Source organism: Arachis stenosperma, chromosome 9 (genome assembly GCF_014773155.1).
Source record: "Arachis stenosperma cultivar V10309 chromosome 9, arast.V10309.gnm1.PFL2, whole genome shotgun sequence".
Taxonomy (NCBI): Eukaryota; Viridiplantae; Streptophyta; class Magnoliopsida; order Fabales; family Fabaceae; genus Arachis; species Arachis stenosperma.
The window spans coordinates 108,007,564-108,077,653 of record NC_080385.1 but is presented as its reverse complement, the minus strand read 5'-3'; the positions used below and the strand labels follow the sequence as shown (position 1 = coordinate 108,077,653).

Genomic DNA, 70,090 nt, shown 5'->3' with positions numbered 1-70,090 from the left:
CTGAATGCCATATTGGCTCAGAACAAAATATTGACTCAGCAAGTCAATATGATTCTCAAAGTCTGTTTGGAATGCAAAATGCACCTGGCAGTACTAAGGATGCTTCATCTGAAGAAGAAGCCTATGATCCTGAGACCCTTCAATGGAAGAGGTGAATACCTAGGAGAACCCTATGGAAACACCTATAATTCTTCATGGAGAAATCATCCAATTTCTCGTTGAAGGATCAACAGAGACCTCAACAAGGTTTCAACAACAATAATGGTGGAAGAAACAGGTTTAGCAATGGCAAGCCTTTTCCATCATCTTCTCAGCAACAGACAGAGAATTCTAAGCAGAACCACTCTGACTTAGCAACCATGGTCTCTGATCTAATCAAAACCACTCAAAGTTTCATGACTGAAACAAGGTCCTCCATTAGAAACTTGGAGGCACAAGTGGGACAGCTGAGCAAGAAAATTACTGAACTCCCTCCTAGTACTCTTCCAAGCAATACAGAAGAAAATCCAAAAGGAGAGTGCAAGGCCATCAACATGGCCGAATTTGGAGAGGAAGGAGAGGAAGTGAACGCCACTGAGGAAAACCTCAATGGGCGTCCACTGACCTCCACTGAGTTCCCCAATGAGGAACCATGGGAATCTGAGGCTCAAAATGAGACCATAGAGATTCCATTGGACTTACTTCTGCCTTTCATGAGCTCTGATGAGTATTCTTCCTCTAAAGAGGATGAGTATGTCACTAAAGAGCAAGTTGCTAAATACCTTGGAGCAATCATGAAGCTAAATGACAAGTTATTTGGAAATGAGACATGGGAGGATGAACCCCCTTTGCTCACCAAAGAATTGGATGATTTGTCTAGGCAGAAATTACCTCAAAAGAGGCAGGACCTTGGGAAGTTCTCCATACCTTGTACCATAGGCACCATGACCTTCAAGAAGGCTCTGTGTGACTTAGGGTCAAGTGTAAACCTCATGCCTTTCTCTGTAATGGAGAAGCTAGGAATCTTTGAGGTGCAAGCTGCAAGAATCTCACTAGAGATGGCAGACAATTCAAGAAAACAAGCTTATGGACTTGTAGAGGATGTTTTGGTGAAGATTGAAGACCATTACTTCCCTGCTGATTTCATAGTCCTAGAGACTGGGAAGTGCATGGATGAATCCATCATCCTTGGCAAACCCTTCCTAGCCACAGCAAAGGCTGTGATTGATGTTGATGGAGGTGAACTGAGTATTCAAGTGAATGAAGAATCCTTTGTGTTTAAGGCTCAAGGATATCCCTCTGTCACCATGGAGAGGAAGCATGAAGAGCTTCTCTCAAAACAGAGTCGAACAGAGCCCCCACAGTCAAACTCTAAGTTTGGTGTTGGGAGGCCACAACCAAATTCTAAGTTTGGTGTTGAACCCCCACATTCAAACTCTAAGTTTGGTGTTAGGAGGTTCCAACATTGCTCTGAGTATCTGTGAGGCTCCATGAGAGCCCACTGTCAAGCTATTGACATTAAAGAAGCGCTTGTTGGGAGGCAACCCAATGTTATATTTATCTATTTTCCTTTGTTATTTTATGTTTTTTGTAGGTTGATGATCATGAGAAGTCACAAAATCCATTGAAAAAGCAAAAACAGAATGAAAAACAGGAAGAAAAACAGCACACCCTGGAGGAAGAACTTACTGGCGTTTAAACGCCAGTAAGGCTAGCAGATGGGCATTTAACGCCCAGTCTGGCACCATTCTGGGCGTTTAACGCCAGAAAGGGGCACCAGACTGGTGTTAAACGCCAGGAAAGGGCAAGAACCTGGCGTTAAACGCCAGAAATGGGCACCAGCCCGGTGTTTAACGCCAGAATTGGCTAAAAACGCAATTTTGCATGCCATTTGGTGCAGGGATGACTTTTCCTTGACACCTCAGGATCTGTGGACCCCACAGGATCCCCACCAACCCCACCACCCTCTTTCTTCTTCACCCATTCACCAATCACCTCAATACCTCTTCCCCAAAAACCCTTCACCTATCAAATCCCATATTCCTCTTCACCACTCACATCCATCCTTCATAAAACCCCACCTACCTCACCATTCAAATTCAAACCACTTTCCCTCCCAAACCCACCCTTTGGCTGAACCACAAAGCCACCTCCATCTCCTCCATTTCTTCTTCTTCTACTCTCTTCTTTCTTCTTTTGCTCGAGGACGAGCAAACCTTTTAAGTTTGGTGTGCTAAAAGCATTGCTTTTTGTTTTTCCATAACCATTTATGGCATCCAAGGCCGGAGAAACCTCTAGAAAGAGGAAAGGGAAGGCAAAAGCTTTCACCTCCGAGTCATGGGAGATGGAGAGATTCATCTCAAGGGTGCATCAAGACCACTTCTATGAAGTTGTGGCCATGAAGAAGGTGATCCATGAGGTCCCTTTCAAACTCAAAAAAGGTCAACTTTGATCAAAGGGGACCAAGTCCTCACAGACATTTGTGAAGAGGGCGCTCAATGGAAGAGAGATTCAAGAGGAAAGCCGGTTCAACTGAGAAGGCATGACCTCAAGCCCATCACTAAGAAAAGGATGGAGCAAACAAGAGACCCCAAATCCCTAAGATGCCTCAAGGGATGCACTTTCCTCCACAAAACTAATGGGAGCAACTAAATACCTCCCTAGGAGAATTGAGTTCCAACATGGGACAACTAAGGGTGGAGCACCAAGAACATTCCATCCTCCTCCATGAAATTAGAGAAGATCAAAAAGGAGCAACAAAGACAAGGAAGAGACATTGAGGAGCTCAAGCACTCCATAAGACCTTCAAGAGGAAGAACAAGCCGCCATCACTAAGGTGGACCCGTTCTTTAATCTCCTTGTTCTTTATTTTCTTGTTTTTCGAATTTTTATGCTTATGTTTGTCCATGTTTGTGTCTTATGATCATTAGTGTCTATGCCTTAAAGTTATGAATGTCCTATGAATCCATCACCTTTCTTAAATGAAAAATGTTTTAATCACAAAAGAACAAGAAGTACAGGATTTCGAATTCATCTTTAAAACTAGCTTAATTAGTTTGATGTGGTGGCAATACTTTTTGTTTTCTGAATGTATGCTTAAACAGTGCATGTGTCTTTTGAATTTGTTGTTCATGAATGTTAAAATTGTTGGCTTTTGAAAGAATGATGAAAAAGGAGACATGTTACTGAGGATCTGAAAAATCATAAAAATGATTCTTGAAGCAAGAAAAAGCAGTGAATACAAAAAAAAAAGAGAAAAAGAGAAAGGGAGAAAGAGAAAAAGAAAGAAAAAGAAAGAAATAAAGTTGTGATCCAAGGCAAAAAGAGTGTGCTTAAGAACCCTGGACACCTCTAATTGGGGACTCTAGCAAAGCTGAGTCACAATCTGAAAAGGTTCACCCAATTATGTGTCTGTGGCATGTATGTTTCCGGTGGTAATACTGGAAGACAGAGTGCTTTGGGCCACGGCCAAGACTCAATAAGTAGCTGTGTTCAAGAATCATCATACTTAACTAGGAGAATCAATAACACTATCTGGATTCTGAGTTCCTAAAGAAGCCAATCATTCTGAATTTCAAAGGATAAAGTGAGATGCCAAAACTGTTCGGAGGCAAAAAGCTACTAGTCCCGCTCATCTAATTTGGAGCTAAGTTTCATTGATAATTTGGAGTCTATAGTATATTCTCTTCTTTTTATCTTATTTGATTTTCAGTTGCTTGAGGACAAGCAACAATTTAAGTTTGGTGTTGTGATGAGCGGATAATTTGTACGCTTTTTGGCATTGTTTTTAGTATGTTTTTAGTATGATTTAGTTAGTTTTTAGTATATTTTTATTAGTTTTTAGTTAAAATTCACTTTTTTGGACTTTACTATGAGTTTGTGTGTTTTTCTGTGATTTCAGGTATTTTCTGGCTGAAATTGAGGGACCTGAGCAAAAATCTGATTCAGAGACTGAAAAGGACTGCAGATGCTGTTGGATTCTGACCTCTCTGCACTCGAAGTGGATTTTCTGGAGCTACAGAAGTCCAATTGGCGCGCTCTTAACGGCGTTGGAAAGTAGACATCCTGGGCTTTCCAGCAATATATGATAGTCCATACTTTGCCCAAGATTTGATGGCCAAAACCGGCGTTCAAAGTCACCCTCAGAATTCCAAGCGTTAAACGGCGGAACTGGCACCAAAGTGGGAGTTAAACGCCCAAACTGGCATAAAAGCTGGCGTCATCTAAACTCAAGCAAAGTATGGACTATTATATATTGCTGGAAAGCCCTGGATGTCTACTTTCCAACGCAATTAAGAGCGTGTCATTTGGGTTTCTGTAGCTCCAGAAAATCTATTTCGAGTGCAGGGAGGTCAGAATCCAACAACATCTGCAGTCCTTCTTCAGCCTCTGAATCAGATTTTTGCTCAGGTCCCTCAATTTCAGCCAGAAAATACCTGAAATCATAGAAAAATACACAAAATCATAGTAAAGTCCAGAAATGTGAATTTTGCTTAAAAAATAATAAAAATATATTAAAAACTAACTAAATCATACTAAAACTCTCTAAAAGCAATGCCAAAAAGCGTATAAATTATCCGCTTATCACAACACCAAACTTAAATTGTTGCTTGTCCCCAAGCAACTGAAAATCAAATTAGGATAAAAAGAAGAGAATATAGAATGAATACCACAGTATCAATGAAACTTAGTCCCAATTAGATGAGCGGGACTAGTAGTTTTTTGCTTTTGAACAGTTTTGGCATCTCACTTTATCCTTTGAAATTCAGAATGATTGGCATCTATAGGAACTCAGAATTTTAGATAGTGTTATTGATTCTCCTAGTTCATTATGTTGATTCTTAAACACAGCTACTTTTTGAGTCTTGGTCGTGGCCCTAAGCACTTTGTTTTCCAGTATTACCACCGGATACATAAATGCCACAGACACATAACTGGGTGAACCTTTTCAGATTGTGACTCAGCTTTGCTAAAGTCCCCAGTTAGAGGTGTCCAGAGTTCTTAAGCACACTCTTTTTGCTTTGGATCATGACTTTAACCACTCAGTCTCAAGCTTTTCACTTGGACCTTCATGACACAAGCACGTGGTTAGGGACAGCTTGATTTAGCCGCTTAGGCCAGGATTTTATTCCTTTAGGCCCTCCTATCCATTAATGCTCAAAGCCTTGGATTCCTTTTTACCCTTGCCTTTTAGTTTAAAGGGTTATTGGCTTTTTGCTCTTGCCTTTTGGTTTAAAGAGCTATTGGCTTTTTTTGCTTGCTTTTTCTTTTTTCTTTCTTTTTCTTTTAATTTTTGCCACTTTTTTTTCACAAGCTTTCTTATTCACTACTTTTTCTTGCTTCAAGAATCAATTTCATGATTTTCAGATCATCAATAACATTTTTCTTTGTTCACCATTCTTTCAAGAGCCAACAATTTTAACATTCATAAACTTCACTATAAAAAATATGCACTGTTCAAGCATTCATTCAGAAAACAAAAAGTATTGCCACCACATCAAAATAATTAAACTAATTTCAAGATAAAATTTGAAATCCAAGTACTTCTTGTTCTTTTGTAATTAGGAACATTTTTCATTTAAGAGAGAAGAAGGATTCATTGAATTATTCATAGCTCTAAGACATAGACACTAGACACTAATAATCATGTAATAAAGACACAAACATGGATAACACATAAAGCATCAAATTCGAAAAACAGAAAAATAGGAACAAGGAGATTAAAGAACGGGTCCACCTTAGTGATGGCGGCTAGTTCTTCCTTTTGAAGATCCAATGGAACGCCTAAGTTCCTCTATGTCTCTTCCTTGCCTTTGTTGCTCCTCCCTCATAGCTCTTTGATCTTCTCTAATCTCATGGAGAATGATGGAGTGCTCTTGGTGCTCCACCCTTAGTTGGTCCAGGTTGTAAATTAAGCCTTCCAAAGAGGTGTTGAGTTGCTCCCAATAATTGTGTGAAGAAAAATGCATCCCTTGAGGCATCTCAGGGATTTCATGAGGAATTTCCTCATTCTCTTGTTGAGGTCCATGAGTGGGCTTTCTTGTTTGCTCCATCATTTTCTTAGTGATGGGCTTGTCCTCTTCAATGAGGATGTCTCCTTCTATGTCAATCCCAGCTGAATTGCATAGGTGACAAATGAGATTCGGAATGGCTAACCTTGCCAAGGTGGATGACTTGTCAGCCACCTTGTAGAGTTCTAGAGGTATGATCTCATGAACTTCCACTTCCTCCCCAATCATCATACTATGGATCATGATGGCCCGATCCACAGTCACTTCAGATCGGTTGCTAGTAGGAATGATGGAGCGTTGGATGAACTCCAACCATCCTTTAGCCACATGCTTAAGGTCTGGTCTTCTCAATTGAACCGGCTTGCCTCTTGAGTCTCTTTTCCATTGAGCTCCTTCCACACATATGTCCATGAGGGCTTGGTCCAACCTTTAATCAAAGTTGACCCTTCTAGTGTAGGGGCGTGGGTTTTCTTGCATCATTGGGAAGTGGAACGCCAACCTTACATTTTCCAGACTGAAATCTAAGTATTTCCCCCGAACCATTGTAAGCCAATTCTTTGGATTCGGGTTCATACTTTGATCATGGTTCCTAGTGATCCATGCATTGGCATAGAACTCTTGAACCATTAAGATTTTGACTTGTTGAATGGGCTTGGTAAGAACTTCCCAACATTTTCTTCGAATTTCATGTCGGATCTCTGGATACTCATTTTTCTTGAGCATGAAAGGGACCTCAAGGATCACCTTCTTCTTGGCCACAACTTTATAGAAGTGGTCTTGATGAACCTTTGAGATGAATCTCTCCATCTCCCATGACTCGGAGGTGGAAGCTTTTGCCTTCCCTTTCCTCTTTCTAGAGGTTTCTCTAGCCTTAGGTACCATAAATAGTTATGGAAAAACAAAAAGCAATGCTTTTACCTCAACAAACTTAAAATGTTTGCTTGTCCTCGAGCAAAAGAAGAAAGAAAGAAGGGGAAAAAGAAGAAAATGGAGGAGATGGAGGGATAGATAGGTTCGGCCAAGGGGGTAGGAGAGTGTTTGTGATGTGTGAAAATGAAGGAGTCCAGAGCGGTATTTATAGGGAAAGAGAGGGAGGGTGGCCGAATGGAATTGGGTAGGTTTGGGAGGGAAAAGTGTTTGAATTTGAAAGTGAGGTAGGTGGAGGTTTTTGGGGAAGAGGGATGGAGGTGATTGGTGAAGATAATATAGGGAAGAGAATAGGATTTGATAGGTGAGTAGTGTTTTGGGTAGAGTGTTATAGAGATGTGTGAGGGGGGAGAGAGAGAGGTGGGATAGGTGGGAATCCTGTGGGATTCACAGATCCTGAGGGGTCAAGGACTTCTCATCCCTGCTCCATTTAAGCGTGTAAACACCCTTAGTATGTAATCCTGTCGTTTAACGCTAGACTACTGCTTGTTTCTGGCGTTAAACGCCAGCTTTTATTTCTTTCCTGGCGTTAAATGCTAAGCTACAACTTGTTTCCGGCGTTTAACGCCAGTTTGTTGCTTCTTTTTGGCGTTTAACGCCAGTCTGGTGCTTCTTTCTGGCGTTTAACGCCCAGAATGGTGCCAGACTGGGCGTTAAACACCTATTCTGCTACCATTACTGGCGTTTAAACGCCAGTAAGTTTCTCCTCCAGGGTGTGCTATTTTTAATGGTGTTTTTGATTTTTCTTTAATTTTTTTTGCAGTTGTTTTTGTGAATCCACATGATCATCAACCTAAAAGAAGAAAATAACATAGATAAATAAAATTGAGTTGCCTCCTAATAAGCGCTTCTTTAATGTCAATAGCTTGACAGTGAGCTCTCATGGAGCTTCACAGATGTTCAGAGCATTGTTGGGGCCTCCCAACACCAAACTTAGAGTTTGAATGTGGGGATTCAACACTAAACTTATAGTTTGGTTGTGGCTTCCCTACACCAAACTTAGAGTTTGACTGTGGGGGCTTTGTTTGACTCTACATTGAGATAAGCTTTTCTTGCTTCCTCTCCATGGTTACAGAAGGAGATCCTTGAGTTTTAAACACAAGGTAGTCCTCATTCAATTGAAGGATCAACTCTCCTCTGTCTACATCAATCACAGCTTTTGCTATGGCTAGGAAGGGTCTTCCAAGGATGATGGATTCATCCTCATCCTTCCCAGTGTCTAGGATTATGAAATCAGCAGGGATATAAAGGCCTTTGACCTTTACTAGCACGTCCTCTACTAATCCATAAGTCTTTTTCATGGATTTGTCTGCCATCTCTAATGAGAATTTGGCAGCCTGTACCTCAAAGATTCCTAGTTTCTCCATTACAGAAAGTGGCATTAAGTTTATGCCTGACCCTAGGTCACACAGAGCCTTCTCAAAGGTCATGGTGCCTATGGTACAGGGAATTAAGAATTTACCAGGATCCTGTTTCTTTGAGGTAATGTCTGCCTAACCAAGTCATTCAGTTCATTGGTGAGCAAGGGGAGTTCATCCACCCAAGTCTCATTACCAAATAACTTGGCATTCAGCTTCATGATTGCTCCAACGTACTTAGCAACTTGCTCTTCAGTAATATCTTCATCCTCTTCAGAGGAGGAATACTCATCAAAGCTCATGAATGGCAGAAGTAGGTTCAATGGAATCTCTATGGTCTCTAGATGAGCCTCAGATCCTTAGGTTCCTCAAATGGGAACTCCTTTTTGTCCAGAGGACGTCCCATGAGGTCTTCCTTACTGGGATTCATGTTCTTCTTCTCATCTCTAGGTTCGGTCACACGAAGTAAGGTTATGGCCTTGCACTTTCTTTTTGGATTCTCTTCTGTATTGCTTTGGAGAGTACTAGGAGGAGTTTCAGTGACTCTTTTACTCAGCTGGCCCACTTGTGCCTCCAAATTTCTAATGGAGGACCTTGTTTCATTCATGAAACTTAGAGTGGCCTTAGATAGACCAGAGACTATGTTTGCTAAGCTAGAGGGGCTCTGCTCAGAATTCTCTGTCTGTTGTTAAGAGGATGATGGAAAAGGCTTGCTATTGCTAAACCTGTTTCTTCCACCATTATTAAAGCCTTGTTGTGGCTTCTGTTGATCCTTCCATGAGAAATTTTGATGATTTCTCCATGATGGATTATAGGTGTTTCCATAGGCTTCACCCATGTAATTCACCTCTGCCATTGTAGGGTTCTCAGGATCATAAGCTTCTTCTTCAGAAGATGCTTCTTTAGTACTGTTGGATGCATTTTGCAATCCATTCAGACTCTGAAAAATTATATTGACTTGTTGAGTCAACATTTTGTTCTGAGCCAATATGGCATATAGAGCATCAATTTCAAGAACTCCCTTCCTTTGAGGCATCCCATTATTCATAGGATTTCTTTCAAAGGTGTACATGAACTGGTTATTTGCAACCATTTCAATGAGTTCCTGAGCATCTGCAGGCATTTTATTTAGGTGAATAGATCCACCTGTAGAATGGTCCAAGGACATCCTAGACAATTCAGATAGACCATCATAGAATATATCCAGGATGGTCCATTCTGAGAGCATGTCAGAATGACACTTTTTGGTCAGTTGCTTGTATCTTTCCCAAGCTTCATAGAGGGATTCACCTTCTTTCTGCCTGAAGGTTTGAACATCCACTCTAAGCTTGCTCAGCTTTTGAGGAGGAAAGAACTTGGCTAAGAAAGCCGTGACCAGCTTATCCCAAGAGTTCAGGCTATCTCTAGGTTGAGAGTCCAACCATATTCTAGCTCTGTCTCTCACAGCAAAAGGGAAAAGCATAAGCTTATAGACCTCGGGATAAACTCCATTGGTCTTAACAGTGCCACAGATTTGCAAGAATACAGTTAAGAACTAAAAAGGATCTTCTGATGGAAGTCCATAAAACTTGCAATTTTGTTGCATCAGCGAAACTAATTGAGGCTTTAGCTCAAAATTGTTTGCTCAAATGACAGGGATTGGGATGCTTCTTACATGGAAGTTAGAATTTGGTGCAGTAAAGTCACCAAGCATCTTCCTTGCATTGTTGTTGGGTTCGGCTGCCATATCCTTTTCCTGTTCGAAAATTTCAGTTAGGTCCTCTTCAGAGTACTGTGCTTTTGCTTCTCTTAGCTTCCTTTTCAAGGTCCTTTCAGGTTCAGGATCAGCTTCAACAAGAATGCCTTTTTCCTTGTTCCTGCTCATATGAGAGAGAAGAAAATAAAGAAAGTATGGAATCCTCTATGTCACAATATAGAGATTCCTTTATGTGAGTAGAAGAGAAGAAGAATAGAAGGAGAAGAAGAGAAAAGAAGAAAAATCTGAACACAGAGAGAAGAGAGGGTTCGAATTATGAGTAGAAGAGAAGTGTTAGTAGATAAATAAAATAAATAGAAAGAGATGGGAGGGAGAAAATTTCGAAAATTAATTTTAAGAAAAGGGAATTATTTTTGTTTTTATTTTAATTTTAAGTTAGAATTCAAAATTAGAGGAAGAAGTAGAATAAAATTAAAATTTAAAACAATTGGTTAATTAAAAAGAATTTTTGAAAAAGAGGAAGCTGATTTTCGAAAATTAGAGAGAGAAAAGCGGTTAGGTGGTTTTGAAAAAGATTTTGAAATTAATTTTGAAAAGATAAAAGTTAGAAAAAGATATTTTGAAATTAATTTTGAAAAAGATATGATTTGAAAAAGATATGTTTGAAAAGATATGATTGAAAAGATATGATTAAAAATATATGATTGAAATTTATTTGAAAAAGAAATTTAGAAAGATTTGATTTTAAAAATTAAAGTTAATGACTTGACTAACAAGAAACTAAAAGATATGATTCTAGAATTTAAAGGTTGTTACTTTCTTCACAAGAAAGTAACAAACTTGAAATTTTTTAATCAATCACCTTAATTGTTTGTAAAATTTTTGAAAATTTGAAATGAAATTAAGAAAAAGATTTTGAAAAATAATTTTTAAAATTTTCAAAAAAAAAAACAAAGGAAAAAAAATGAAAAAGATTTTATTTTGAAAAAGATTTTGAAAAGATAAATTTTTGAAATTGAAATCTTGACTTGACTAACAAGAAACAACTTATTTTAAAAATTTTTGACAAAGTCAACCAAAGATTTCGAAATTTATGAGTTAAATAAGGAAAAGATATATTTTTATTTTTTTTTGAATTTTTAATGAGGAGAGAGAAAAACACAAAAATGACTCAACACATAAAAATTTTGGATTAAAACAAATGATGCATGCAAGAACACTATGAATGTCAAGATGAACACCAAGAACACTTTGAAGATCATGATGAACATCAAGAACTTAGTTTTGAAAATTTATAAGAAAAGAAAAACATGAAAGACACCAAACTTAAAAATTTTTAATGTCTAGACTCTAAGAATTCAAAAATGCATATGAAAAACAAGAAAAGACACGAAACAATAAAATGTAAAGATCAAACAAGAAGACTTACTGAGAACAACTTGAAGATCATGAAGAACACAAGCATGAATTTTTTCGAATTTCTTTTTTGAAAATTAAAAAGATGAAATTGACACCAAACTTAAAATTTGACACTAGACTCAAACAAGTAACACAAAATATTTTTGTTTTTATGATTTTATTAAATTTTTTTGGATTTTTTTGAATTTTTTGAAAATTATTTTTAGAAAAACGAAAAAGAAAAAATTTTTTTGAAAGATTTTTGAAAGCTTTTTGAAGATAAAATAAAGGTTGAAACAAAAAGAAAATTTTCTAATTTGAGCAACAAGATGAACCGTCAGTTGTCCAAACTCGACCAATTCCCAGCAACGGCGCCAAAAACTTGGTGCACGAAATTGTGATCTCAATGGCGCCAATAACTTGGTACACACAATTGTAATCTCAACTCTTTTTCACAACTTCGCACAACTAACCAGCAAGTGCACTGGGTCGTCCAAGTAATAAACCTTACGTGAGTAAGGGTCGATCCCACGAAGATTGTCGGCTTGAAGCAATCTATGGTCATCTTGTAAATCTCAGTCAGGCGGATTCAAATGGTTATGGAGTTTTAATAATTTAAAAAATAAATAAGCATAAAATAAAGATAGAGATACTTATGTAATTCATTGGTGGGAATTTCAGATAAGTGTGTGGAGATGCGTTGTTCCTTCTGAATCTCTGTTTCCTATTGCCTTCATCCAATCCTTCATACTCCTTTCTATGGCAAGCTATATGTTGGGTGTCACCGTTGTCAATGGCTACTTCCCATCCTCTCAGTGAAAATGGTCCTCTACGGTTTCTGTACGGCTAATCAACTGTCGGATTTCTCGTCTCGGATGAAAAATACCATGCACAGATATCGTATGGCTAATCAGCTGTTGGTTCTCGATCTTGTAGGAATAGGATTTACTATCCTTTTCCATCTGTCATTACGCCCTACAGTCGCAAGTTTGAAGCTCGTCACAGTCATCCCATCCTAGGTTCTACTCGGAATACCACAGACAAGGTTTAGACTTTCCAGATCTCAGAAATGCTGCCAATGGATTCTAGCCTATACCACGAAGATTCTAATCTCGGATTCAGATGCCCCATTGTCAGATGGGAGTCGATGTGAATTGTTGATTAAAAACCCAAGAGATATACATTCAAGCTTATTTTCATGTAGAACGGAAGTGGTTGTCAATCACGCATTCATAAGTGAGAATGGTGATGAATGTCACATAATCATCACATTCATCATGTTCTTGTGTGTGAAAGAATATCATAGAATAAGAATAAGCATGAATTAAATAGAAGAACAATAGTACTTTGTATTAATACTCGAGGAACAGTAGAGCTCCACACCTTAATCTATGGTGTATAGAGACTCCACCGTTGAAAATACATAAGTGATGAAGGTCCAAGCATGGCCGATTAGGTAGCTCCCAAAACGTGGTCAAGAGATCAAAAGATGATCAAAAGATTCCAGCATCCAAGATGTCTAATACAATAGTAAAAAGTTCTATTTATACTAAACTAGTTACTAGGGTTACAGAAATAAGTAAATGATGCAGAAATCTACTTCCGGGCCCACTTGGTGTGTGCTTGGGCTGAGCATTGAAGCTTTCACGTGTAGAGGCCTTCTCTGGAATTAAACACCAGTTTGTAACTTGTTTCTGACGTTTGACTCTAACTTGCAACTTGTTTCTGGCGTTTAACGCCAGAATAGGGCCGAAAGCTGGCGTTGAATGCCAGTTTGCGTCATCTAAACTCGAGCAAAGTATGAACTATTATATATTTCTGGAAAGCCCTAGATGTCTATTTTCCAGCGCAATTAAGAGCGCGCCATTTAGGTTTCTGGAGCTCGAAAAAATCCATTTCGAGTGCAGGGAGGTCAGAATCCAACAGCATCTGCAGTCCTTCTTCAGCCTCTGAATCAGATTTTTGCTCAGGTCCCTCAATTTCAGCCAGAAAATACCTGAAATCATAGAAAAACACACAAACTCATAGTAAATTCCAGAAATGTGAATTTTGCGTAAAAACTAATAAAAATATACTAAAAACTAACTAAATCATACTAAAAACTATCTAAAAGCAATGCCAAAAAGCATATAAATTATCCGCTCATCAGTGAGATGATTGGCGAGGATGGGGTAGCAGATGCTTAGGGGGAGGGTTTTTGGGTAAATTCCTTTGGTAAGTTAAGATTTGGATGGTTAATTTTTTAAAATAACTATTTGGGTTTTTTTTCTTTGTATTAAGTCAAATTAAAAACTATTGTACACATTATCAAGATTTTTTATCATCTTCCTAACAGAATTCGAAGCATATATTTGGATGTGTTTTCACATATTCTTGAAATCTACAGATCAACATATATCTGATAAGATTCTTACATGTTCCATAATTAAGATAACAAATAAAATAATTATTAGGATTAGGATGTTCGAAAAAAATTAATTTAATTAAATTAAATTGAAATTGTTTTAAATAAATCATTGTTTTTAAATAAAAAATTAAACTTAAAATATAACTTTAATTGATTTTTATGGATCAATTTGGTTTTAACTTTTAAACTAAAAGCAAATTTATTGCAGTAACTTCAAAACTCTAAAATGTAAAAAAATCCTAGAGTAACATTTTTCAAAATTCCAAAATGCCATTTCTTTCTTTTTTGTTGTCGCCGCTACCAACCTACCACTGGCATCATCATTGTCACTATTGTTGAGCTACTCTTCGTCGCTAGTTTTGCAGTTCTGGCATTGCTCACTATCATCAACTTCTAACACAACAATGCGATGCCTCTCTTCCCTGCTGCCACCGCTACCAATAACCACTGCCATCATCACCATCGTCATCGTCGAAGTACTCTTCATTGGCCTATTTCACAGTTCTGGCGTTGTTCATTGTCGTCGTCGCTTCATTTCTACTTACAGTTTCGGTGTGGCTCTAGCTTCTATTCATCCTTTATTGAATCTTTATATTTGAAGTTTTTTTTGCTTACCCTTTATATGTTCCATTGCAAAAATCAACGAAAGCTTGTAGCTTTTTCAATTTTTATTATTTGAATTGCTTGCTTCATTGAACATTTGGTACAAGTTTACTGATGGTAGTGAAACTTGGAGTTTTAATTTATAATTGATGGATAAAACTCTCATATTCCAACATTGGTATGAAAGTTCAGTTATGATTGGAATCCTTGTTGATGTTACTATATTGTGAAAACTGTTTGCATTGTTTGGTCAAAATTACCATTAAGATTTGATAGACTTATCATCCTGATTCTTGATTGATCTTAGATGCAGATTTGTAAAATCTTAAGGAAATAAGTTTGTAATTTTACGATCAGTAGTTGACTGAAGAGAAATAGAATCATAAAGCAGAGAACCAAATTTTGAATTATTATGATTGTTATTATTGATCACTGTAACGACAATAGAGTAATATTGCAGTATATATAGCAATATGTATGCTTAGTTTGATTAAGTTAGGGGCTTCCAACTAACTAACTAACTCCAATAGTCTATTGTTCACTAACCAACTTTCATTAACCGTTTCACATAATAATGAATTGATTTGGACTTTGATTAGCAAATATACATTGATTGGGATAAGTGCATTTTGCTATTAATTATTTCATTTTGTTCTTTGTAAATCTTGTGAAATTAATAAATAATTAGTTAATAAATTAATTATTATTTAAAAAAATAAAAAAATTAAATTTTATAGTTTAGAGAAGTAGAAATATTTAAAATATGAATTTTAATACTAATTTTAAAGATTTTAGCCCAAAATCAGGTCAACAAACTGAACCGGTCAGACTAGATCCAAAACGGGCCCAAGGCCCAATATATAAGACCATGAACCCAACCTTCTTCCCCAAATCATAAAGGGAATCACACTGAAAATTGGGAAGAGGGGGACAAACACCTAATCCTTTCAATCTTTAAACTTCCGATCCATATCTCTCAATTCGGATTTTCGATTGCCGCACCGTTTGCTGCCACGTGACCACCGAGTTGAGCTCTTCAAAATCATTCAAATAAAATGGTAAAAAGTTGCATTTTCTCACACATCCTTCTTCTCTTCAGTTTCAAAATTTTAGGATTTTGGTATTGAGAAATTGAATGTTTTTTATGGTTTAGGTAAACTCTAGCAGCAGGTAATCTCAGAGTTTCGTAACAAAATACCAGTGGATACGGTAAGATACTATTAAATCCTTATAAATTATTGAAATTGGTAACTCTACATTGATTGTAGTAAAATTGTGTGGCATTAGATTAAATTGTATGGATTAAAATCAAATTGATGGATGTTGGATGCTTGATTTGAGCCTTGAAAGCTGGGAATTCATTTGGTGAGAAGTTGGAGACTTAGAGCTTGTGGAGGAGAGGACTTTGTGGTGTCGTGTGGCTTAGTGAGGAATCAGCTAAGGTATGCTTTTGGTTTCTCATAGTTATTGTATAATGTCACGTGAAAACTTAGGCTTGTTGATTGTAGGATAAGTTGAATTATATGAATTGTTGAGGATTAGTGACTATTGTTGGAAATTGTTGAATGGATTGGATGAATTTTATATGCTGGTATGTTACGACTTTAGTGGGAAGTGCATGGACATTGTTAGGAACATTTGGGACTGTTTTGGTTGTGAAATTATTGGTTTGAAATTGAGAATTTCGGAAATTTTGTAAACTTTAGTGAAAACTGATATTTGACCAACTTTGGTGGGGGCATAACTTGACTTCCGAACTCTCAAATTTTGTCAAACTCTTCTTGAATGAAAATTGGATCAGTGAAGTTTACAATGTTCAAGGAACGGACAAAAAAAGATTTTTAACGAAAATGTTATGTGCGTTCGAAGTTGGGTGTGTAAATTTGATTTCTGCAGACTTAATAGCGTTTTGGAAAAAACACAAGGCATGTGTACGTGAGAATTCTCCTCTATTCAACACACTCGCGTACGCATGAGGTGGATGCGTACATGACTTTGCCCATTTTTTCACTCATGCGTACGCGGGAATAACCAAAATTTAAACGTATGCGTACATGGCGATGTGCTTGCTTTCGCGGAATTGTGAAAAATTGCAACCAAAATTTGATGCATGTGCATCTTAGTTAGTTAATTAGTTAGTTTAGGGATTTAATTCATGAACTTCATTCAATAATCATATGGTTTCATTGCTAATCATCACTTATTTGTACATGAAGGAAAACATTAAACATCAAGAAGAATTTTGGTTCATAATATATGAGCCTAAATTGTGAATTTGTGTATTTAAGGATTATTCATGATTATATGAGCCATGCTTTGATGCAATGTTGTTTATTGATTTCTTGTAACAAGGGATTAGAAGTGACAAAGCAAGGAACATGAAGGATGTATGTCTTGTAATCAATGAAGAAAGCAAGCTAGCAAATCACCCTGGAGGCACTTATAGTGGCGTTTCAAGTGCCTATAGTGGTGCCTCAAGCACCTATAATGGCGCTCCCAACGCCAGAAAAGAAAATAAGAATGAATTGCTTAAATTGTCTAGTTCCTTCGAACAAGGAAGCAAACATAAATTGAGAGGCACCTAGTGCGCTTCCAGCGCCTATAGTGGCACTTCTAGCACCCATAGTGATGCTTCCAGCACCTTTAACGGCGTTTCAAATACCCAAAGTGGTGCTGCTCTCCTCTCCAAGGCACCAACACATGGTGCCTCATTGGTGGTATCTCAAGGGCCCAAAGTAGTGCCTAAAGTGCCGATGTTTCTCACCTCTAGGGCACCCATTTGATGCCTCAATAATGGCGCTCTAGGCGCCCAAATTGGCGCCTCAAGTGCCCATGTTTACCATTCTCCAGGGCCAGCAAGTTTGAGTAGCAAGAGAGGCGTTTGAAGTGCCCAAACTAGCACCTAAAATGCCCTTAGCAACAGTCTACATGGCACCCATTTGATGCCTCACTAATGGTGCTCTAGGCGCCTAAATTGGCGTCTCAAGCGTCCTTGCAACCTTTGTCCAAGACACCAATATTGTGGACTTCATTTGTGGCATTTCAAGCGCCCAACTTGGCTCGTCAAGAACCCTTGTTTGTCACCCATCTAGGGCACCAATTTGGTGCCTTAATAATGGTGCTCTAGGCACCCAAACTGGCACCTCAAGCGCCCTCCTTCATCATCTCCAGGGAGCAAGTTTGTGCCTCCAACAAAGCACTTCAAGTGCCCAATTCGGCGCCTCAAACGCAACTACTGGTGCCACCTTCTAGGGATCAAATTTGGTGCCAAACTTGGTGCTTTAAGCGCCAATCAAAGGTAAAAATTAAGAAAGCGCTGGAAGTTTCAAGCGCCTTCGAAGGCCATATTCAAGTGATAAATGGCCAAGAGCATAGGTTTAGATTTTTCACACTAAAAGTAGGATGTGTCCGTTGCAAGTATAGTCCAAACCCAACAATTGGCCACAATCAATTTTTTATCAAAAGATAGTCACAATCAATACACAAAATAAACTGAGAGTTTTAAATCCTGGGTCGTCTTCCCTAGGAGTTGCAAATAAGTGATCAATTATTGGCTATGGAGAAATGGGGGTTGTATGATAGCAAGAGAGAGCACGTATTGTAAATAGCAAGAAATTAAACAAGCATGCAAGGAATTAAAAAGAAAAGCAATTAAAAGCAATGAAAATGGAATTTAAATACCAAAAGGAGCCTCATGAGTGGATAATTTATACGCTTTTTGGCATTGTTTTTAGGTAGTTTTTAGTAGGATCTAGCTACTTTTAGGGATGTTTTTATTAGTTTTTATGCTAAATTTACATTTTTGGACTTTACTATGAGTTTGTGTGTTTTTCTGTGATTTCAGGTATTTTCTGACTGAAATTGAGGGACCTGAGCAAAACTCTGATAAGAAGGCTGGCAAAGGACTGTTGATGCTGTTGGATTCTGACCTCCCTATACTCGAAATGGATTTTCTGGAGCTACAGAACTCCAAATGGCGGGCTCTCAACGGCGTTGGAAAGTAGACATCCAGAGCTTTCCAGTAATATATAATAGTCCATACTTTATTCGAGATTAGATGATGCAAACTGGCGCTCAACGCCAGTTCCATGCTGCATTCTGGAGTCAAACGCTAGAAACACATCACGAACCAGAGTTGAACGCCAAAAACACGTTACAACTTGGTGTTCAACTCCAAAGGATGCCTCTGCACGTGTAAAGCTCAAGCTTAGCCGAAGCACACACCAAGTGGGTCCCGAAAGTGGACTTCTGCATCAATTACTTATTTCTGTAAACTCTAGTAGCTAGTCTAGTATAAATAGGACATTTTACTATTATATTAGAGGTCTTTTGACCACATCTTTGGATTATTTTTGGATTACCTGATGATCCTTTGATCACGTTCATGGGGGATGGCCATTCGGCCATGCCTGGACCATCACTTATGTATTTTCAACGGTGGAGTTTCTACACACCATAGATTAAGGGTGTGGAGCTCTGCTGTACCTCGAGTTTCAATGCAATTATTACTATTTTCTATTCAATTTAGTTTATTCCTATTCTAAGATATTTGTTGCACTTCACCATGACGAATGTGATGATCTGTGACACTCATCATCATTCTCACCTATGAACGCATGACTGACAACCACTTCCGTTCTACCTTAGACCGAACACATATCTCTTAGATTCCTTAATCAGAATCTTTGTGGTATAAGCTAGAATTGATGGTAGCATTCATGAGAATCCGGAAAGTCTAAACCTTGTTTGTGGTATTCCGAGTAAGATTCAGGGATTGAATGACTGTGACGAGCTTCAAACTCACGATTGTTGGGCGTGATGACAAACGCAAAAGAATCAATAGATTCTATTCCAACATGATCAAGAACCGACAGATGATTAGCCGTGCTGTGACAGAGCATTTGGACCATTTTCACTGAGAGGATGGGATGTAGCCATTGACAACGGTGATGCCCAACATACAGCTTGCCATGGAAATGAGTAAAAAGGATTGGATGAAGGCAGTGGGAAAGCAGAGATTCAGAAGGAGTACAGCATCTTCATATGCCTATCTGAAATTCCTACCAATGATCTACATAAGTATCTTTATCTTTATTTTATGTTTTATTTATTATTATTTTTGAAAACCAATATAACCATTTGAATCAGCCTAACTGAGATCTACAAGATGACCATGGCTTGCTTCATAACAACAATCTCCGTGGGATCGATCCTTACTCACGTAAGGTTTATTACTTGGACGACACAGTGCACTTGCTGGTTAGTTGTGCGAAGTTGTGAAGAAAGTGCTGAGTTAGTAGATGCGCATACCAAGTTGAATGCCATTATTAGAGATCACAATTTCGTGCACCAGAGCCCTTGGTGAGAATTGGAGAATTTAGGATTCCTATCCTAGTTATGGACCACAAACATGGCAATTGTATGGAATTTATCCCAATTAGTCAATCCTACTTGAGAATTAGTCAAAAAGCCATAATTGATTCCAATCCCTAAGTCCTAGTCAACACTAGTGGGTCACTTAGAGTCAAGAAAAACCAAACCAATTAACAATCCTCACACAATGCAGAATAGACATCCACAACTCAATTTCACCCAAACACCCAATTTCTCAACCAAGAGTGTGAAAACTAAACATGCAAGCAATTAAACATCAAAGCAATAAAAGTCTAAGCAATTAAATGCAAGGAAAGGAAACTTCAAATGCAAGAAACCTCTTGGCATGGATTGAGGGCTAAGGCTACCTATCCTAACCATTGACCACAGACACATGATGATTATGAAGAGTTAATCGTACTTAGTTAACCTTAAATCGAAGATAAGTCAAATAGGCATAGTTGATTTCCATCCTTAATTCCTAAGTTAACACTATTGGGTCACTTAAAGTCAAGGGAAACCAAATCAACTAACTACTCTAATATATCAAACAAAAATGGAGATCAATGACTCAAGGATCACCAAAGTCATCAATTCCAAGCCAAGAGTGGAGAAAAAAAACTATGTAAAAACTAAGTCAAGCATTTTATCAAACACTTGATGTGCATGAAAATAAAACCAAATTAAATTACATGAAAATAAAAGCTAACTACCAAAAGCAAGAAAATGATAACAACAACTAAGGAAGCATTAACTGAACATAAACCATAAATTGCATTAATTGAAAGTAAAATTAACAAAGAGTGTTCATAACATAAAAATGACAAGATAAAGAAAATAACAAAGGAAATGAAGAAGAACAAAGATGCAATAACAATAAATGACAAGGAAAAGTAAATGAAACTAGAATTAAAAGTAGGAATTACAAGAAATTAAACTAAAGAAACCCTAATTCTAGAGAGAATGGGAGCTTCTCTCTCTAGAAAATAAACTACATGATGCTAAACTAACCCTAATTGCTCCCCCCTTTCACATAGAAGGAGGCCCTATTTTATATAGCACTCAATCAGCTTCAGAAGGTCCAAAGTTGGGCTCTGGAGGCCTAAAAATCACCCCCAGCGATTTGCATTAAATGAGTCACGCGCTAGGACCTGTGCGTACGCACATGTGTGTGCGTACGCACACTTACTGATTTTCTTCTTATGCGTACACACAAGAAGTTGTGCAAACGCACACATGGCTGTGTGGTTCTTGTGCGTACGCATAGCAGGTTGTGCGTACGCACACACCAGTGTGTGCTTCTCCTTTGATTTCTTCATGTTTCCTCCCTCTTGCATGCTCTTCTTCCACTCTTATCAAGCCATTCCAACCTATTACACCTGAAATCACTCATCAAAACCATCAAGGCATCGAATAGGATAAAAGTGGGATAAAAGTGATTATATTAAGCACAAAATAGCATGTTTTCACAATGAAGCTCAATTTAGAGAGAAAACACAAAAGTATGCTATATAGGTGAATAAATGTGGGTTTATATGATGAAATCCACTCAAATCAAACCAAAATATATCGTCAAATACGGATACATCATCAAGCAAGCAACCAAGACAAGGCTCAAAGTGGCACCTCAAGTGCCCAACCCTTTGGAGCATCCAAGTTGTCATGCAAAGTGTGCTACAAAGTGAGCCACCCTTTCTCAAAGAGTACACTTTCTTATTCATGCATCCTAGTTTTAATTGATTCCGGATCCCAAGTCAACAAGCCCATATCAAGCCAAAGTTCAAAAATCCAATTGATAAGTGTAGAATGTGGGAAGGGGTAAATGGTAAATCTAAAGGAGTGAGTGTTATAAAAAAGGATTTCTATAGCTAGTTAAAAGGGGATTTTTTGGACTCTAGTCAGGAGACTTCACTTCTACTTCTCTTACTTCCCTTTTATAATTCTCAAAGAAATGAGTCACTAAGCACTCTCTTCATTAAGAGGAGGATCCTTATTAAATTTGAATAAATTTATTTCCATTTTCTTCTCTTTTTGACTCTATCTTTTGTTAGCTAAGAGGGAGTTTCTGATCTTCACAGATATAATTCTATTAGAAGAGGAATTAGATCTATTAGAATTCTATGTGAGCCTTGAAAAAGGGATCATAGTAACTCAGTTTGAAACTCTTCTCTCATAATGATTTTGATTTTGATTCAGAACCTGATATGTGACATGTAATCAATCTGAATTGGGATCTTAAAGGTTGTGTGGCTTGGGATTAGAATTCATACTTTACCTCTTTTCATGAGCATTGGATCAAGGAATTGGCATTTGGTCATGACTCGAGAAATTGAATTGCCAAGGAATTGGAATTCAATTACTTATGATCCCCCAGAGATATAACATTGCATGAATAAGAGGAAAGAGAAGTTCATTAATTCAAGAAGATTTGGCATCTTCAATCTCTAATTATTTAAATTCATATCACACTCATACTTGTTCAACTTTCTTTCTAGTACAAATCATTAAATCAATTATATTTAGTTTCCTTAATTCTAGTTTGTTTTACTTGTTATTCAATTGAATGTTTTCTATTCCTTGTTTGTTACTTTCCAACTCTTAATTTTACAATTTCAGATTCTCCTCTTTACATTCTTGTAATTTATTTTTTTTCTATTTACTCTTCCGTATTTACATTATTGCACTTTAAATTCTCATTTATTTACTTCCCGTTCTTTAAATTCATACATTTAATTCCTTGCTCTTTACTTTTTAGTTATTTTCTTCATTACCAAGTTATTTAGTTATTTGACTAAACCTCATTAAAATTGATTTGTTTAACTAGAATAGCCAATTGATTAAAGTTTCTTAATCTATCAATCCTCGTGAGTTCGACCTCACTCACCGTGAGTTATTACTTGATGTGACCAGGTGCACTTGCTGGTGGATTAAGTTTGTAAAATCCGTATCAAGACCCCTGTTTTGCTAAAAGCTTGTTTTCTTCATTTTTAAAGGTTCCTCTAGCTTTCCAAACTTTCCTAACTTTTAATTAAGACTCTTAACTAATAATTAGATCCTAATACTAGTAAATACGGGTTAGTGATTGAGATTGGTAATTTTTGTATGAGTTAGAAGATGGAGACTTAGGTTTTAAAGTTGTGGATGGATTGGGGAAGTGCTTTATTGGTGATGGTTTTAAGAACTTGAGAGTGATGACAACTTGTGAAATTAAGAACTGATGATGGTTATGATGAGTGTGGAACTCGGAGATGAATGAGGGACTTGTTAGTTATTGAAAGAGTGTGCAGGGTACTATATCTCTAGTGTGGTAGATTCTTTATCGCAATAGTGTACATGGCACTATATCCCTAGGTTTCTGAGGCTTGATGGTTGAGAATAGATGGAGATGAAAGGATGGTGAACTTGTTGGATATGGAACGATAGTGTGCAAGGCAGGGCACTATATCCTTGGCATGGTAGATTTTCTGCTGTAGGAGTGTGCAGGGCACTATATCCCTGGGATAAAATTATGAAGAATCTCGAAAGACAAATAGGACAATTGGCCAGACAAGCTGACAGACCAACAAATATTCTCCCAAGTGATACCATTTGAAACACCAAAGAAGAATGTAAGGCAATCCAACTCAAGAGTGGAAGGTCATTGGATGGTGACATGGCCAATAATAAAGAAGAAATGGCAGCTGAAGAGAAAGACCAGAAGAAGTTCAATAAGAAGGAGGAAGAACCTCAAGCTTCAAAGAAGGGAAAACAAGTCATGGAGGATCATCCACAAGAAAAGAAGAAGGAGGTGAAGCTTTACACTCCTCCTCTTCCATATCCTCAAAGGTTCAAAAAGGAGCTTAAGGATCAACAATTTCCCAAGTTCCTAGAGGTTTTCAAGAAGCTAGAAATAAACATCCCACTTGTTGAAGCATTGGAGCAAATGCCATTGTATGCAAAATTCCACAAGGAGCTCATTAACAAGAAGAGAAGCTGGAATGAAAAGGAATCAGTGATCTTGACTTAAGAATGCAGTGCAGTAATTCAGAGAGGTTTACCACCAAAGCTCAAAGACCTTGGGAGTTTCATCATATCCTGCACCATAGGAAATATGATCTTAGAGAAAGCTCTCTATGATTTAGGTGCCAGCATCAACCTGATGCCTCTCTCATTAATGAAGAAGCTTGCAATAGAAGAAATTAAGCCCATAAGAATGTCACTCCAAATGGCTTATAGATCACTCAAGATACCCAATGGAGTTGTAGAAAATTTGTTGGTGAAAGTTGAGGAATTCATTTTCCCTGCTAACTTTGTCATATTAGACATGAAAGAAGAGGGGCACAACTCAATAATCCTGGGGAGACTCTTCTTGGCCATAGCAAGGGCTATTATTAATGTAAAGAAGGGTGAAATGACCCTCAGGGTGCATGATGAGCAAATGATCAACAATGTTTTTAAAGCCATGCAATACCCCCTGAGAAAGCACAGCACATGAGAGTGGAAATGATAGAAGACCTGGTGGAGGAAGTGTTTGAAGCCAACAATCAAGAGGAGCACGAGGAAGAGGTGGAAGCAGTTCAAGATGTTTTAAAAGAAGAAGTGACTGAAATCTCCTCTAAGGGCAAGACAGAGGAAAAGCCAAAACAAGAATTGAAGACTCTTACCCCACACCTTAAATATGTATTTCTTGGTGAAGAGGATAGCTTTCTAGTGATCGTTAGCTCTTCCTTGAGTGAAGAAGAAGAAGGAAAACTTCTGGTTGTACTGAAAGATCACAAAGATGCATTAGGATGGACCATTAATGACTTGAAAGGCATAAGCCCTGCCATCTGCATGCATAAAATTTTGCTGGAAAAAGATTCAAGACAAGTGGTACAACCTCAGGGAAGGTTAAACCCAACTATGAAAGAGGTAGTTGATGTGTGGAAAACGATCCAACACAAAACTCACCGGCAAGTGCACCGGGTCGCATCAAGTAATAAAACTCACGGGAGTGAGGTCGATCCCACAGGGATTGAAGGATTGAGCAATTTTAGTTTAGTGGTTGATTTAGTCAAGCGAATCAAGTATTGGTTGAGTGATTTTGTATCCAACAGTAAGTAAATGACAGAAAATGTAAAGGGGGAGGGAAGAATTACAGAAATTAAAGAGAATTGAAAGTAAAGGTGTTGAATCTTAAAGGACAAGAAATTAAATGACCGAAACTTAAAGTGCAAGAAATGTAAATTACGGTAACTTAAAGTGCAAGAAATATAAATTGCTTGAATGGAAAAAGGGATTTGAGGACTGGGAATTCATAATTTAACCAAGGGAAATTAAATTGCAGCAATTATCAAAGCAATAGATGATTTGAATTCTGCCAGATCTCAAACAGAAATGGAAACTAAATTGCAACAGTGATTCAGCAGAAGAACCAAAATGAAAATTCCATCCTTCCCTCTCTGCAGCATTTTGGTTGTTAGTTGGTTTGTCTTCAGTGGCTCTGGGAAAGGTATTTGCCCTCTTCTCACCCATTTCTGCAAGTTGCTTAGCCAGTTGTTCTATCTGCCTCTCAATTCCTCTGATTAAAGTTTCCTGGTTCTTTGTTATCTCATCTTGGTGTTTTATCATTCTCTCTATTAAGATCTCCAAGTTAGTGATCCTCTGAGAGTCTTGTGAGATTGGTTGGTTGTGGGATGTTAAAGGTTGGAAGGGTGGGTGTTGTGGTGGTGTGTAGTGGTTGTTGTTGGTATAATGGTGTTTTTGCTGGGTTGTGAAGTTGGGGTTGTTGTAATTGAAGTCCCTTGGTTCGTGATTTTGGTGCTCAGTCCTTCTCCAGTTGGAATGAGTCTGGAAGTGTATGTTTTGTGAGTATTGGCTTTGATTGGCATTAGTGGATGGGTGATGTTGGTTGTTTGTGGTCATGGATTTGCCCTGGTTGAAACTTCTTTGTTCCTGATGTTGAGACTCCCCCATTCTCAGATAAGAATGAGGCCTCCATGGTGAAAATTGTGCATTCACTGCAGTAGACTGCAGGCAATCAACTTTTCTATCTCTCAGCTCCATGTGTTGCTGTGTTTGATGGTGCATTTGTTTGTTCAGGTTCATGAATGCATTCACTCCTTCAAGATTCATCACTTCTTTTTCTAAAACTGCATTCAGTGGTTTCTCGAATGAGTGTTGGTTGTTGACTCCTTTGTCATTGAAATTTGCAATTCCTTGGGCAGTTGTTGTCGCTTTGAGTAGGCCGTCTGAGAAGTAGTCCACTGCTTTTCTTGTTTCTGGGGTTAATCCTTCATAGAAAGCTCGGAAACCCACTTTGTCAGTTGCTTTCTTGTATCTTTCCCATGCCTTGAAGAGTGGTTCTTCTTCTCCTTGTGTGAATGGATGTTCCCCCTCTTTCAGCTTGATGATCTGTTGGGATGAAGAAAATTTGGCCAGAAATTTGGTAACCAAATCGTCCCAACTAGTAATACTTCCTTGGGGAAAGGTTTCGAACCATTGTGCAGCTTCACCCCTTAGTGAGAAAGGGAACAACAAGATCTTATAAGTGTCATGATCTAGACCATCGGTTTTGACAGCACCACAAGTCCTCAGAAAAGTGGATATGTGCTGTTGAGGATCCTCCAATGGATTTCCGTCATAGGAACAATTGTTCTTGATTAGTGTAATGAGTGGTGGCTTCATGTCATGATATTCTTCGTCTGCAAAGACTTCTTTTCCAATAATAGTCTTTCCTCTGACTTCTCTTCTTTCCTGTGGAATGCAAACAATCACAAGGAACAAACAGCAGCACTGTTGAGGATTGAGTGCAGTTAGTTGAGACAAACTCTCAAACAGTTAGTGTGTTAGTTAAAAATAAAGAAAAAGTGCTTGATCTAGACCACCACTTCACTTAATCATTGTCAATCTATTTCAATCCCCAGCAACGGTGCCAAAAACTTGATGTGTGGAAAATGATCCAACACAAAACTCACCGACAAGTGCACCGGGTCGCATCAAGTAATAAAACTCACGGGAGTGAGGTCGATCCCACAGGGATTGAAGGATTGAGCAATTTTAGTTTAGTGGTTGATTTAGACAAGCGAATCAAGTATTGGTTGAGTGATTTTGTATCCAACAATAAGTAAATGACAGAAAATGTAAAGGGGGGGGGGGAAGAATTGCAGAAATTAAAGAGAATTGAAAGTAAAGGTGCTGAATCTTAAAGGACAAGAAATTAAATGACCGAAACTTAAAGTGCAAGAAATGTAAATTGCAGTAACTTAAAGTGCAAGAAATATAAATTGCTTGAATGGAAATGGGATTTGAGGACTGGGAATTCATAATTTAAGCAAGGGAAATTAAATTGCAGCAATTATCAAAGCAAGAGATGATTTGAATTCTGCCAGATCTCAAACAGAAATGGAAACTAAATTGCAGCAGTGATTCAGCAGAAGAACCAAAATGAAAATTGGATCTCAGGACTCCAGAGACTAGATAGCAAAGTCTAGATCTCAATTTGCCTTCCCAGATCCAAGTTCACAAGGCAATTAAAGAGAAATTCAAGATTGAAGCAGTAAAGGAGATTGGATTCAACTCAATTATGCCGAAGGGAAATTAAAGAGATCTTGAATGGAGATTGAGACAGAAATTCCTCAATTCTTCACACCCAAGACTCAAACAAGAAAAGTAAAAATGCTCAAGCAAGAACGAGGAAGAAGAGAGATCAATTCTCCTTCCCAATTCTATAGAATCTCAGTTCCAAGCTCTCAAAATCAAGTCTGAAGATGTGAAAAATTCAAAAATCCAAAAGAAGGTCCTAATTACATCAAACTATCTCCTATTTATACACTTTCTATTCTTGGATTTTGGAATTTGGATGGGCTTTTGATTTGGTGAAGAAATGAATTAAATTGGATTTTTAATCCAATTTTCAGCCCATGAGAAAGTGGCTTCCAGGAGGCTGCCCTGCCCTTGTGGAGGGCAGAGCAGGAAATGGTGCATGCGGCCTCATTGCGTGCGCTTGGTGCGTGTGATGCGTCAGGATGCTGCCTTGCCCTTGTGGAGGGCAGGGCAGTGTTGCTATGGTGCGCGCCTTGCTGCCCGTGCGTGCGTGCTGCTGGCCGAGTGCTCATGTCCTGGCCGTGCCAAGATGTTGCGCCATGCACCAAGAAATGCTGCCCTGCCCTTGTGGAGGGCAGGGCAATGTTGCCAATGGTGAAGTCCCAAGTTCGAAACTCGGTGGAGGCACACGCTGCTCCTTTTCCCTTGGTTTTATTGGCACTAAAGTAACGCTTAGTTCCTTGCTTCCTCATGGTGCCGTGTTCGATTCATGGAGATTGAAAGCAAGCCAATTTTTGCTTATTTTTCTTGTGTTTGAGCGTTACTCCTTTCCTCCTTGTTCTTGGGTTCGAAACCCATAGGAAGCACTAGGAAGCAATTTCCTTTGAATTATTCTTGGATGAAGCCCGATATTGCTCTTGAGGAGGGCAGGGCAGAGTTTTTGCTTCCTTTGGTCCTTGGCATCAAATTGTGCTCCGCCCTTATTGTGGGCAGGGCAGTGATGCTTTTCAAGGCTTGGTTCATTATGCTGCTCTCCTGAAGGGCAGTGTGCTCTAGTGGAGGGTAGTGTTTGCTTCCTCCTTCTATGTTGCACCACACTTCTCATCTCTTGGCCACACTTCTTAAGCCACGTTTTTCTTCGTTTCTTCCTTTCTTCACCTACAAGAAACCAAAACAACCAATCAAAGTATCTCTAAACTCATAAGGTTTATAATTCATTAAAAATCAATAAATTTTAGCTCAAACCTCATGATTTAGCATCAATTTAATGGTGGTTGTTTGATTTAAAGAAGTCATGCATTTTTCATTCCAAATTACTTACTTAGGATGCAAGAAAGTGCATAAAGACTAATGAAACAAGTGAAATTAGCTTGAAAAATGGGTATATGATGACTTGTCATCACAACACCAAACTTAAATCTTGCTTGTCCCCAAGCAAGCATCAAAACTAAGAGAAAATGAAATGAACAAGAAGAGAAAACATATCCTTATTAGGCATATAGCAGAATTTGATTCATGGAGTTTTTATGCAGACAATGACAACTCAAGTTATTGTTTGCTGTTACATAATATACATTTTTCCTCAAAGGCTTGCTAAACTTGCTGTTATAAGGTTTACTCTTTACTTGCTCCCTTGCTAACTTTTCTTTTCTCATTTTGCTTAACAAGCTTATTATTCTTTGAAGGCTTGGTGTCAAATGTTGCAGTAGTAGCCTTTGGCTTTATTTTTACTCAACATCTTTCCACCACAGACACATGGCTCACTATTTCCTCCTAGGATCATTGATGCCCAACATCTCTTTGGATAACTAAATGTTCTGTATCTAGGTTGCTCTTTATTATGGACTTTCAATTGGCCATCCCAAATCAGTTGATCTAAGTGACCGGGTTTTGAAATACCCCTCAGAATTTACTTGTCCAAGCATATCCTAGTACAAGAACACCACAGGCATGTGTCCTAGGGTCCAAGCTATTGGTGTCTAGCCTTTATTCTTTGTTTTTCTTGCCACATTGGCTTTTTCTACTTCCTTTTCTTTCTGTTTTATTTTTGCTCTCAAGGGATTTTTCTTCACTGATAGGAACCTTTATAACAGCAAGCTAGCTCACACTTCAATGAAAATGACATTATGCAGCAATTATTTCATGAGTTATGCATTTAATCAAACACATACACCACCATTAACTTCCATTCTAACTTATGCAACATTGGATATTTACTTTCCAATTCAAAACAATTCTCTTTTATTCAAGCATATGGGAAACAAAACAAAATTCAGCTAGGTGATGAATGACAAGCATCATGCAGATCAGCATTCTTATCAAACAATTTCACTTGCAACTAGATAAACACTTTAACAGGACATACAATGGTTCCCAGTTTCAAAACACTTCACAGCAGCAAGGATTAAGTTTAGATACAACCTTTGAAGTTGCAGCCCTTTGATTCTTCCTTCTGTTGTGTTCTCTTTGAGTTAAGATGCATAATATCTTCAATTGTTGACTCATGTCCTGCATAATTCTCAAAGTTGCTTGCTTCTCAAGCCCTTAAGTGCATGGTTAGTGTGCATAAATTGAGTGTGGCTCTTGGATTTATTTTGGTGTGAGAACACCAAACTTAATTACTTGCCACTGCCTCTGATGCAACAGGTTAACCATATGTGAAGCCTTGTGTCCTTGCTAAAGGTTATGGAATTAAGACTAGAAAGTAGTTGAGTAGTTGAATAATCTGTCTGATTGCTTGGAGCCAGTATTGTGCAGGAAGTGAGAATGTGCTTTTGAATGAGATTTTGGTGGAACACCAAACTTAGAATCATTCATTCTCCCTTAAATTGTTTTGGTGTGCAACACCAAACTTAGCTCCTTGCAATGCATACCAATTATTCAACATTTTTATTGAAAAAGCTATGAAAAGAAAACTACCTCAGGTTGGGTTGCCTCCCAACAAGCGCTTCTTTATTGTCACTAGCTTGACATCCTCCATTCTGTTGATCATGAAAATTGAAGATCACAGTGCCTTAGCTTGTCTTTCTTTACCGTGAACTTCCTTCCAGTTTCCTCTTTGATGACCTCTATGAGTTCCTGTGGAAGGATCTTAGTCACGGTATAGTGATCAGTCAGCTGTGGAGACACTTTCATGGTTTGAATGTTTATCATTACTTTATCCCCTAGTGAAAATTTCTCAGTAGGGATTTTCTGATCTTCTTTAATTTTATCCTCTGTTTCTCCTTGTAAGACTTCCTTGTTGTGTTTTTCTAGGCTAGTACTTTCTTTGTCCAAGGTTTTCTTACTTTCCTCTATGATCCTTTTCCATCCTTCCCTCTCTGCAGCATTTTGGTTGTTAGTTGGTTTGTCTTCAGTAGCTCTGGGAAAGGTATTTGCCCTCTTCTCACCCATTTCTGCAAGTTGCTTAGCCAGTTGTTCTATCTGCCTCTCAATTCCTCTGATTAAAGTTTCCTGGTTCTTTGTTATCTCATCTTGGTGTTTCATTATTCTCTCTATTAAGATCTCCAAGTTAGTGATCCTCTGAGAGTCTTGTGAGATTGGTTGGTTGTGGGATGTTAAAGGTTGGAAGGGTGGGTGTTGTGGTGGTGTGTAGTGGTTGTTGTTGGTATAATGGTGTTTTTGCTGGGTTGTGAAGTTGGGGTTGTTGTAATTGAAGTCCCTTGGTTCGTGATTTTGGTGCTCAGTCCTTCTCCAGTTGGAATGAGTCTGGAAGTGTATGTTTTGTGAGTATTGGCTTTGATTGGCATTAGTGGATGGGTGATGTTGGTTGTTTGTGGTCATGGATTTGCCCTGGTTGAAACTTCTTTGTTCCTGATGTTGAGACTCCCCCATTCTCAGATAAGAATGGGGCCTCCATGGTGAAAATTGTGCATTCACTGCAGTAGACTGCAGGCAATCAACTTTTTTATCTCTCAGCTCCATGTGTTGCTGTGTTTGATGGTGCATTTGTTTGTTCAGGTTCATGAATGCATTCACTCCTTCAAGATTCATCACTTCTTTTTCTAAAACTGCATTCAGTGGTTTCTTGAATGAGTGTTGGTTGTTGACTCCTTTGTCATTGAAATTTGCAATTCCTTGGGCAGTTGTTGTCGCTTTGAGTAGGCCATCTGAGAAGTAGTCCACTGCTTTTCTTGTTTCTGGGGTTAATCCTTCATAGAAAGCTCGGAAACCCACTTTGTTAATTGCTTTCTTGTATCTTTCCCATGCCTTGAAGAGTGGTTCTTCTTCTCCTTGTGTGAATGGATGTTCCCCCTCTTTCAGCTTGATGATCTGTTGGGATGAAGAAAATTTGGCCAGAAATTTGGTAACCAAATCGTCCCAACTAGTAATACTTCCATGGGGAAAGGTTTCGAACCATTGTGCAGCTTCACCCCTTAGTGAAAAAGGGAACAACAAGATCTTATAAGTGTCATGATCTAGACCATCGGTTTTGACAGCATCACAAGTCCTCAGAAAAGTGGATATGTGCTGTTGAGGATCCTCCAATGGATTTCCGTCATAGGAACAATTGTTCTTGATTAGTGTAATGAGTGGTGGCTTCATGTCATGATACTCTTCGTCTGCAAAGACTTCTTTTCCAATAATAGTCTTTCCTCTGACTTCTCTTCTTTCCTATGGAATGCAAACAATCACAAGGAACAAACAGCAGCACTCTTGAGGATTGAGTGCAGTTAGTTGAGACAAACTCTCAAACAGTTAGTGTGTTAGTTAAAAATAAAGAAAAAGTGCTTGATCTAGACCACCACTTCACTTAATCATTGTCAATCTATTTCAATCCCTGGCAACGGCGCCAAAAACTTGATGTGTGGAAAACGATCCAACACAAAACTCACCGACAAGTGCACCGGGTCGCATCAAGTAATAAAACTCACGGGAGTGAGGTCGATCCCACAGGGATTGAAGGATTGAGCAATTTTAGTTTAGTGGTTGATTTAGTCAAGCGAATCAAGTATTGGTTGAGTGATTTTGTATCGAACAGTAAGTAAATGACAGAAAATGTAAAGGGGGAGGGAAGAATTGTAGAAATTAAAGAGAATTGAAAGTAAAGGTGCTGAATCTTAAAGGACAAGAAATTAAATGACCGAAACTTAAAGTGCAAGAAATGTAAATTGCAGTAACTTAAAGTGCAAGAAATATAAATTGCTTGAATGGAAAAGGGATTTGAGGACTGGGAATTCAGAATTTAAGCAAGGGAAATTAAATTGCAGCAATTATCAAAGCAAGAGATGATTTGAATTCTGCTAGATCTCAAACAGAAATGGAAACTAAATTGCAGCAGTGATTCAGCAGAAGAACCAAAATGAAAATTGGATCTCAGGACTCCAGAGACTAGATAGCAAAGTCTAGATCTCAATTTGCCTTCCCAGATCCAAGTTCACAAGGCAATTAAAGAGAAATTCAAGATTGAAGCAGTAAAGGAGATTGGATTCAACTCAATTATGCCGAAGGGAAATTAAAGAGATCTTGAATGGAGATTGAGACAGAAATTCCTCAATTCTTCACACCCAAGACTCAAACAAGAAAAGTAAAAATGCTCAAGCAAGAACGAGGAAGAAGAGAGATCAATTCTCCTTCCCAATTCTCTAGAATCTCAGTTCCAAGCTCTCAAAATCAAGTCTGAAGATGTGAAAAATTCAAAAATCCAAAAGAAGGTCCTAATTACATCAAACTATCTCCTATTTATACACTTTCTATTCTTGGATTTTGGAATTTGGATGGGCTTTTGATTTGGTGAAGAAATGAATTAAATTGGATTTTTAATCCAATTTTCAGCCCATGAGAAAGTGGCTTCCAGGAGGCTGCCCTGCCCTTGTGGAGGGCAGAGCAGGAAATGGTGCATGCGGCCTCATTGCGTGCGCTTGGTGCGTGTGATGCGTCAGGATGCTGCCCTGCCCTTGTGGAGGGCAGGGCAGTGTTGCTATGGTGCGCGCCTTGTTGCCCGTGCGTGCGTGCTGCTGGCCGAGTGCTCATGTCCTGGCCGTGCCAAGATGCTGCGCCATGCACAAAGAAATGCTGCCCTGCCCTTGTGGAGGGCAGGGCAATGTTGCCAATGGTGAAGTCCCAAGTTCAAAACTCGGTGGAGGCACACGCTGCTCCTTTTCCCTTGGTTTTCTTGGCACCAAAGTAACGCCTAGTTCCTTGCTTCATCATGGTGCCGTGTTCGATTCTTGGAGATTGAAAGCAAGCCAATTTTTGCTTGTTTTCCTTGTGTTTGAGCGCTACTCCTTTCCTCCTTGTTCTTGGGTTCGAAACCCATAGGAAGCACTAGGAAGCAATTTCCTTTGAATTATTCTTGGATGAAGCCCGATATTGCTCTTGAGGAGGGCAGGGCAGAGTTTTTGCTTCCTTTGGTCCTTGGCATCAAATTGTGCCCCGCCCTTATTGTGGGCAGGGCAGTGATGCTTTTCAAGGCTTGGTTCATTATGCTGCTCTCCTGAAGGGTAGTGTGCTCTTGTGGAGGGCAGTGTTTGCTTCCTCCTTCTATGTTGCACCACACTTCTCATCTCTTGGCCACACTTCTTAAGCCACATTTTTCTTCGTTTCTTCCTTTCTTCACCTACAAGAAACCAAAACAACCAATCAAAGTATCTCTAAACTCAAAAGGTTTATAATTCATTAAAAATCAATAAATTTTAGCTCAAACCTCATGATTTAGAATCAATTTAATGGTGGTTGTTTGATTTAAAGAAGTCATGCATTTTCATTCCAAATTACTTACTTAGGATGCAAGAAAGTGCATAAAGACTAATGAAACAAGTGAAATTAGCTTGAAAAATGGGTATATGATGACTTGTCATCAGTAGTCCAGAAGGAACTGATGAAATTGTGGAATGCTAGGATTATATATCCAATTTCTGATAGCTCATGGGTCAGCCCGGTTCAAGTGGTGCCAAAGAAAGGTGGGATAACTGTCATTCTTAATGAGTGGAATAAGCTCATTCCCACAAGAACAGTGACAGGGTAGAGGATGTGTATTAATTATAGAAGGCTGAATGATGCCACAAGAAAAGACCACTTTCCTCTCCCCTTCATTGACCAAATGCTTGAAAAGTTGTCCGGCCATGCTTATTACTGCTTCCTGGACGGATATTCTAGTTACAATCAAATAGTGGTTGACCCCATGGATCAAGAGAAAACTTCATTCACTTGTCCCTTTGGAGTCTTTGCATATAGAAGAATGCCATTCGGGTTGTGTAATGCTCCAGCTACCTTTCAGAGATGCATGTTATCAATCTTCTCAGATATGGTAGAAAAATTTATTGAAGTCTTTATAGACAATTTCTTTGTTTTTGGTAATACTTTCAATGCTTGCTTGGATCATCTTACCCTAGTTTTAAAAAGGTGCCAAAAACAAATTTGGTTTTAAACTGGGAGAAATGCAATTTTATGGTACCCGAAGGAATTGTTCTTGGTCACAAAGTTTCAAAAAGGGGTATAGAGGTTGACAAGGCAAAAGTGGAAATCATAGAGAGACTTCCTTTACCAACTAATGTGAGAGTTGTTAGAAGTTTCCTAGGGCATGCTAGATTCTATAGAAGATTCATCAAAGATTTTTCCAAAATAGCTAAACCACTAAGCAATTTGCTAGTGGTTGATAATCCTTTTATTTTTTATGAAAGCTGTAAGCATGCCTTTGAAACTTTAAAAACAAAACTCACAACAGCACCAATCATCACACCCCCAGATTGGGAATTACCTTTTGAACTCATGTGTGATGCAAGTGACCTGGCAATTGGTGCTGTGTTGGGACAAAAGAAGGGCAATCTGCACCACGTCATTTACTATGCAAGCAAGGTATTGAATGAAGCACAAAAAATTACACCACAACAGAGAAGGAATTATTGGCTGTTGTTTATGCATTTGATAAGTTTAGACAATACTTGATTGGATCTAAAATTTTAGTCTATACTGATCATGCTGCCCTTAAGTATTTGATGTCAAAACAGGATGCCAAACTGTTCTGAGGGTTACCCGAAACTAAAGGTTGATCTCGGATGAGATCTTCTGTACTGGTTGGAGCTGTTGTGTCCGACCTGTTTAGAGCTGGTGGCCGGAGCTGTCGTGTCCGACCTGTTGGATCTGGCGGCCGGAGCTGTCGTGTCCGACCTGTTGGGCTTGGCGGTGCTGTTGATCCTTCGTCCCCGGAGGGTGAGGGTACCTGCAAGGGAGTCCGATGCTTAAGTTAGCAAGGGTATTAAGGAGGTATTGAGTAGAATCAGAGTATGAGTTATACCTGGGTGCTCTAGTGTATTTATAATGGTGAGGAGTGACCTCTCTGGAGATAAGATAGTTATCTTATCTTATCTTATCTTATCTTTGAGTGAAGTCATCTTATCTTTAGGGGAACCGCCTTTATCTTTCTGGGCTTTGGCTGCCTTTAGATTGGGCTGTGTTCCTTCATTTTGGGCCTCCTTTGGGCTCCTTTGGCGATTTGGCCGAGCTCTTTGAGAAGAGGTCGGATAGTCTGACCTGAAGAGGTCGGTCAGCTTGTCGCTAAACATCCCGAGTCGGACAGCTTGACCCAGGGTATGAACAGTGCCCCTGCTTGAGTTCGATCTTTCCATGAGATCGTGCTTTTCAGAGCTTCGATCTCTTTGGAAGTAGTGCTCAAGCATTTGTCTTGCTTGTTTCTTCATTGCTTTGCAATCTTGCAGATTTTCTAGAGGTTTGGTACTTCACAGTCCAGCCTCTTTTGAGTGGTAGCGTGGGTTTTCTACCCTTGCCTTCTGGATCATGCCTTGCTTTAAGTTTGTGTTGACAACCCTCTGCATTGGCGAAGTTGTCCTTGCGGCTTGATATCCAGACTTTTAGTGATTTGTCCAATGACTTTTTAGTGTTCTTTATATAGAACCGTTTTTTAGTCTTGGACGATGTTCGTAGCCCTGTTTGAGATTGTGCATTCTTTGAGTGGAGTTGTATCCTTTTTGGCTAAGCGCATTTGAGCCTTAAGTTGTTTCCCAACCTTTTGGCTTGTTCTTTTTTGAAGTTGTACTTGCGCCTCTTCTTTAGCTGACGTCGACCTGTATGACTTTGCCCCTGCTTGAGTTCGAACCTTTTCATGAGACCGTGCTTTCAGAGTTTCGATCTCTTCGGGGAAGTCATGCTCAAGCATCCTGACTTTGGTCGATCTTTGAGTAGTTTCTCCTTGTGCGAGTCTGGTATTGCCCTTTTTACTTTGTTGAGGGGACTTTTCAGCCTTCTTCCGACTAGTTTGTCTTCACTGTTCGGGCTTTTTAGTCATAATCCAACAACTTTTTAGGTAGTGTTCCGATGGGGAACCTTTTTATAGTTTGTTTGGATGACTTTTTAGCTCTGTCTTTGAGGCTGTGCTTTTCGCTTTTTAAGTAGTGTCTTTTTTCAAGACTTCGTACCTTTTAGCAAAACATTCCTGGCCTTCCTCTGGCCGTTTGCGAGATGTCTTTGTCCATTTTTGTGGATCTTTGTAGAGTGTCGGTACTTTGTTGTCCGTCCTCTTTTGATCACTTCTGATTTTGTCCACTTTCTGCTTGGTCGAGGTGGTCCTTGGGGCTAATTTGTCCGACGACCTTTTAGTGTTATCGTAGAAAACTTTTTAGTCATTCTGAACAATTTGGATAGCCTTGTCATGGAGCCGTGGCTTTTTGGGCGGAGCTATGTCCGTTTTAGCGCACATTTTTTGTTGGTCCGACTTCTTCTTGTCGGTCCAAGCTATAGCTTTCATTGGTCCGACTTCTTCTTATTGGTCCAAGCTGTAGCTTTCGTTAGTCCGACTTCTTCTTGTCAGTCCAAGCTGTTGCTTTTGTTGGTCCGACTTCTTCTTGTCGGTCCAGCTGAAGCTTTCGTTTGGTCCGACTTCTTCTTGTCGGTCTCTTCTGAGTTATGTCTGTAATCCTCTTTCTTAGACCTTGTTCAAGTCTCTTTCAGGGATTACTTTTGTAACTTTTGTCGCTTGGGCCGACTTTGTCATGTCGGGTCCTCCTAAGTTATTTCTGTAATCCTCTTTCTTGGACCTTGTTCAAGTCTCTTTCAGGGATTACTTTTATAACTTTTGTCGTTTGGGCCGACTTTGTCATGTTGGGCTCTTCTAAGTTATAGCTGTAATCCTCTGTCTTGGACCTTGTTCATGTCTCTTTCAGGGATTACTTTTATAACTTGTTTTGTAGGAGACCGACTTCGTTAGGTCGATCTCTTCTAAGTTATTTTTGTAATCCTCTTTCTTGGACCTTTGTTAGGTCTCTTTCAAGGATTACTTTTATAACTTGTCTTGTAGGAGACCGACTTCGTTAGGTCGATCTCTTCTAAGTTATAGCAATTCCTCTTTAATAGGGTTGGCCAGACCTCTTTCCAGGGATTTGTTGATAACTTGGGTTGACTTGGTCCGACTTTTTAGTGTCGGCCAGTCTTTTTAGGTTATTATATAACAATCCATAAGACCTCGTCAGGTTCTTTTTGGGATCACTTTCGATAACTTTTTGCATTATTCTATGTTCATCTTTGCCGATTCGTAGATGGTGGTTTCTGTCCTGGTTTGATCGTTCTTTAGGTGAATCACGTTTTCACCTTTGTCGGACGATCATTCCTATCGAGATCGTACAGTGAATCTGTTCTTCACTTTCTGTCGATCTGTTGCTTTATAATCGGACGATGAATGCTTCAGATTAATGCGTCTTGGGAGTTTGTAGAGCAGTGAATTTTGGTTTTCACTTTGTCGACCTTTGTCAAAATCAAACGATGAATTTGGTTTTCATCGTGGTCGGGCGGTGAAGTTGGTTTTCACCTTGCCGACTTATCACTTTGTAATCGGACGATGAATTTGGTTTTTATCTTGCTGACTTTGTTGTGATCGGGCGGTGAATCTGGTGTTCACCTTGCCGACCTGCCGTAGTCGGGCGTCTTGGTAGGAAACTTTTTAGGGAATCTGCAATTTTTTAATAAAATGAAGATAAGAGTGTGTACATGTTAGTACTTACCTTTCTAGGTCAGGCAATCTTTTTGGATCTCGGCCTGGCGCCCTTTGCAGGCATGCCATGACCTTGGTAGCTCTTGCCCCTCGAGGTTGGACACTTTGTAGTAACCTTTCCCCAGTTCTTTTGAACAACTTTGTATGATCCTTTCTAGTTGGCTGCTAACTTCTCTTCTCCTGACTGACCTATTCTGATGTCATTTCAGATTAGGATGAGATCGTCGTTGCTAGGTTACCTTCCGATTGTATCTTGAGGCCATTTGACATTTTAACACCTCTTCCTTGGTCCGAGCTCTTTCTCAGATTTCTGAAAGTAGGTCAAGTTCTTCCTTTTGAACTTGGGAGTTGGCCTCTTCACTGTTGTGGATCAGTCTGGGCGATCCTTCTTCGACCTCCACTGGGATCATTGCCTCCATTCTGTAAGCTAATCGGAAAGGTGATTCCTTTGTGGTGGAGTGTGGAGTTGTCCGATATGCTCATAGGACTTGTTGGAGATCTTCTGGTGGGGCTATATTTTTGATGTAAAGCTTTGACTTTGTAGTTGGGTTTTTGCTCTGAAGAAATTTGGTTCATTCTACAAAAAGCTTGCGTCTTTGATCGTTTGTTATGACTTTTCTTTTGTCATTCGCCTTTGAGAAGAATGCGGGCTTTTAGGGTTTTGTTGCTGTTCCTGTTTCTTTTCATCGTTGCCTGACTCCTTTTGTATAAAAGTTCTAGCTTTTGTTTTGACCTTTTGTCTGAGAGGTGTTCAGACTGTTTAGGTATAGATTGTCGGCTTCTCTTCTCTGTGTTCTTGCCCTGTTGTTGCCTCTAAAGGGTGCCCCTGGACTTTCGTGTGAGTCTTGGAGTTTCTCTTTTACTGTTGTATCTAACATCTGATGTTTTGCTGTTATTGTCTGAGTTGTTTCCTTATTTGTCTGAGTTGTTTGGTAATAACCCCATGGTTGACCTATGTCTTCTTGAAAAAATATTGCTGAGATGTCTACTAAGATCCCGGACGGCATGTCTAATTGACTGGATTCTATAGTTTTAATGCGTGTTACTGTGGCTGACCCTGAGTACTGTGTGCGACTTAGGAGGTTCCGTAGAATTTGTAGGGATAGGGATGAGGAGAAGAATTATGAGCTGGTGTCGCCAGACTCTGAGGAGAGGGTTTGTTTTCCTTCCTGGTTGTGATCTTGTAATATAGCCTGGATGAGGCTTCTATTATTGCCCCCTGGTTTGGTGTTGGCTGATTTTGAAAGTGCATCAGCTCGGGCATTCTGCTCCCGAGGTTTGTGTCGGACTTCATATTCCCCGAATTGTTCGAGCTGTTGGTATTGGCTGATTTTGAAAGTGCATCAGCTCGGGCATTCTGCTCCCGAGGTGTGTGTCGGACTTCATATTCCCCGAAATGTCCGAGCTGTTTTCTATTTTTGTCCAGGGTCCCCCGAATTGTCCGAGCTGTTTTCTCTAGTTTTGTCTAGGGTCCCCCGAATTACCCGAGGTATTTTTTCATGGTGGGATCCTCAGCTTGGTTGCTCCTTTCTATTTGTGAGGTGACTACCTGTGAATCACTAGACATGGTAAGCTCCTACCTTCTTAGCTAGCCTTAAACCAGCGAGTAGTGCCTCATATTCAGCTTGGTCATTTAGCTTGATTTGGCTTCCCTGATCGCTTTATATAATTACGACTACACCACTCTTGGTTTTGTTTGAAGAGTCGTCCATGTAGAGTTTCCATTTTGTAGGATTTCCCGGGGTGTCAATGTACTCTGTAATAAAATCGGCCAGTGGTACACAAAATTGTGATCACTACTTTTCAAAACATAAACAATCCCTAGTAATGGCTCCAAAGACTTGGTGCTCAATACCATGGCATAAACACAACTTCGCACAACTAACCAGCAAGTGCACTGGGTCGTCCAAGTAATAAACCTTACGCGAGTAAGGGTCGATCCCACGGAGATTGGTGGTATGAAGCAAGCTATGGTCACCTTGTAAATCTCAGTCAGGCAGACTCAAATGGATATGGTGATGAACGAAAATAATATAAAAGATAAAGATAGAGATACTTATGTATATCATTGGTGTAAGAGCTTCAGACAAGCGTATGAAGATGCCTTCCCTTCCGTCTCTCTGCTTTCCTACTGCCTTCATCCAATCCTTCTTACTCCTTTCCATGGCAAGCTCGTGTAGGGTTTCACCGTTGTCAGTGGCTACCTCCCATCCTCGCAGTGAAAGCTAATGCTCATACACTCTGTCACAGTGCGGCCAATCACCGGTTGGTTCCCGCTCCTACCGGAATAGAATCCCTCTTTTGCGTCTGTCACTAACGCCCAGCAGGTTAGGAGTTTGAAGCACGTCACAGTCATTCAATCATTGAATCCTACTCAGAATACCACAGACAAGGTTTAGACCTTCCGGATTCTCTTGAATGCCGCCATTAGGTCCTGCCTATACCACGAAGATTCCGATTAAAGAATCCAAGAGATATTCCCATTTAGGTGCCAGTTCCGGCGTTTAACGCTGGAATTTCTGTAGGTGACATTGAATGCCGGTTCGGGCCATCAAATCTTGGGCAAAGTATGGACTATTATATATTGCTGGAAAGCCCAGGATGTCTACTTTCCAACGCCGTTGAGAGCGCGCCAATTGGGCTTCTGTAGCTCCAGAAAATCCACTTCGAGTGCAGGAAGGTCAGAATCCAACAGCATCTGCAGTCTTTTTCAGTCTCTGGATCAGATTTTTGCTCAGGTCCCTCAATTTCAGCCAGAAAATACCTGAAATCACAGAAAAACACACAAACTCATAGTAAAGTCCAGAAAAGTGAATTTTAACTAAAAACTAATAAAAATATACTAAAAACTCAGCTAAAACTACTAAAATCATACTAAAAACAATGCCAAAAAGCGTACAAATTATCCGCTCATCACAACACCAAACTTAAATTGTTGCTTGTCCTCAAGCAACTGAAAATCAAATAAGATAAAAAGAAGAGAATATACTATAGACTCCAAATTATCAATGAAACTTAGCTCCAAATTAGATGAGCGGGACTAGTAGCTTTTTGCCTCCGAACAGTTTTGGCATCTCACTCTATCCTTTGAAATTCAGAATGATTGGCTTCTTTAGGAACTCAGAATCCAGATAGTGTTATTGATTCTCTTAGTTAAGTATGTTGATTCTTGAACACAGCTACTTTATGAGTCTTGGCCGTGGCCCAAAGCACTCTGTCTTCCAGTATTACCACCGGATACATACATGCCACAGACACATAATTGGGTGAACCTTTTCAGATTGTGACTCAGCTTTGCTAGAGTCCCCAATTAGAGGTGTCCAGGGTTCTTAAGCACACTCTTTTTGCCTTGGATCACAACTTTACTTCTTTCTTTTTCTTTCTTTTTCTCTTTCTTTCTTTTTTTCGTTTTTCTCCTTCTTTCTCTTTTTTTTTGTATTCACTGCTTTTTCTTGCTTCAAGAATCATTTTTATGATTTTTCAGATCCTCAGTAACATGTCTCCTTTTTCATCATTCTTTCAAGAGCCAACAATTTTAACATTCATGAACAACAAATTCAAAAGACATATGCACTGTTCAAGCATACATTCAGAAAACAAAAAGTATTGTCACCACATCAAACTAATTAAGCTAGTTTTAAAGATGAATTTGAAATCCTGTACTTCTTGTTCTTTTGTGATAAAAACAGTTTTCATTTAAGAAAGGTGATGGATTCATATTGATAGCTTTAAGGCATAGACACTAAGACACTAATGATCATAAGACACAAACATAGATAAACATAAAGCATAATTTTCGAAAAACAGTAAAGCAAAGAACAAGGAGATTAAAGAACGGGTCCACCTTAGTGATGGCGGCTTGTTCTTCCTCTTGAAGATCCTATGGAGTGCTTGAGCTTCTCAATGTCTCTTCCTTGTCTTTGTTGCTCCTTCCTCATGATTCTTTGATCTTCTCTAATTTCATGGAGGAGGATGGAATGTTCTTGGTGCTCCACCCTTAATTGTCTCATGTTGGAACTCAATTCTCCTAGGGAGGTGTTGATTTGCTCCCAATAGTCTTGTGGAGGAAAGTGCATCCCTTGAGGTATCTCAGGGATCTCTTGATGAGAGGGGTCTCTTGTTTGCTCCATCCTTCTCTTAGTGATGGGCTTGAGGTCATGCCTTCTCAGTTGAACCGGCTTTGGATGCCATAAATGGTTATGGAAAAACAAAAAGCAATGCTTTTACCACACCAAACTTAAAAGGTTTGCTCGTCCTCGAGCAAAAGAAGAAAGAGGAGAGTAGAAGAAGAAGAAATGAGGAAGAAGGGAGTGGCTTTGTGTTTCGGCCATAGAGGGGGAGAAGTGGTGTTTTATGAAGGATGGATGTGAGTGGTGAAGAGAAAGAGATGTTGAGGTGATTGGTGAATGGGTGAAGAAGAGAGAGAGTGGTGGTGGGGTTGGTGGGGATCCTGTGGGGTCCACAGATCCTGTGGTGTCAAGGAAAAGTCATCCCTGCACCAAATGGCATCAAAAATCACGTTTTGACCCATTTCTAGCGTTAAACGCCGGGCTGATGCCCATTCCTGGCGTTTAACGCCAGGTTTTAGCCCTTTTCTGGCGTTTAACGCCAGTCTGGTGCCCCTTTCTGGCGTTAAACGCCCAGAATGGTGCCAGACTGGGCGTTAAACGCCCAACTGCTAGGTTTACTGGCGTTTGAACGCCAGCAACATCTTCCTCCAGGGTGTGCTGTTTTTCTTCCTGTTTTTCATTCTGTTTTTGCTTTTTCAATGGATTTTGTGACTTCTTATGATCATCAACCTACAAAAAACATAAAATAACAAAAGGAAATAGTTAATTATAAAACATTGGGTTGCCTCCCAACAAGCGCTTCTTTAATGTCAGTAGCTTGACAGATGGCTTTCATAGAGCCTCACAAATGATCAGAGCAATGTGGGAACCTCCCAACACCAAACTTAGAGTTTGAGTGTGGGGGTTCAACACCAAACTTAGAGATTGGTTGTGGCCTCCCAACACCAAACTTAGAGTTTGACTGTGGGGGGGCTCTGTTTGTCTCTGATTTGAGAGAAGCTCTTCATGCTTCTTCTCCATGGTGACAGAGGGATATCCTTGAGCCTTAAACACAAAGGATTCTTCATTCACTTGAATGATCAGTTCACCTCCATCAACATCAATCACAGCCTTTGCTGTGGCTAGGAAGGGTCTGCCAAGGATGATGGATTCATCCATGCACTTCCCAGTCTCTAGGACTATGAAATCAGTAGGGATGTAGTGGTCTTCAATCTTTACCAAAACATTCTCTACAAGTCCACAAGCTTGTTTTCTTGAGTTGTCTGCCATCTCTAGTGAGATTCTTGCAGCTTGTACCTCAAAGATCCCTAGCTTCTCCATTACAGAGAGAGGCATGAGGTTTACACTTGACCCTAAGTCACACAGAGCCTTCTTGAAGGTCATGGTGCCTATGGTACAAGGTATGGAAAACTTCCCAGGATCTTGTCTCTTTTGAGGTAGTTTCTGCCTAGACAAGTCATCCAGTTCTTTGGTGAGCAAAAGAGGTTCATCCTCCCAAGTCTCATTTCCAAACAACTTGTCATTTAACTTCATGATTGCTCCAAGGTATTTAGCAACTTGCTCTTCAGTGACATACTCATCCTCTTCAGAGGAAGAATACTCATCAGAGCTCATGAAAGGCAGAAGTAAGTCCAATGGAATCTCTATGGTCTCATTTTGAGCCTCAGATTCCCATGGTTCCTCATTAGGGAACTCATTGGAGGCTAGTGCACGCCCATTGAGGTCTTCCTCAGTGGCGTTCACTTCCTCCTCTTCCTCTCCATATTCGGCCATATTGAGAGCCTTGCACTCTCCTTTTGGATTTTCTTCTGTATTGCTTGGAAGAGTACTTGGAGGGAGTTCAGTAATTTTCTTACTCAGCTGTCCCACTTGTGCTTCCAAATTCCTAATGGAAGACCTTGTTTCAGTCATGAAACTTTGAGTGGTTTTGATTAGATCAGAGACCATGGTTGCTAAGTCAGAGGGGTTCTGCTTAGAATTCTCTGTCTGTTGCTGAGAAGATGATGGAAAAGGCTTGCCATTGCTAAACCTGTTTCTTCCACCATTGTTGTTATTGAAACCTTGTTGAGGTCTCTCTTGATTCTTCCATGAGAAATTTGGGTGCTTTCTCCATGAAGAATTATAGGTGTTTCCATAGGGTTCTCCTAGGTAATTCACCTCTTTCATTGAAGGGTTCTCAGGATCATAAGCTTCTTCCTTAGATGAAGCATCCTTAGTGCTGCTTGGTGCATTTTGCATTCTAGACAGACTTTGAGAAATCAAATTGACTTGTTGAGTCAATATTTTATTCTGAGCCAAAATGGCGTTCAGAGTATCAATCTCAAGAACTCCTTTCTTCTGACTTGTCCCATTGTTCACAGGATTTCTCTCAGAAGTGTACATGAATTGGTTATTTGCAACCATTTCAATGAGCTCTTGAGCTTCTGTAGGCGTCTTCTTCAGATGAAGAGATCCTCCAGCAGAGCTATCCAAGGACATCTTAGATAGTTCAGAGAGACCATCATAGAAAATACCTATGATGCTCCATTCAGAAAGAATGTCAGAAGGACATTTTCTGATTAATTGTTTGTATCTTTCCCAAGCTTCATAGAGGGATTCTCCATCCTTCTGTCTGAAGGTTTGGACTTCCACTCTAAGCTTACTCAATCTTTGAGGTGGAAAGAACTTTGCCAAGAAGGCATTGACTAGCTCTTCCCAAGAGTCCAGGCTTTCTTTAGGTTGTGAGTCCAACCATATCCTAGCTCTGTCTCTTACAGCAAAAGGGAATAGCATCAGTCTATAGACCTCAGGGTCTACCCCATTAGTCTTGGCTGTGTCACAGATTTGCAAGAATTCAGCTAAGAACTGATGAGGATCTTCCAATGGAAGTCCATGGAACTTGCAATTCTGTTGCATTAGAGAAACTAATTGAGGCTTAAGCTCAAAGTTGTTTGCTCCAATGGCAGGGATAGAGATGCTTCTCCCATAGAAGTTGGGAGTAGGTGCAGTAAAGTCACCCAGCACCTTCCTTGCATTGTTGGCATTGTTATTATTTTCGTCTGTCATGGGTTCTTCTTCTTTGAAGAATTCGGTCAGGTCCTCAACAGAGAGTTGTGCCTCAGCTTCTCTTAGCTTTCGCTTCAAGGTTCTCTCAGGTTCAGGGTCAGCTTCAACAAGAATGCCTTTGTCTTTGTTCCTGCTCATATGAGAGAGAAGAGAACAAGAAAATATGGAATCCTCTATGTCACAGTATAGAGATTCCTTGAGGTGTCAGAGGAAAAGAAAAGTAGAAGACAGAAGTAGAAAATTCGAACTTATCAAAGAAGATGGAGTTCGAATTTTGCATTAAGGAATAGTGTTAGTCCAAAAATAGAAGGATGTGAGAAGGAGGGAAGTAATTTTCGAAAATTAAGTAAAAGATTTTGAAAACATTTTGAAAAACACTAATTGATTCTCAAAAACTAAGAATAGAAAAAGAATCAAGTGATTTTTGAAAAAGATTTGAAATTAGAAATAAAAAAGATATGATTGAAAACTTATTTTGAAAAAAGATGTGATTGAAAAATTATGGTTTTTAAAAAGATATGATTGAAAAGATATGATTTGAAAACAATTTTAAAAGATATGATTTGAAAACAATTTTAAAAAGATTTGATTTTAAAAATTAATGACTTGCCTAACAAGAAAAGATATGATTCAAACATAAAACCTTCCTCAACAGAAAAGGCAAAAAATGTTCAATCAAATCATTAATTGTTAGTAAGTATCTTTGAAAAAGGAAAGAAATTAATTTTGAAAACATTTGATTGAAAAGATATGATTTGAAATAGATTTGATTTTGAAAAACTTTGAAAACTTGAAAAAAAATTGATTTGAAAAACAAAATCTTCCCCCTAGCACCATCCTGGCGTTAAACGCCCAGAATGGTATCCATTCTGGCGTTTAACGCCCAGAATGCACCCTTTTTGGGCGTTAAACGCCCAACCAGGTACCCTGGCTGGCGTTTAAACGCCAGTCTGCCTTCTTCACTGGGCATTTTTGAATGCCCAGCTTTTTCTGTATAATTCCTCTGCAGTATGTTCTGAATCTTCAATTCTCTGTATTATTGACTTGAAAAGACACAATTTGAAAATATTTTTGGAATTTTTTTAATAATCAAAATGCAACAAGAATCAAATAACAATGCATGCAAGACACCAAACTTAACTGTTTGTATACTACTAACACTACATGAGACACATAAACACTCAAGTCAAAAAGAATTCAAAGAACAGAGTAAGAAATCATCAAGAATTACTTGAAGATCCTTAAGACACATGAATGAATGCATGCAATTGACACCAAACTTAAGATGAGACACTAGACTCAAGCAAGAAATATTTTTGGTTTTTATGATTTTCTAATTTTTTTTTTTGGTTTTTTTTTCGAGAATTAAGAAAAGAAAATAAAGGTATCAAAATTCTTAATGAGAATTCCAGGAATCATGCAATGTTAGTCTAAAGCTTTAGTCTAAAGGAATTAGACATAGCTAGCTAAGCTTCAGCAGGACATTGCATTCAAGAGCTAAATTGATGAGAATCAATCAGCTTGGGTGATGATAAGAACATCACCTTGAAACACTAGAATTCATTCTTAAGAACTCTGAAGAAAAAAAATACCTAATCTAAGCAACAAGATGAACCGTCAGTTGTCCATACACAAGAACAATCCCCGGCAACGGCGCCAAAAACTTGGTGCTGTTGCCGGATCAAAACTTGGCACTGTTATTGCAGGGAACAAATGCGAAACTGTAGTTAGGACATTTAATTCCCCGGAAACGGCGCCAAAAACTTGGTACACGAAATTGTGATCACTACTTTTCAAAACATAAACAATCCCTAGTAATGGCTCCAAAGACTTGGTGCTCAATACCATGGCATAAACACAACTTCGCACAACTAACCAGCAAGTGCACTGGGTCGTCCAAGTAATAAACCTTACGCGAGTAAGGGTCGATCCCACGGAGATTGGTGGTATGAAGCAAGCTATGGTCACCTTGTAAATCTCAGTCAGGCAGACTCAAATGGATATGGTGATGAACGAAAATAATATAAAAGATAAAGATAGAGATACTTATGTATATCATTGGTGTAAGAGCTTCAGACAAGCGTATGAAGATGCCTTCCCTTCCGTCTCTCTGCTTTCCTACTGCCTTCATCCAATCCTTCTTACTCCTTTCCATGGCAAGCTCGTGTAGGGTTTCACCGTTGTCAGTGGCTACCTCCCATCCTCGCAGTGAAAGCTAATGCTCATACACTCTGTCACAGTGCGGCCAATCACCGGTTGGTTCCCGCTCCTACCGGAATAGAATCCCTCTTTTGCATCTGTCACTAACGCCCAGCAGGTTAGGAGTTTGAAGCACGTCACAGTCATTCAATCATTGAATCCTACTCAGAATACCACAGACAAGGTTTAGACCTTCCGGATTCTCTTGAATGCCGCCATCAGGTCCTGCCTATACCACGAAGATTCCGATTAAAGAATCCAAGAGATATTCACTAGAGCCTTGGTTGCTTGTAGAACAAAAGTGGTTGTCAGTCACCTTGTTCATGAGTGAGAATGATGATGAGTGTCACGGATCATCACATTCATCAAGTTGAAGAACAAGTGATATCTTAGAACAAGAACAAGCGGAATTGAATGGAAGAACAATAGTAATTGCATTAATACTCGAGGTACAGCAGAGCTCCACACCTTAATCTATGGTGTGTAGAAACTCCACCGTTGAAAATACATAAGAACAAGGTCTAGGCATGGCCGTGAGGCCAGCCCCCAAATGATCTAAGAACTAGATGTCCGAAGATGAAAAATACAATAGTAAAAGGTCCTATATATAGAGAACTAGTAGCCTAGGGTGTACAAAGATGAGTAAATGACATAAAAATCCACTTCCGGGCCCACTTGGTGTGTGCTTGGGCTGAGCAATGAAGCATTTTCGTGTAGAGACTCTTCTTGGAGTTAAACGCCAGCTTTGGTGCCAGTTTGGGCGTTTAACTCCCATTTAGGTGCCAGTTCCGGCGTTTAACGCTGGAATTTCTGTAGGTGACTTTGAATGCCGGTTTGGGCCATCAAATCTTGGGCAAAGTATGGACTATTATATATTGCTGGAAAGCCCAGGATGTCTACTTTCCAACGCCGTTGAGAGCGCGCCAATTGGGCTTCTGTAGCTCTAGAAAATCCACTTCGAGTGCAGGGAGGTCAGAATCCAACAGCATCTGCAGTCCTTTTCAGTCTCTGGATCAGATTTTTGCTCAGGTCCCTCAATTTCAGCCAGAAAATACCTGAAATCACAGAAAAACACACAAACTCATAGTAAAGTCCAGAAAAGTGAATTTTAACTAAAAACTAATAAAAATATACTAAAAACTCAACTAAAACTACTAAAATCATACTAAAAACAATGCCAAAAAGCGTACAAATTATCCGCTCATCAGCCAGATACTGTGATTTGATGGCTGTCTGAGCTTTATGTCGAAGATCGATTTCGGATAACTTGACTGCCCACTGTAGAATTCTTCCTGCTAAGTCTGTTTTCTGTAGGATGCCTTCTATGGGCTGGTTGGTCCGAACTCTGATAGTGTGAGCTTGAAAGTATGGGTGGAGTCATCAAGAGGTGAGTATGAGGGCGTAGGCGAACTGCTCTATCTCTTGATAGTTTAGTTCGGCCCCTTGTAGAGCCTTGATAATGAAGTAGACAGGTTGTTGCCCACTTTTGTCTTCTTTAACTAGTGATGAGGCTATTGCCAGACTTCCCACTACGAGGTATAATATGAGCTTTTCACTTTCCCTTGGTTTGGTAAGAATGGGTGGTTGCCCCAAGAATTTTCAAAATCTCGGAAGGCTTGTTTGCACCCCGTAGTCCTATTCAAACCACTCTCCCTTCCTTAATATACCTCTTTGAGGTGTCCTTTGGGAGATGATTTAGAGATCCTTCCTCCTGCGAATCCTCCATGAACATGTCTCTCAGGGGTGTGAGGTGGACGTTCAACTCGTTCGACCTCTTTGGTGTGAGACGTTCGACTTGTCCGACCTCTTTGGTGTGAGGTTGACCTTCAACTTGTCCGACCACTTTGGTGTGAGATGGACCTTCAACTTTTGTCCAACCTCTTTGGTGTGAGGTGGACCTTCAACTCGTCCGACCTCTTTCGTGTGAGGTGGACCTTCAACTTGTCCGACCACATTGGTGTGAGGTGGACCTTCAACTTTGTCTGACCTCTTTGGTGTGAGGTGGACCTTCAACTTTGTCCGACCTCTTTGGTGTGAGGTGGACTTTCAACGCGTCCAACCTCTTTGGTGTGAGGTGGACCTTCAACGTGTCCGACTTCTTTGGTGAGAGGTAGACCTTCAACTCGTCCGACCTCTTTGGTGTGAGGTGGACTTTCAACGCGTCCGACCTCTTTGGTGTGAGGTGGACCTTCAACGCGTCCGACTTCTTTGGTGTGAGGTGGACCTTCAACTCGTCCGACCTCTTTGGTGTGAGGTGGACTTTCAACGCGTCCGACCTCTTTTGTTTTTGATTAGGCGAGTTGATGGGATCTTCTCAGTGTTGCATATTTCTCGGTAGACATCCACAACAGACACCCGAAGGGGGTGTAATTGTGGTATTTTCTAGGCTTCTCTCCATGTTGATCTTCTTTTTTCTTGGACTCTTTATCCTTATCCCGAGAGGAGTAGGGAATGTTCGGTTTTTGAGATCTCTCCTATTCGAGATTTTTCCTCCATGTTGATGTACTTCTCTGCTCGTTCTTGTACCTCGTTTAGAGATGTTTGGGTGCTTCCTGGATATTGAGTGGCTAAAAGGTCCTTCTCGTAGACCATTGATGAGGCCCCTGAAAGCTGCTTCTGTTGGCAGACTTTGTATGCCCATACATGTTTTGTTGAATCTTTCTATGTTGTTGCGAAGGCTCTCTCAATCTCCTTGCTTGATCCCTAATAGGCTCAGTGCGTGTTTGGCTTTGTCCTTCTGGATGGAGAATAACGGATTGCATCTGAGGCCTCCGTGAAATACATCCTGCTTCTGAAATTGCTAAGATGATGGCTTAAATCTGATGTGCCGTCGTACGGGGTCATGTCTGGAGCTTTGAAGTCCTTTGGGACCTTTAGCTTTCATGATCTCTTTGGTGAATGGATCTTGGTCCTTGCAGGAGCTATCCTCATGAGAGGATCGATTAGCTTTGGCCTTGAGATCGGCTTCGAGTTTTTTAGGAGTTTGTCCTCCAATTCCCGGCGTCGCTTTATCTCCCTTTGTAGGTCTTTCTCAGCCTCTCATTGATGTAGGGCTTCTTCTTTCAGTTGTTTTAAACGGTCTTGAAGCGCCTCCATGGCTCCCGCATTTGGAGAATCCTTTTCGTTGTTAAGTTGAGGAGTATCCTTTGGTGTAGTGTCCGCATTTTTGTGCGGCGTTCTATCCTCTAGATATGAATCGTGGTCGTTGTCATGGTTGTCCGCCATGGTGGTGGGATGACTTCCAAGTTCCCTGACAACGGCGCCAATGTTCTGAGGGTTACCTGAAACTAAAGGTCGATCTCGGATGAGATCTTCTGTACTGGTTGGAGCTGTTATGTCCGACCTGTTTAGAGTTGGTGGCCGGAGCTGTCGTGTCCGACCTGTTGGATTTGGCGGCCGGAGCTGTCGTGTCCGACCTGTTGGGCTTGGCGGTGCTGCTGATCCTTCGCCCCCGGAGTGTGGGGGTACCTGCAAGGGACTCCGATGCTTAAGTTAGCAAGGGTATTAAGCAGGTATTGAGTAGAATCATAGTATGAGTTATACCTGGGTGCTCCAGTGTATTTATAATGGTGAGGAGTGACCTCTCTGGAGATAAGATAGTTATTGTTCATACCCTGACCGAGCTCTCTTAACTCGGCTAACCATCAGAAGGTCCGACCTCGTCCCAAAGGCCCACGCCTGAGGTCGGACCTCGGACAAACGAAAGGAAAAGGCGCACCAAAAGGAGCGAAGCCCAAAACCTAAAGGCCGAAAAGGCCTAGGAAAGGCGGTTCCGCAGAAGATAAAGATAAAACTCCCAAAAGGATAAGATAAGATAAGAATATCTTATCCAGGGATGATCACGGCCAAACTACTATAAATACACTGGAGCACCCAGGTATAACTCATACTCTAATTCCACTTGATATCTGCTTGGACCCATGCTAACTTAAGCATCGGAGTGTCATCGCAGGTACAACCCCCGCCATTCAGCACACCAAGCTCGGGTCACAGACCCCCACCTCGGGCCTTGCCAGGCGACCGAGCTGCACGTTTCAGGTAACCCACGGAACATTGGCGCCGTTGCCGGGGAACCTGGAAGTCATCCATGGCGGACGACCCTCCCAACAATAACCACGCTACATCAGAACAAGAAGAGGAAGTTGACACCGGAGAACGGCCGGACAGCCCTCTATCACCACGCACTCCAGGGGGAAACAAACAGAATCGCCCAAAGACATCACTCCTAGACAAAGATCCACAAAATCCCGAAAAAGAAAAGAGTTCGGAGATTCTGGAAACAGTTCGGGCACAACAAGACCGGCTGAAACGACTCGAAGAGGACATAAAAAAGCAGAAGGAAACTGAACAAGATCTGAGAAGGGAGGCTCGCAAGCGCAGAGAATTAGAAGAAAAACTACGGAGAATAGAAGCCAACCTAAAAGACCGGACGGAACACGGCACCACCCCCGAAAACAATCATGACCCCTTCACACAAGAGATCATGAAGGAGAAAGTACCGCGAAACTTCAAACCACCAGATATGGACCTCTACGACGGCACCACCGATCCAAGTCACCACCTCAGCAACTTTAGAAGCAGAATGTACCTCGTCGACGCCTCCGACGCAATTCGGTGCAAAGCCTTCCCCACCACTCTCACCAAGTCAGCCATGAAGTGGTTCGACAACCTACCACCAGGGTCAATCTCCAGCTTTGAGGACCTGACCAAAAATTCTTAACAAGGTTCTCTATTCAAAAAGATAAGGCAAAACATGCCCCCAGTCTACTCGGGATCAAACAAGGCAACCAAGAAACCCTCCGAGAATACATGGAGCGATTCAACAAAGCCTGCCTGGACATACAACACTTGCCCACTGAAGCAGCCATCATGGGACTAGCAAACGGCCTAAAAGAAGGACCGTTTAGCCAATCCCTATCCAAACGATACCCGACCTCCTTATACGAGGTGCAAGAGCGAGCAGAAAAATATATCAACATGGAGGAAACTTCCCAGATAAGGGACTCTTCCAAGAAGGAGTCAACCCATTCATTCCGAGATCGAGATCGGGAACAGAAAAAGAAAGAAGAATCCAGTTCGGACAGGCCACGGAAATACCACAGCTACACCCCCCTCCGAGTCGCCCTGGTAGACGTCTACAGAGAGGTGTGCCACACCGAAAGAATCCCACCACCCCGACCTCTAAAGCACAAGAGAGCAGGGAGAGATCGGTCCGAGTACTGCGAATATCACAGACTCTACGGCCATCCTACTAACGACTGCCACGACCTAAAGAATGTTATAGAAAAATTAGCCAGAGAAGGAAAACTCGACAGATACATAGCAGAGAAAGGAGAAGAGACCAGGAAGAGGAGACGAGGAGATAACGAAGATCGGGCCGAACCGACCCCACGAACCCCCGAAAGGCACGTACACATGATAAACGGAGGTTTCGCAGGCGGAGGAACATCCAGATCCTCGCGAAAGAGACACCTCAAGGAAATATATCACGTCCGAGAAGACAGTCCCCTGCCCGAGTTACCCACCATCTCATTCACCCGAGAAGATGCCCAAGGGATAATACCCGGGCACGACGATCCAATGGTGATCACCATTATTCTAGCAAACGCCAACCTACATCGAACCCTGATCGACCAGGGGAGCTCAGCAGACATCCTGTTCAAAACAGCCTTCGACAAGCTCGGACTTGAAGAAAAAGAGCTAAAAGCCTATCCCACCGACCTGTTTGGACTAGGAGATACCCCGATCCGTCCCTTGGGATACATCTCGTTACACACTACCTTTGGAAAGGGCGAGCAAGCCAAAACATTAAATATCGACTACATTGTAGTCGACGTCACTTCGGCATACAACGCCCTCATCGGACGACCAACCTTAAACAGACTAGCAGCTATAGTCTCGACCCCACACCTCTGTATGAAGTTCCCTACCGCAAAGGGGATCGCTACCCTAAAAGGCGACCAAAAACTAGCACGACGATGCTACAACGAAAGCCTGAGCCTAAAAGGGAAAGAGGTCAACACAATAGAACTCGGGCGAGTCCAGGCCCGAGAAGATCTTCGGCCACAACCAGAAGGAGAAACCGAAAAGATCCAAATCGGGAACACACCTGAGAAAGTAACAAACATAGGGGCAAACCTCGAAGCAGGCCTAAAGGAGGAACTCACAACCCTCTTAAGGGAGAATTCCGACCTCTTCGCCTGGAAAGCCTCCGATATGCCAGGCATAAGCCCCGACCTAATGTGCCATAAGCTATCAGTATACCCGGGATCCCGACCTGTCCAACAAAGACGCAGGAAGCTCGGGCCCGAACGCATGCAAGCAATAGAAGAACAAGTACAAGCACTACTAGATGCAGGGTTCATTAGGGAAGTAAAATACCCCCTATGGCTCGCAAATGTGGTCCTAGTAAAGAAGCCCAATGGAAAATGGAGGATGTGCGTCGACTACACGGATCTCAACAAAGCCTGCCCCAAAGATCCATATCCACTACCAAACATCGACGCCTTAGTCGATGCAGCTTCGGGCCACAGATACCTCTCCTTCATGGATGCATACTCGGGATACAATCAAATCCCGATGTATGGACCCGACCAAGAAAAGACCTCGTTCATAACCCCAAAGGCAAACTACTGCTATGTAGTAATGCCCTTCGGGCTGAAGAACGCAGGGGCAACCTACCAGAGGCTAATGAACAAAGTATTCTCAGAACACATCGGGCTACAGCTAGAGGTGTACGTCGACGACATGCTGGTAAAGACACAAGAAGACAAAAACTTGGTGGCCAACCTCAGCAGTATCTTCGACACCCTCAGGAAACACAATATGAGACTTAACCCGACAAAGTGCACCTTTGCCGCGGAAGCCGGAAAGTTCTTAGGCTTCATGCTGACTCAAAGAGGCATCGAAGCAAACCCGGACAAATGCCAAGCAATACTCAATATGAAAAGCCCGACGTGTGCCAAAGAAGTACAACAACTGAATGGAAGGCTAGCCGCCCTATCAAGATTCTTGGCAGGATCAGCGATAAGGTCACTACCTCTCTACTCACTCCTAAAGAAAGGGAAACCCTTCTCATGGACCCCGGAGTGCGAAAAGGCCTTCCAAGAATTCAAGGAATTCCTCGGGCGGCCACCAATCCTAACCCGACCTCTAAAAGGGGAAGAGCTCGTGCTATACCTCTCAGTCGGACATCGGGCAGTCGCCTCGGCGCTAATACGAGAAAATGAACAGGGGCAACACCCCATATACTTCGTAAGCAAAGCGCTACAAGGGCCGAATTAAACTATCAGAAAATAGAGAAATTCGCCTATGCACTAGTATTCACAGCTCGAAGACTCCGCCCCTACTTTCAAGCCCACACCATCAAAGTCCGGACAAACCAACCCATGAGACACATCCTACAGAAGACAGACATGGCAGGACGAATCCTACGATGGGCGGTGGAACTGTCCGAGTTCGACCTCCACTATGAAGCCCGGACTGCTATAAGATCTCAATATCTAGCCGACTTCGTCGCGGAATACACTGAGACCCCAGGAACCCCACTCTCATGGAATCTGTATGTCGACGGGTCCTCAAACAAAACAGGAAGCGGAGCCGGTGTTATACTCGAAAGCGATCAAGGAACACGGATAGAGCTATCCCTAAAATTCGAGTTCCAGGCCTCAAACAACCAAGCTGAATACGAGGCCCTACTAGCAGGACTAAAGCTAGCCGAAGAGGTCGGAGCCAAGAGAATCACGATCTTCAGTGACTCCCAGGTCGTCACCTCACAAGTAAATGGAAGCTACCAGGCCAAAGACCCTACTATGAAAAAATACCTGGACCAAACACAGGCGCAATTACGACACTTCCCGGAAATACAAATCCAGCACATACCTCGGGAGCAAAATGCTCGGGCAGACGCCCTCTCAAAACTTGCTAGCACCAAGCCCGGAGGGAACAACAGAAGTCTCCTCCAAGAAACTCTACAATCTCCGTCCGTGTTAAGGGAGGAAGAAATACTAAACATATCCGACCAACAACAAGGATGGATGACCCCCATACTCAGCTACCTGAAGTCGGGAACTCTCCCCGCCGAAAGAAGAGAAGCTAAAAGGCTTACAAAGGACGCCCAGAATTATACGCTAATCCATGACGTATTATACAGAAGAGGATTCTCAAACCCCCTCCTGAGGTGCGTCCCGACCTCAGAAACTAAGAGCGTCCTCGAGGAAGTCCACGAAGGCATGTGTGGGAACCATCTCGGAGCTCGGGCCCTATCCAAGAAAATAGTCAGAGCCGGATTCTACTGGCCGACCTTGCAAAGAGACGCGGCGGAGTTTGTGAAAACATGCCCCCCCTGCCAAAAGCATGCCAATTTTCACAAAGCGCCACCCGAAGACCTCATAAGCATCACTGCACCATGGCCCTTCGCAAAATGGGGACTCGACCTACTCGGCCCGTTCCCACAAGGACCGGGGCAGGTCAAATACCTCATAGTAGGGGTCGACTACTTCACAAAGTGGATCGAGGCTGAACCCTTAGCCACTATTACGGCCCAGAAAAGCCGTAAATTCCTATACAAAAACATTGTCACGAGGTTCGGAGTCCCCTACTCCATCACAACAGACAATGGAACACAGTTCACAGACACAAGTTTTCAGAACTTAGTGGCCGAGCTAAAAATCAAACAACAGTTCACGTCAGTCGAACACCCACAGGCCAATGGACAAGCAGAGGCTGCAAATAAAGTCATCTTGGCCGGATTAAAACGAAGACTCCAAGAGGCCAAAGGGGCATGGGCCGACGAACTCCCCCAGGTATTATGGGCATATCGGACAAGCCCACACTCTACAACGGGAGAATCCCCATTCCGACTAGCTTACGGAATGGAAGCAATGATTCCCGTCGAAATAGACGAAGGATCACCCAGAGCCGTCTTCTACAACGAAGGAGGCAACCCTCAGGCACAACGGGAAGAACTCGACCTCCTCCCCGAGGTCCGAGAAAGAGCCCGAATCCGAGAAGAAGCCTTAAAGCGGCGAACGGCCCTCAGATACAACCAAAAGGTAATAAAGCGAAGCTTCTCCATTCACGACCTGATCTTAATCCGAAATGACATCGGAACACAAAAGTCGGGAGAAGGAAAGCTAGCCGCAAATTGGAAAGGGCCCTACAAGGTAACAGAAGTCTTAGGGACAGGCTACTACAGGATATCCGACTTAGAAGGCAATGAGCTGCCCAGAGCCTGGCACGCCTGTAACTTAAGACGGTACTACAGCTAGAAAAACTTAACCCGAGGTGTACTCTTTTTCCCTACAAGGGTTTTTTAATGAGACACCCGGTTAAGTAGGACACCCGACCTAGTCAAAGGGGTAAACACTTTGTAAATACTCTTCTTTTTTAATACTAATCAAATTTCTTTATTTTCTCTTCTTCGTGATGAAGCATATCCTAGAAAAGTACCCCACCAAGGCGCATTAATTTATGCTCGGCAAAACGCAAAAAATCATTTGCCAAAAGGCCATACAAGGTCGGCAAAGATGAAGCGACGAGGTTCAAATTAATGTGAGAAGTTATAAAAGTAACTCTGAAATGGCTCGAAAAGCCAAATAGAAAAGAGGTTACAAAAATAACTTAAAGGGCCGACCAAACGACGAAGTCGGACCTGACTAGAGGAGGTACTCAAGGATCCCGACGTCCGAGAATAAAACTCGGACCCAAAAAAAAAAAAAGCCCTAAAACGGCAAAGAACCAGGACTTCGAGAAAACGCTAGCTAAAAAGTTGTTGCCCAAAAACAACTAAAAAGCAAAAAAGCGAAAACAAGAAGTCAAAACGCTAGCTAAAAAGTTGTTGCCCAAAAACAACTAAAAAGCAAAAAAGCGAAAACAAGAAGTCAAAACGCTAGCTAAAAAGTTGTTGCCCAAAAACAACTAAAAAGCAAAAAGCGAAAACAAGAAGTCAAAACGCTGGCTAAAAAGTTGTTACCCGAAAACAACTAAAAAGCACAAAAGCGGAAACAAAAGCCACAAACGCGGACAAGGCTAAAAATCTCAAAGCGCTAGCCAAAAAGTTGTTATCCAAAAAACAAACTAGAAGGCATAAAAGCGGAACAAAAAAGTCAAAACACAAAAGCATGGCATAATAAAGCTACAGAATAGCTAAAGTAAAAAAGATGTCCAAAAGGTTTGCAGAACACATCCAAAAAACAAAGAAGCCCACAGGCCGGGCCAACCACCAAAAAAGATTACAGAGGATCAAGGACCTTCCCGGTCTCCACATCAACAGAAGGCTCCGGAGGGACCATCGAAATCGGGACCGCAGGAACAGCACCATCCCCCCGGCTTGGAACCTCCATACCAGATCTATCCTCAGCCAAAGGGGAAGTCGGGTTCACAACCGGAACCTCGGGATCGGACGCTGGAGCCTGGGGATCGGACACCGGAACCTCATCCTCAGCAGGAGCAGGAACAATCTTTCCCTCCACAACCATGTTATCAGTACTGAATAGGCTCAAATCCAGGTCGGGAGCAAGAACCTGGACCTGATCCCTCAAGTTCACAAACATAGCATCCATACCCTTGGCCACATTATCCTCCAGCTCATAAAAATCATCCCGAGCTGACTGCAACTTCTCCTTCGTCTCCAAAAGCTCAGAATACAGCTTAGTGTAGTTCTCCGTCGCCACCCTCGCCATCTCCTCAGACGTCTTCGCCGCCGCCACAGCCGCAGTAGCCCTAGTCTTCTCCTCCTCCAAAGACTCCTCCAGCTCGGCAATCCTAGCATCCTTCAGCTGACTAACCTTATCAAGCTCGGACCGAGCCTTCTCAAGTCGGGAACTGGTCGCCCCAAGGGGAGCTTTCTTGAACTCCCGAGCAATAGCGGCATGAAGGCTAGCCATCCGAACACAGCTCCGCGCCATATACTGAAAGTGATGCTCCATAGACGCATCATCAGTAGAAATATAGGTTTGGGGGAGAATGTGCTGCTCAACCCAACCAAGGGCGTCAAAGTCCTTGTCATTAAAGCCGGCAAGCTCTCGGGAGGTCTTCTGTTTCTTGGGGGAGGACCCAAGGTCGAGGACGGAGAAAGCTGACCGGGTCCGGAGGACGGAGGATCCTGAGTTATAGCTCGGAATTGAGGGGTAGGAATGGTCTTCGACCGAGTCTGAACACCTATGGTAGTCTTCTGTGGAGAAGGTCGGGCAGAAGCCTCGGCCTCAATATTCCGAGCAGCCGCAGACTTCTTCGACCGACGAAGGAACTTCATGGAATCAGCCTGAGAAGACATCTCTGCAGAAACAAAGGAAAAAGATTATCGCAAACAGAAAAATCACCAAGATAAAGTCAAAATATTAAAGATGAAAAGCTCGGAGAGGTCGGGAGCTACCTAACTCGGAACGGAGAAGGCTTGGATCTCCCAACATTTTCTTCGTGTCCAAGTGAGGTGCCCGACCCCATAAACTACTCAACACACCCACAAAAGCCTGCTCCACCTCATCTAGGCTCTCAAAGGTATACTTAACCGACACCACATTCTCCTGCCAACAAAGAGGAAAAGAAGGCTCCCCACTCTCATCTAGAAAGAAAGGTCGGACATCCCCAGCAGCCCGGACCTTGAAATAGTAGTTCTTAAAATCATGAAAAGACTCATCATACAAGGTACAAAACTTCTTCCCGGCGTTTGCCCTAAAAGAGACCCAAGACACCTTCCCTCCACCCGACCCCGGCTTCGTCAACACAAACAGATAAGAAAAAAGGGAAACAGAAGGGGAGACACCCAAAATCTGACACAAAAGTTGGAATAGCTTCAAAAACGCCCAAGAATTCGGATGGAGTTGCGTAGGGGCAAGGTTACAAGACCAAAGGACCTCGGATTCCAAATCGGTGAAAGGAAGTCGGACACCTAGCTTAGAGAAAAAACAATCGTAAGCATAAAAGAAAAGCTTCTCAGAACTCTCTAAAGGCGGGAAACACACCCTCTCCTCGGACTCCGGGGCTACTAGCTCATAATCCCGCTCAGACTCCCTGTTCTCACAAATACTACACTCCCTACGGAACCTAATCAAGTACTCAGAATCTACAACAGAAGGGACCCTTAGAGGAGCAGGATCTACCCAACCTAGACCACTCGGAATCTTGGTCGACATTGCTTGAAACACCTTTCGAGACATAAAAAAACCTTGCCTACAAAGAAAAAATACAACAGCAAGGCAAAAATCACACAAAATGCAGAAAAAACCAATTTCGGCGGAAGCAAAATTCTTTTACAAAAGAAATGCAGCAACCCGAATAACAAAGATAATCAGAGAAAAGAGCCCCCCACACACACATGCAAACAAAGCAGTGGCGGCGCCTCTTTTCGGGGCAACCCAAGCATAGAAGAAAAAAGAAACAGAAGCATATGTACACAGCAAAAAAAGCGAAGACGAAAACAAACCTGGAAGAAAAGAAGAAAACGGCGAGCTCCGACGCAAGAAGAGCGAGAACGGCGGCGCAGAAGAAACTCCGAAAAAAGCACACAGAAAGAAACGAAGAAAAAGAACAGAGAGAGAGAAGGAAGCTGCTCGAAGAAAAGGAACAAGAATAAACAAAGAAAATGAGGAAAGGGGCAAATATAATGCCTTCACAAAGCCCGCACGGAAATCGAGGAAGAAACGGTAACAAGCAATAAATGCTGAAACGACCGTTTTCAAAATTTTGAAAAACTACTATGCCCGAGCTCGACCTCTTAAAAGGACGAACTCGGGCAGGGGCACTGTTCATACCCTGACCGAGCTCTCCTAACTCGGCTAACCATCAGAAGGTCCGACCTCGTCCCAAAGGCCCACGCCTGAGGTCGGACCTCGGACAAACGAAAGGAAAAGGCCCACCAAAAGGAGCGAAGCCCAAAACCTAAAGGCCGAAAAGGCCTAGGAAAGGCGGTTCCGCAGAAGATAAAGATAAAACTCCCAAAAGGATAAGATAAGATAAGAATATCTTATCCAGGGATGATCACGGCCAAACTACTATAAATACACTGGAGCACCCAGGTATAACTCATACTCTAATTCCACTTGATATCTGCTTGGACCCATGCTAACTTAAGCATCGGAGTGTCATCGCAGGTACAACCCCCGCCATTCAGCACACCAAGCTCGGGTCACAGACCCCCACCTCGGGCCTTGCCAGGCGACCGAGCTGCACGTTTCAGGTAACCCACGGAACAGTTATCTTATCTTATCTTTGAGTGAATTCATCTTATCTTTAGGGGAACCGCCTTTATCTTTCTGGGCTTTGGCTACCTTTAGATTGGGTTGTGTTCCTTCATTTTGGGCCTCCTTTGGGCTCCTTTGACGATTTGGCCGAACTCTTTGAGAAGAGGTCGGGCATTGGCCGAGCTCTTTGAGAAGAGGTCGGATAGTCTGACCTGAAGAGGTCGGTCGGCTTGTCGCTAAACATCCCGGGTCGGACAGCTTGACCCAGGGTATGAACACAAACCAAGGCTCATTAGATGGATATTACTTCTGCAAGAGTTTGACATTAAGATAAAGGATAGAAAAGGGAGTGAAAATCAAGTTGCTGATCATCTATCAAGGCTGCCGCAAGGAACTAATCAGGAAGTTGCTCAACCAGTAAATGAAAGCTTTCCAGACGAACACCTCTTGCGAATTCAACAAGCCCCCTGGTTTGCTGATATTGCAAACTACAAGGTTGGAAGGAGATTCCTCAAGGGTTCACCAAACAACAAGTGAAGAAGCTGCTTAATGAAGCTAGAAAGTTCTTGTGGGATGAACCATTTTTGTTTAGAAGGTGTCAAATATGGGGTGATTAGAAGGTACATCCCTGAGAATGAGATGAAAGACATATTGTGGCACTATCATGGTTCAGCTTATGGTGGACATTTTGGGCCAGAGAGAATAGCAGCTAAAGTGCTTCAAAGTGGATTTTACTGGCCAACAATATTCAAAAATGCTAGAGACTTTGGGCACCAATGGGATGAATGCCAGAGAGCTGGAGGATTAACAAGGAGGAATGAAATGCCTCAAAACTACATTCTTGAAGTAGAACTCTTTGACCTATGGGGAATAGATTTTGATGACATGTCACCATGTCATGTTTTTCTATGCTTTTTCATACAAGAAATTGATTATTTGTACTTAATTATTGCATGCTTTTGTGCTTAATTGGTATATTTCCTTGATCTTTTGATTTTATAAACTTTGTAGGAAATAAGAAGAAAACGAAGCAAAATAGCACAAATTAAGCTAAAAAGAAAAAAAGAGGAATTTTGGGCACACTTTGAAGTTGGAGCACACTTTGAAGTCTTAGGCCACGCTTTTAAAAGCGTGACCCATGACCATGAAACCTTGGCCTCATACACATACATTAATGCTTATGCATGCATTTAAGTATAAATGGCCGAATGAATGAAATGTTGCATAAAACATTTAATTAATAATGCCAAATGAATAAACTAAATGAATACTGTTCCGAGGGTTACCTAAAACTGTAGGTCGATCTCGGTCGAGATCTTCTATGTTGGTCGGAACCGACGTGTCCGGCAGGTGTTCAGCGGCCGGAGCTGGTGTGTCCGACTTGTTGGACTTGGTGATGGTGCTTGATCCTTTGTCCCCGGAGGGTGGGGGGTACCTGCAAGGGACTCCGATGCTTAAGTTAGCAAGGGTATTAAGCAAGTATTGAGTAGTATCAGAGTATGAGTTATACCTGGGTGCTCCAGTGTATTTATAATGGTGAGATGTGGCCTCCTCTGGGTAAGATAAGTTAGTTATCTTATCTTATCTTATCTTATCTTTAAGTGAGGTCATCTTTAAGGGAACCGCCTTTATATCTATGGGCTTGGGCTGCCCTTGGATTTAGGACGTGTTCCTCTATTCAGGAGCTTTGTTTGGGCTTTCATGTGACTTGGCCGAGCTCTTTGAGAAGAGGTCGGGTTGTCCTGACCTGAAGAGGTCGGTCGCTTTGTCTGTAGAACATCTCAAGTCGGACAGCTCGACCCAGGGTATGAACAGTGCCCCTGCTTGAGCTCGGTCTTCTTTTTTGAGGCCGAGTCCTTGACTTCGGTCCTTTTTTGGTGAAGCCGAACTCAAGCATTTTGTCGATTCCTTTGTGTCAGCTTTTGAATGTAGAACGTTTTCCACTAGAAGATGCACGCTTTTGCACCGGCGCTTTTTTGGGAACGTGCGAGGGTTTAATGCTTTTAATTTTGAGCATTAATTGCCCCGTTTCTCCTAGGCTCTTTACTTTGGATTTTGAAAAAACCTAAAAACGGTTTCTCTCCTTTTGCTCTTTCGTAACTTCTTTTCTCAATTCTCTCCACTCTCTGTTTTTGCACTTCTGCTTTCCTTTCGTTGCGGCGTCATTTGGTGTTCTCTGGCGCTTGGGATCTTTTCTTCCTGCGACATTTACTCTTGTTCGCATTCTTCGTGAGAAGGCATTTCCAGATTTCGTCTTCCCTCTTTGAAGCTTGCTGCTCTTTTCCAGGTTGGTACTAGCTTTTCTTGCTTTTTCCGTAGCTTCGTCTTTAATTTTGGTGAATGTTCTGGTTTTGCATGTTTGAAAGTTTGGATCTTTTTGCGATCTTTTACTTGTTGCTGTGATATGCTTTTCTTATCTTCCTTCTTGTGGTTTTTCTTGGAATTTCTGTTGAGGCTTTCTGGGGTTTTACTGTTGCTTTCTGGTTGCTTTTGATACTGGTAGAAGATCTGCATCTGTTTCTTACTTTTGGAGATGGCTTCCTGTCTGATCTTTTGAAAAAAGGTTTCATCTTTAATGGTCCCAAGCTTTGTTGCTTTGGGAATATTTTTGTTTGGTAGGATTTGTAATGATTTGCTGTGTTTTTCTTTGATGAAAAGCGCTTGTTGTTTTGAATCCTTTTTGAGAAATCTTTGGGATGTGATCTGTAGAGTATTTCTGGAAACCTTGCTTTATTGCTGCCTCCAAAGGATGCCCCAGGACTTTGGTTTGAGTCTTGGGGTTTTCCTTTTCGTGGTTTCATCATCTGAGAAGTATTGACCGAGTTGTTTTCTCCCTATCCGAGATATTTGTAGTAACCCCTATCTTTTTTTTCTTACTTGTAGGATTTAGTTGGCCTCATGTCTTCTCGCAATAACATTGTAGAGATGTCTTCCAGAGTTCCCGAGGGGATGTCCGATTGGCTGGACTCCCTTGTTTTGTTATGTGTTTCCGTTGTGGATGCTGAATTTTGTACAGAGCTGAGGAAGCGTCATAGGATTTGTGGTAACAATGCTCGCGAGGGGGATTACGAGCTTATTGCTCCTGATTATGATGATAGGGTTTGCTTTCCGACTTCCATTGAGAGGGAGCGTCCATTCTTCTATGCCTATGAATACTTTTTCAGCCAGTTGAATGTTACTTTTCCTTTTACTGCTTTTGAAACCGACCTGTTGTGGTCGTGTAATATTGCTCCATCCCAGCTTCACCCCAATTCCTGGGGTTTTATTAAAATTTTTCAACTTCTCTGCCGTGAACTAGATGTAACACCTTCCCAGACTCTGTTTCTTTACTTGTTTGTTTCTGCCAAGCCTGGCGGTTCTTCAAAAAAGAAAGCTTCTTGGGTTTCTTTCCGGTCCGTCCAGGGCCATAAAGTGTTTGCGATGTATGATGAGTCTTTTAAGGACTTCAAGAACTACTTCTTTAGAGTTTGAGCTGTTGAGGGGGCCCGCCCCTTTTTTCTTGATGAAAATGACGAGCCCTTCTTCCCTCTAGAGTGGCAGAAGGATGCAAGAGTGTCTCACTACACTTGGGAGATGCTTGATAATGTCGAACGCGCTTTTGTAGTTGTTCTTGAGGATCTCTGGGGGAAACCACCTCATCTTGATACAAAAAGATTTTTGACTAATCCGTCCTTGGTTCGGACTGCTTTGGGTATTTGTTTGTCTATTTGTCTGACTTGTTTCTATACTTATTTCCTTTTTCTTCCTCTTTTGTAACTCTTTATCGTGGCTGTTTTTGTGTTTGTAGAGATGTCAAAGAACAACGACTATATGAAGGCCTTCAAAAGGGCAAAGAAGGCAACTGCTGCTCTGAACATCTCGGCCAAGGTGGCCGGCGAGGGATCTTCACAGGTCCCCGTGAAGCCTCCTGTGCCGAGTTCCCTTGGGCCGAGGAAAGTAATTCCTACTCCTCAGTTTCATCAGGTCAATCCTCCTCATACTTCTGCTGCTGCTTCTGGTGCCCCACCTTTGAAAAAGCAAAAAACATCTGAGCCTTTTAACTTGGCCCCGGACTTTGATGCCATCGATTTTGTTGACCAGCAAATTGCCCCCTATGGTGGGCTTTCCATGGACGACGTGTCTCTTCTTCGGCATTTGGATTTTATCACTAAAAATAGTGTGAAGATGGCTCATATGGATGTGGCTATTTTCCAAACAGTTCAGGGGATTCCGATTCACGCCACCAAATCTTTTATGGAAAAGGCCAAGTCAGAATTTGATCGGATCAACGGTCTGAAGGAAGAGTTAGAGGTGAAGTTGGCAAAGGTGGAGAAGGAGCTGGAGGGTGAGAAGGCCAGCTCTATTGCCCTTGCTGCTTCTTTGAAGCTGGCTGAGGACATGGCACTGAAGCACAAGGATAGCTATGTCTCAGCTTACAGGGAGTTGATGCGTCTCCGGGATGATTTGGAGACTGCTCGGGTTAATTATGGTGAGCTTCAGAGTCATCTTATGGGCAGCGTGACTGCCGCCTCCGAGAACCTGATGGAGCAGTTTCGGGTTGTCGCTCCTGATGCCGACTTGACTCTCATCAGTCTGGACAATGTCGTGAGGGATGGTAAGATTGTCCCTGATGACCAGGATGATGATGATGCTGATCCTCCTCCAGTGCCTTCTCTTAAGGTGTCGACCTCCTCGGTTCCTCCCGTTACGTTTGATCCGGACTTCCAGATCCTGAATCGGGATGATGGAACTGTAGATGCTGTGCCCCTTCAGACTCGTCCTCCTTCTCCCTGTATTGATGCTGCCGAGAAGGCTCCCGATCTTTAGCTGATCTTTTTCTGAGTATTTTGTGTAAATAGCCCGGTTTGTGGGCTTTTGAACTTTGTTTTATTTGTTCTTCTTGACGCTTTTAGTTGTCTGCCTTGCAACTTTTTTGAAAAACAAAAGTAGCTTCCGAGGTTGGTCTGTGGTGACCTCTTGAAGCTTTATCGTATTATGCATGATATCTGTTGAAATTTTGCTGTCTGGCCTCTTTAGGTTGTTTTCGTGCTTATCGTTTGTAGCTTGGATCCTTTTGAGGCTGTGCCTGTGGGGGGTCCGACTTGTTTCTCGGTTTCCTCGCTCTTGTTTGTATTTTTAGCACCTCATAACCGATTTCTTTATGTTGGTCCCCTTCTAAGTTATTTTTGTAATCCTCGTTCCCGGACCTTTTGTCAGGGATTACTTTCATAACTTATTTTTGTGGGAGACTGACTTCGTTAGGTTGATCTTTTCTGAGTTGTTTTTGTAATCCTCTTTCTTGGATCTTTGTCAGATCTCTTTCAGGGACTACTTGTATAACTTTTCGTTTTGGACAGACTTTATTATGTCAGGCCCTTCTAAGTTAAAGTAATCCTCTTTAATAAGGTTGGCCAGACCTCTTTCCAGGGTTTACTTATAACTTGGGTTGACTTGGTTCGATTTCTTAATGTTCGACCAGTCCTTAAGTTATTATTTTAGCGATCCGTAAGACCTCGTCAGGTTCTTTCTTAGATCACTTTCAATAACTTCTTACATTATTCTGTGTTCATCTTTGGCGATTTGTAGAAAGTGGTTGTCATCTCTAAATCGTCCTTTGGGTGAATCGCGTTTTCACCTTTATCGAACGGTTGTCTTTTACCGTGATCATGCAGTGAAATTTGTTTTTCACTTCCTGTCGATCTGTTGCTTTATAATCGGACGATGAATGCTTCAGATTAATGCGTCTTGAAATCTTTGTAGAATATCTAAAATATATTTTATTTAAAGGAAAATGCAAATATATACATGTGGGAATTTTCTGGTCTAGGTCTCGACCTGGTGCCTCATTAAAAAACCTTTTCAGGAAAAAGAGTGCATCCATTTAGTGAGACCCTTTACCTTTTCTAACTGTAGTACCTTCGTAGGTTGCAGGCGTGCCACGATCGGGGAAGCTCTCGTCCATCAAGCTCGGACAGTCTGTAGTAGCCTTTCCCAAGTACTTCTATGACTCGATAGGGTCCCTTCCAGTTTGCTGCCAGCTTTCCTTCTCCAGGACGAGTTGTTCCAATATCATTCCAGATTAGGATGAGATCATTCTCTGCAAAACTTCTCGGTACTACCTTTTGATTATATTTGGAAGCCATTTGGTGTTTTAGAGCTTCCTCCCTGATCCGAGCTCTTTCCTGGATTTCGGGTAACAAGTCAAGCTCTTCTCTCTGAAGGTGGGAGTTTGCTCGTTCATTGTAGTGGAATACTCGGGGAGATCCATCCTCGATTTCTATTGGAATCATTTCTTCCGCTCCGTATGCTAGTCAGAATGGTGATTCGTTTGTAGTAGAATGGGGGGTTGTTCGATACGCCCATAGGACTTGTGGAAGTTCCTCAGCCCAAGCTCCCTTTGCTTCTTGTAGCCTCTGTTTTAGTCCGGCCAATATGACTTTGTTGGCCACTTTGGCTTGTCCGTTGGCTTGGGGATGTTCAATGGAGGTGAACTGGTGTTTTATGTTCAAGTCGGCCACCAGTTTTCTGAAGCCTGCATCTGTAAATTGGGTACCGTTGTCCGTGGTGATGGAGTATGATACTCCGAACCTCGTAATAATGTTCCTATACAGGAATTTTCGACTTCTTTGAGCGGTGGCGTTGGCTAGGGGTTCTACCTCGATCCATTTTGTGAAATAGTCTACTCCTACTATGAGGAATTTTACTTGTCCCGATCCCTGTGGGAAGGGTCCGAGAAGGTCGAGTCCCCATTTCGCAAATGGCCAGAGTGAGGTCACGCTGATGAGCTTTTCTGGTGGGGCAATGTGAAAGTTGGCATGCTTTTGGCATGGTGGGCATGTCCTCACAAATTCTGTAGCTTTCTTTTGTAGAGTTGGCCAATAGAATCCCGCCCGGAGTACCTTTTTGGTGAGAGCTTGCGCTCCGAGATGATTACCACAAATGCCGCTGTGCACTTCCTCCAAGACTTCCTTTGTGTTAGAAGTCGGTACATATTTTTGTAAAGGTGTTGATATCCCTCTTTTGTATAGTGTGTTATTTATGATAGTGTAGTACTGTGCCTCCCTTTTCAGCCTCTTTGCCTCCTTTTCATCTGTAGGGAGTGTTTCTGTTTTGAGGTAGTTTATTATGGGGGTCATCCATCCTTGATCCCGACCTATTATGGCTAGGACTTTTTCTTCTTCCCTTATTGATGGGCTCTGTAGTATCTCCTGGATGAGGCTTCTGTTGTTGCCCCTTGGTTTGGTGCTGGCTAATTTTGAAAGGGCGTCAGCTCGGGCATTTTGCTCACGGGGTATGTGGGAGATCCTATATTCCCCAAGTTGTCCGAGCTGTTCTTTGGTTTTATCCAAATATTTTTTCATGGTCGTATCTTTGGCTTGGTAGCTTCCTATTATTTGTGAGGTGATGACTTGTGAGTCACTATAGATGTTGAGTTTCCGAGCTCCAACCTCCCTAGCCAGCTTCAAACCAGCTAATAGTGCTTCGTATTCTGCCTAGTTGTTTGAGGCCGGGAATCCAAATTTAAGGGAGAGCTCAAGTTGAGTTCCTTGGTTGCTTTCGATTATCACACCCGCACTGCTTCCTGTTTTATTCGAGGATCCGTCCACGTATATCTTCCACTCTATGGGGATTTCCGGGATGTCTGTGAATTCTGTGATAAAGTCGGCCAAGTGTTGCGATTTGATGGCTGTCCGCGTCTCGTATTGGAGGTCAAACTCGGACAACTCGATTGTCCATTGTAGGATTCTTCCTGCTAGATCTGTTTTTTACAATATCCCTTTTATGGGTTGGTTGGGCCGAACTTTAATGGTATGTGCTTGAAAGTATGGGCGAAGCCGCCGGGATGTGAGGATCAGAGCATAGGCAAACTTTTCTATTTTCTGGTAGTTCAGCTCGGATCCCTGTAGCGCTTTGCTAATGAAGTAGACGAGTTGTTGCCCATGTTCGTCTTCTCTGACTAGTGCTGAGGCTATTCCCCGGCTCCCTACTGCGAGATATAATATGAGCGGTTCTCCCTCTCATGGCCGAGATAGGATAGGTGGCCGTCCTAAGAACTCCTTGAAGTCTCGGAAGGCTTGCTCACATTCTGTCATCCATTCGAACTGTTTTCCTTTTCTTAAAGTAGCACAGAAGGGAAGAGATCTTATCGCAGCTCCTGCTAAGAATCGGGATAGGGCGGCCAACCTCCCGTTGAGTTGTTGTACTTCTTTGACACAGGTTGGGCTCTTCATGTTGAGTATGGCTTGACATTTGTCTGGATTTGCTTCAATTCCTCTTTGTGTGAGCATGAAGCCTAAGAATTTGCCTGCTTCTACTGCGAAGGTGCATTTTGTGAGATTGAGCCGCATGTTGTGTTTCCTGATAATGTAAAACACTTGAGTCAAGTCGGATAATAAGGTGTCTTCGCTTTGTGTCTTTATCAACATGTCGTCTACATAAACTTCCATGATTTTTTCGATGTGATTTGAGAAAACTTTATTCATTAGCCTTTGATAAGTAGCTCCTGCATTCTTGAGACCGAAAGGCATCACGATGTAACAGTAGTTTACTTTCGGTGTTAGGAACGAGGTCTTTTCTTGATCTGGTGGATACATGGGGATTTGGTTGTACCCCGAATATGCGTCTATGAACGAGTGATACTTGTATCCTGATGAAGCATATACTAGAGCGTCGATGCTTGGGAGTGGGTAAGGGTCTTTTGGGCAGGCTTTCTTGAGGTCGGTGTAGTCGGTGCACATTCGCCACTTCCCATTTGACTTTTTCACCAAGACGACGTTTGCTAGCCATAGTGGGTATTTAACTTCCCTTATGAACCCGGCCTCTAATAGCGCTTGTACTTGTTCTTCTACAGCTTGAGATCATTCAGGTCCGAGTTTTCTTCGTCTTTGTTGTACCGGCCGGGATCCCGGGTAGACTGCCAATTTGTGGCTCATTTGTTTGGGATCAATGCCTGGCATGTCGGCAGCTTTCCATGCAAAGAGATCAGCATTATCTCATAGGAACCGTATTAGTGATTCCTTTGTGTCTCCTTTCAGGATCGTGCCAATATTAGTTGTTTTATCCAAGGTGTCTCCGATCTGGACTCTTTCTACTTCTCCTTCGGGTCGTGGTCGGAGTTCTTCTCGCCTCTGAACTCTACCGAGCTCGATTGTGTGGAACTCTCCTCCTTCGCCTCGGAGATTTAGACTTTCGTTATAACAGCGACATGCCATCCTTTGATCTGCCTTTATTGTAGCTATCCCTTCCGCAGTTGGGAATTTCATACATAGATGTGGAGTTGAAACTATTGTGCCAAGTTGATTTAACGTTGTCCGACCTATTAAGGCATTGTAGGCTGAGCTTACGTCTACCACGATGTAGTCTATCTTGAGTGTTCTGGATTGGTTCCCCTTTCCGAAGGTTGTATGCAGCGATATGTA

General features: G+C 41.5%; 1 protein-coding gene and 1 non-coding gene across 2 annotated transcripts; both read left to right on the top strand.

Moving 5' to 3' along the window:
* The first annotated feature begins 23,842 nt into the window (after positions 1–23,842).
* On the top strand, positions 23,843–24,226 carry LOC130949801 (uncharacterized). Its single transcript, XM_057878429.1, has one exon. It carries the CDS (start codon positions 23,843–23,845, stop codon positions 24,224–24,226), a length of 384 nt encoding a protein of 127 aa, XP_057734412.1.
* A 20,577-nt stretch (positions 24,227–44,803) lies between these two features.
* LOC130952123 (small nucleolar RNA R71) lies at positions 44,804–44,907 on the top strand. Its single transcript, XR_009074304.1, has one exon. It is a non-coding gene; the product is annotated as a small nucleolar RNA R71 (small nucleolar RNA).
* The last annotated feature ends 25,183 nt before the right edge of the window (positions 44,908–70,090 follow it).

Coding starts and splice junctions, on each gene's coding strand:
- LOC130949801 (XM_057878429.1), top strand. CDS start 23,843: ATGATCTTAGAGAAAGCTCTCTATGATTTAGGTGCCAGCATCAACCTG.